Here is a 72,089-nt window from a genome sequence, read left to right on the forward strand (position 1 = left end):
GATAGATCGAGGACAACATCCCGCACACTGCAAAGGAGAAAGACAAAGGTAAAAGTCCAACATGATTCAAGCTTAAGAATTTAAAGGTAACATGGGATGAAAGCAGTTCAAAGATGAAAGAGGCCTATACTGAACTTGCACTAATAACTGATCACCATAAAAAGATTAAATCAGTTCAGCCAGTCAAATATTATAGATGGTTAAATTATTAGACAATGAATGTACTAACGTGTTTACTCTTCAAAGATCATCAGTGAAAGGGATAAAAGAACTTGAAAGGTATTGTAAAAAGGGTTAGACTGGCGCCAGAGAGATTCTGACAAACCACTCTGATGCTCAAATTAGGGTTTGCCTGAGTTAGCATATAGGAAGAAGAAGATGGAGAAGAAAAAAGACCCAATGATAGGGTTGTAAAAAAGTCGAACCGAGCCGAGCCGAGCCGAGCCGAGCCAAGCCGAGCTAAGCTGAGCTGAGCTGAGCTTAAAATGAACCAGTTTTTGAAATGATTGTTCAATCTTGGCTTAGTTTATTTTTATGAGCTTAAGCTTGTTTGAAACTGTTGGTGCAGTTGACACAAATGATCAAATGTAAGTTTTGATGAATGACAAATGGATTAAAGTTAGATGTGTTGTATGATCTAACTCTTCTACCAAGTGTGTATGATTTGACTGGTCTGATACTAGGCTAAAATTTAGCTAAGTCTAGAGGAGTTGTTAGCTAGTATAGAAGTCCAGATAAGTCAAGGAGTGACCTAATATCTGGCGAGAAGTCCGACCGAATCCGCGAGACCTGACAGCTGACCGAAGTCCAGTTGGGTCTGCAGACCTGACAACTGACAGGAAGATCTGGTGGGCTGAAGGAAGTCAAGTGATTCTACATAGTAAGTAGGATAAGCCACTAGAGGATAGGGTTCCAGTTAGGATGAGTCCCAATTTAGGACTTTAGGTGTAGGTCCAATTTAGGTTTATTTTGGAAACATAAACTGAGACCCTGACTAGATCCTAATCTTAGATAGACATGATCTAATTAATAAACAAGTTATTTTATTATGATAACTTTATTTTACAGGGCATACTTTATTTTGTTGTACTATCACATTTTACAGGGCCAAAGGAGTATAACATGTCTCAGGTGAACAATACCCAAGGTGCCTTCCATACGAAGGAAGGCACCTTGAGCTGGGCGATGGAAGGTGCCTTCGGTCGAATAACGTAGAAGATCTCGGTAACGATAAGGCACTATTTTCTCAGGATAAAACTTTATCGATGGAAGGTTCCTCCAGTGCTATGGAAGACACCTTCAACGCTCAATAAAAGAAGGTTTCGATTAGTGCTTCAATATCATCTATTCTACAAGCTTCTACGTGTTCGTTCAACATTCCAACTGTTCTGACTTCATGCTGCTGCTCTGCAACTACACCGTCATGCCCGACTATAGCAGACAGGTCATCTCCGACACACGAGAGCTCTCACTTCGACTTCTTCGTGTTGGTAACTGGTTTTAAATATGTACTTACTTTACATATCTATGAAAGGAAAGTGCAGTAGTATTACACTTTCCTATTCTTTTATTTGTACTCGATTCCCTCTTCCGACAGTTCCGGAAGAGACTTTAGTGAATTATCCATCGATGAGTTTAAAGAACCTAGATCTTGGAGTAGAGTCGCCGAAGGCTCTAAACCAAGTAAAACCACTTGAGTTCTTGTGCTTTTTCGTTTATGTTTTTTGTTCCGCTGCGCACACTTTGTTTTTAAAAAGATTAAAAGGAAAAGTTTTAAAAACTACGTGATTCATCCCCTCCTCTCACATGTGTAACAATCCAACAAAAACTTGGCTTGAGATTGATTCATTTAGATGTTATCGAGCTCTCAATTCAAGCTTGGCTTGAACTTGGTTTGTTTAGATGCTATCGAGCTCTCAATTCAAGCTTGTTTAATTGTTTGATTGGTTATTGAGCTTGATAATTTAAATTTATTTATTTATTTTATTATTATTTAGCATATTGATAAGAGTTTGATTAATGAATATAGTTCATGAATATTATTCACGAACATTGTTCATAAACGTTGTTCACGAACATTATTGACGAACGTTGTTCACGAATGTTAACGAGCTAAACACATATGTGTTCAAGCTTTTTTGTTTAGTTTAACAAGCTATTTAAGGTTGCTTGTTTAATTAATCTTGTGTATATTGAATGAACATAAACAAGCTCTTACCAAGCCGAACACCAAGCTTATTCACGAGCACTTGGTTCATTTACAACCCTATGGTGGAGTTGTAGAGAGTTTGGATCTTTTACACTTACCCTATCTAGGGTTTATATAACTGTCAGAAGAGCATCTCCACGTCATATGCTCCAGATGTTGCAGACTCTTCTATCATCATTGTATACGTTCGTGAAGAGACCAGATCTGACACTCATTATTTACGTCTTTATTCATTGGACATCACGTGTTTGTAGGAAAACATCTAGAGGACCAGATCTGACAACCTCATAACCGCCTCTCCATTCATCTAGTGTTGCGTGTCATAGAATATTTACAGTCATTGTTCACTTTGTTGGGGATCTTGTATGACCGACTAAAAGGGGAGTTGAATAGCTTGAACACCCCTAAGTCGATTACTTCTCTACAAGGTTAGTGCACAAACGGACATATTACTAACTAAAGAAAACAATAAGACTATAACACAAACTCTAACACGATCGATGTAACGTAGTTTGGAGATAACTTGCTCCTACTCTACGACTATCCGTAAGGTGGATGATCCCTCAATCCGTTGGTGGATTAGTCTCCGGAAACTCCGGCTATCTCAAGTCACTCCTTGTTGGTGGAGAAATCTCACCACAACACTCACTAAGACCTCTTGGATTACATAAGAACATGAGAACTTTGGTGACTACTAATTAGGGTTGACCACCTCTAATTTCGTCAACCTTAACCAAGCTTCCAAACCTTGGTTATATAGGCCATGGGTTGGAAAACCCTACCTATCAGTCAACTGATGAAAGTGTCAGTCGACTGCCCTCTGTGGAAATTCGACCGTTACAACCCAACGGCTCTATACCAGTCAACTGTTGAAAGTACCAATCAACTGATTCACATTGGCCGAGCGAACAGAAGTATTCTGTTCACTCTCAGTCGACTGTACCAGTCCACTGCTATTTCCATCAGTCGACTGGTACCCCCAGTATAGTCTATCAGTACTCGGACTCTCACCCTTACGACTCACTTGACTCTTCTTCGTTGCATACTTGACCTCTTGCCTTCAAGCCTACTTCCTTTGACTCTCGTCCCTCGGATGCATCCAACCCCGTGACTCGTTTCCAATGTCATCATTCGTGTATGCCTCGAAGTCGCTTCCCTCGGGCCTTGTCCTTGCTGCCTTGTCCACGGTCCCTCGGATGCTCCATCCTTCACCGGACCCGAAGTCATCAAGCTGAGTCATATGTATATCCTGCAAACCTGCACACTCATATACACATATCAAATACAAGGGTAAACCTAACTTAAACTCTTTGTCCAAACATCAAAACACATGGTCGCACGGACCATTGGGATTGCTCCAACAATCTCCCCCTTTTTAATGTTTGACAATACATTTAAATTAGGAAAAACATAATATCAAAACAATATGCTAAAAATAATGGACTTACGTTGCCAAGAATACACACTTAAACTTACACCGCCGAATAGATTTACGTTGCTAAGGCTACACACTTGGACTTACACCGCCGAATGGACTTACGTTGCCAAGGCTACATACTTGGACTTACACCGCCGAATGGAATTATGTTACCAAGGCTATACACTTGGACTTACACCGCCGAATGGACTTACGTTGCCAAGGCTACACACTTGGACTTACACCGCTGAAACAAAAATGCAAACATGCATTGGAACTTATCACAAGGCTCCCCCTACACCTATGCTTCCTATTGAGCTAGGAATTTTACCACAGGGCTATTTAAGAACCTATCACAAGGCTCCCCCTACACCTATGCTCCCCATTGAGCTAGAAATTTCATGCAAAGGCATTTAAGGTTTTCCCAACTAAACCTTACTTCTCCCTATTTGTCTAACATTAAAAAGTGTTAGAATGTATACTAAAAGCCTAGCTTTTGTATAAATATTTATTTTGAAATGAGAATCACATTGGTCAAATGTCTGCATTTAGTTAAATGCAGTTGTCCATTTAATTTATATTGTAGATAATATGGTGTGTAGTGTCACACAGAAGGTCATGTTATCAGTTCCTTATAAATTATAAATAGAAGCTCACAACCAAGATGGATTGGGATAAACCATTGGAATAGTTGTAGTGTAATTTGGTATTAATTTATCTTGACTATAAAATTACACTAGTGCACTATGTCTGTATAGAGCAGGACCATTTGAGGTTGTTCCTTTTATACTGGCTGCATAAAAGAACAGAACCTCTGTTATTATGGATGTGCATACTCTTAATCCTGATATAATAACAAGCACATATACTTAGTATTTATTTCTTTAATTTATCAAAGGGTGAGATTTATTCGTTAAATCAATAGACCCGATAAGTTAGGAAATAATATTATTTATATGGTGTATTGTTGATTATAGAAGGAAACTGTGTCATATTTATTAGGATGATGATGTCCCCTTGAGGAGCTCATAAGGATTGTCATGTAAACCCTGCAGGTGGACTTAGTTTCGACATGACAATGAAGTTGAGTGGTACTACTCTTGGAGGTAGATGTTAATTTAGTGAGTTGTCAGTAACTCATTTAATTAATGGGCATTCGATATCTTAAACACAGGGAGATTAACGCACTCATGATAAGAAAGAGCTCATAATGTAATATGAGATTGGTGTGGTAGTTCAATAATAACTCTTTAGTGGTATGAGTTATTATTGATGAACTTGAGTTGGGTATTTGGGTCGAACACAGGAAGCTCAAGCTCATCAGGAGGCCAAAACCAATTCCTCCTCTAGCTCCCTGTTGTAGCCTCTATGTATAAAGTCTCGCATCCACCCAAGTCATCCTTATGGCCGGCCACATCTTTGCTTGGTGCCCAAGTAAGGGGACGGCCACCCCTTGCTTGGTGCCCAAGCAAGGGGCCGGCCAAGATGGGTTTAAAAGTGGGGTTTTTATTTTTTAAATCTGTCTTTTTGTAGTCATCTACAATGTTTTAAAAGAGATATTTTAAATTTTAAAAACTTTCCTTTTTTGAAGTCATCCACATGATTTTAAAAGAGAGTTTTAAATTTAAAAAATCTTTCCTTTTGTGGTCATCTACAATGGTTTAAAAGAGAGATTTTATTTTTGTTAAAACTTTCCTTTTTTGTAACCATGATTTAAAAGAAAGGTTTTAAATTTAAAAATCTTTCCTTTTGTAGCCATCTACAATGTTTAAAAGAGGGATTTTTAATTTTAAAATTTTCCTTTTGTAGTCATCCACAATAGGAAATTTAAAAGAGAGATTTTAATTGTTGTTAAAATTTTTCCTTTTTAGCCATTACCAAGGATTATAAAAGAGGATAGATAGTGCCTCAGAGGCAATAATCATCTACACAATTTCTATTCCTCTTCTATTCTCCTTGTGGTCGACCCCCTCATATTCTTATTCTCCCCTTGCTTTCTCACCTAAGGTCGGCGGCATCAAGAGGCTTCAACCATCTTGTGGCCGGCGGGTTGCAAGGTGGTGTTCATAGCTTTGATCCCTTGGTGGTCGAAAGTCTTGGAAGAAAGAAGGACTTGGGTGATTTTTGCGTCTTAGTAGATCATCGCTCACACGACCTCCAAGAGGAGGAGAGGAATACAGCAGAAGATCAAGAGGTCTTTAAGCTACAAAGAAAGGTATAACTAGTTAATTGTTTCCGCTGTGTACTAGTTTATTTTTCCTTTGTATGGATCCTGAAGTACCAACACAAGAGGCTAGCGATCTTGTATTTTGATTGAGATTTCTGTAGTTTAACCTAGGGGTTACTGTAAGGAGTTTAAATATTCAATTTCTTTGAAAGGCTTTGACTAGGAAGTGGTAGATGATTTCATACCCAAGAAGGTCAAGTGCCTCGCCAACGACCTGGAAGTCAATCCTTAAAATAGATATTTAATCAACTTCTGTAATATAGTTTAACTTCTGATGAACACATGGGTTGAACTTGAATTAATAATGTTAAATTTCGATTGCAATCGAAGTTTAACTTTTGAAAAGCACATGGGTTGCTAGGAAAAGTTCTGTGCTTGTACAAATTTTTGTACAGGGGAAACAGAACAGAATTCCGAGTAGCGCCAGCAAAAAGCTCCAATAATACCCCAATTGTTGAAACTAGTTACCCAAATTGACCCTAAACTCGTGTATTTATCCCCTATGGATCTCATACATATATACGAGCTGACCCAGTCAAAATTCAGTGTTGAAAACAATTTCAGACTGGTATCAATCGACTATCAAAATCATCAGTCGACTGCCCTTATTGAATTCAACACACAAAATCATTCTGTTTTCGAAATATACTATTATCAGTCGACTGATAACTGTATTAGTCGACTGGCACACTGTTTTAAGCCCAAATAGCATTCTGAACCCAACTTCAGAAATGCACCAGAAATTTCACAAACATACAAAAATCTTTAAATTTTGTGGAGAGGTCTGTTTTACCAATGTCTTCTTAGAAAAAATAAATTCAAAAATGTATCTATCACTAATCCCAAGATTGACACAAAACCCAAAACTAGCTAAATGGTTCAATTGAACTTTGACCTAAAGTCCTAGTTTTGGCTTCCTCTTGATGTATTTGATCATACCAAACCACAATACATCCCTAGAATTAGTTTATATGACATTTATACATCCAAAACCAATTATTAGGCAATATGACCCCAATGTCATATTTCTTTGCATGAAACATAACTCAATTGTGTCAATTCCCTAAGGTTGAGACTCAAATCCATCTTCAAACCTTTTAGCACATTTCATGACCCAATCTAGACTCCCAAGTAAAATCCACTTGAGATCCATTTGCCATGGGTCCCAAATTGACTCTTTGAGCTCCTCCAAGAGCTCTTAACCTTGGTCACCTCCCTAGGTGACTCATCCACAATTGTTAGGCCACATCGGTGCACCTTCGGTGACACTTGGCCTACAAACCTAATCTTTTTAACCTTGGGCACCTTGTCCTTGGTTAATTTCTCCTTACCTTTAAATGGCTTTCCCTTGCCATTTATTAGCTTCTCCTTGCTATAGTCATATGCAACCCTAGCATAAGACTTTCCCTTAGCATTTGAGACATTAGATCGGTATCCCAAACCCGATCTATCATTGTTGGGTCTTTGGCTACCCAACACCATACTTAACCATATAGATCCAATATTTAATCTATCTAGGATTTTTCTCCAATTGATCAAGCTTTGCCTTCAAAACTTGATTTTTTTTTTTTCTTTCTAGATTCCTAACCCTATAATTGACTTGTCCACATTGGACATTTCTAGACCTACCCTTCTTAGGCATGTGTCTCACCTTCTTAGGATTGATGCCTAAGTTCTCCATTACCTTCTTCTCCTTAGGTAATGAGAATTTAACGTGTCTAGATCTATCATGAATTGATCTCCTAGGGTTATGTCTAGCATTTACCTTATTCTTATTATGATATCTAATATCAAAAATTTTCATGGGTAAATAATGAAAATTATTCCTAGTATGCATGGAAGTATAAGAATTTAAATTTGAATTACACTTTAAATTAGGGTAAACCTCCCTTACCCTTGAAACTCCCCCTTGACTTTTGCTTCTCTTCTTCTCCCATTTCTTCAATTGCACTAGCCTCTTGATCTCTTCCTTCTTGGGGCATTTGGTGTGGTAGTGACCCTTCTCCCCACATATGAAGCATGTGATAGACATTCTCCTCTTTTGGTCTTCTTCATTCTTACAACCCTTGTTAGCATTTAAATTAACTTGAATGTGTTTAGGATTTACTTTCTTCTTACCTAATGGGCATCTACTCTTGTAGTGTCCCTTCTCATTGCACCTGAAGCACACAATGTGGTCCTTTGACTTCACTTTGGTGGAAGTGCTTGCTAGGTTGACTTCCAAGACTTCTTCTTCATCCATTTTGGCTTCTTATTCAACCTTTGAAGATGTTAATGATGCCTCATCTTCCTTCTCCTCCTCGGATGTTGGGCATGACTCAACTTCTGTTTGCTCCTCCTCAACTTGAGTAATTAAACCCATCTCCTTGGGTTCTTCTCCTTCTTGTGTAGGTTTAGGTTCTTCCCATAGAACAATCTTCACCTTGCTCCACAACTCGTGGGTGTTCTTGTATTCACCTACACAAGTTACAATATCATTAGGCAAAAGTTCAATCAATATTGATATTACCTTATCATTTGCCTTCGATTGTGAGGTTTGCTCTTTCGTCCAATATCTTGGTCGGAGTCTCTTCCCTTTCTTGTCTTTTAGACTTCGAATGACTCCTTGATCACCATCATGGTGTCTCAATCCATGTCGAAGAAGACCTCCATCTTCATCATCCAAAATGTGATGTCCCCTAGGCTTCCTCCTTCATACTTTGGCGGTTCTATCAAGCTAGTCATCTTTTTAAGCATTGCTCTTCTCGACGGTAAGTCTGGTGAAGTGCGACCTTGGCTTTGATACCACTTGTTGGGGATCTTGTATGGCCGGCTAGAAGGGGGTTGAATAGCTTGGACACCCCCAAGTTGATTACTTCTCTACAAGGTTAGTGCGCAAGCAGAAATACTACTAACTAAAGAAAACCATAAGAATAGAACACAAACTCTAACACGATCGATGTAACGTGGTTCAGAGATAACTTGCTCCTACTCCACGGTTGTCCGTAAGATAGAAGATCTCTCAATCCATCGGTGGATTAGTCCCCGGAAACTCTGGCTATCTCAAGTTGCTCCTTGTGGGTGAAGAAACCTCACCACAACACTCACCAAAATCTCTTGGATTACATAAGCACTTGAGAACTTTGGTGACTACTAATTAAGGTTGACCACCTCTAATTTCATCAACCTTAACTAAGCTTCCGAGTCTTGGTTTAGGCCACGGGTTGGAAAACCACTCCTACCAGTCGACTGATGAAAGTGTTAGTAGACTGTCCTCTGTGGAGATTCGACCGTTGCAACCCAACAGCTCGATACCAGTCGACTGATCCACACTGGCCGAGCAAACAGGAGTATTATGTTCGCTCCCAGTCGACTGTACCAATCGACTGCTATTTCCATCAATCAACTGGTACCTCGATTGCGAGTGCAGTCTCTCAGTACTCGAACCCTCACCCTTACGACTTACTTGACTCTTCTTCATTGTAGTCTTGACCTCTTGCCTTCAAGCCTACTTCCTTCGGCTCTCGTCCCTCGGATGTATCCAAGCCCGCGGCTCATCCTCAATGTCATCCTTCGTGTATGCCTCGAAGTCACTTCCCTCAATCCTTGTCCTTACTGCCTTGTCAATGATCCCTCGGATGCTCCATCCTTTACCAGACCCGAAACCATCAAGCTGAGTCATATGTGTATCATGCAAACCTGCACAGTCACATACACATATCAAATACAAGGGTGAACCTAACTTAAACCTTTTGCCCAAATACCAAAACACATGGTCGCACAGACTATTGGGATTGCTCTAACACACTTTTCTCGAGAGAAACGACCATGTCTGGGGCTCATAGAGAGGAGGTACGATACCGAGACGAATGATGAAATAGCGTCGATGTTGAGTGCCATTGTGGGTAGACAATGTCGGTGACCTAGGCTGAGACAGAGGGGATGTCGATGACCGAGGTCAAAACATAGGTGATGTTGGGATCTAGGACTGAGATAAGGGAGGTGTCGGTGACCTGGGCTAAGACATGGAGGATGGTACTAGGATCTGAGATGGACAAGAGAGGTGTCGACTGTCTGGGCCAAGACTTGGATGATGGTGAAGGGTTCTGACACTGGAGTAGGGGAGGTGTCGATGACCTAGACTAAGACCTGGATGATAGTGCCAAGATTCGGAGCATGAGGTCAAAATATAGGTGATCTAAGATCTGAGATTGAACCGGAGGTGATGTCAGTAACTAAGGTCGTGAAATAAGTGGTGTTGGGATTTGGGACTGAGCTAGAGGGGATGTCAATGGCCTAGGCCGAGACATGGAGGATAGTCTTGGGATTTGAGTCGAGCAACAAAGGTGTCAACGGCTGATGATAGTCGCAACTGTTATATGCGCAAATCAAATTAACAATTTATAATTAACCAAAACTCCTTAACCTACACTAAGGTAGTATAGTAGAGGGCTCGGGTCGTCTCTCACGTGGAATCAGTGGTAGGGCATATGCTTTCAAAAAAAAAATCAAACTAAGGGATTTTTGTTTGAGGAGTTGTTCTCTAAATCTAATGCAATAAATGAAAATCCTATCTAACTAGCAATGATGAAGCCATAGCGCTTTGTCACTTTATGCTACAAGCATCACCTTTTACAGAATAAACATACATAAATGAAACTAAAATCCTAGCTAACTATCGAAAATCAACCTGCACTGCATTGTCACCCTATGACACAAGCATCAACATAAATAAGCAAAATCAAACATAACGACTAACAACTAAACTTGAAGTAATCAAACAAGAAAGTAAACTAAACTACTAAACATGAAATAATCAATAGGAAAGTAAACTAAATTATTCAACCATAATCCATGATCACACCAGATGACTACCCCTTCCGTCACAAGGAAACCCAGAGATAGAACCACCAACTCCAATGGACAGCGACGAAGATGTAGGTGGTGCTTGCGTCGATGACAAGAAACAGAATGACTCTTCCCCTGAGCTAGACCACTCCGGTGGAAGTTGACTAGAGATGTGGAGGTGTTGTCCTCACCCATCAACACTGCGCTCACCTACACAAACCATGTGCGACTTGAACAACTTGGATGGAACTGGAGAAGAGGGTAGCACACTAGAGCTTTTTGCTAGAGAAGAATGGTAGGCCACCGGAGTTTGCTGGGGAAAACTCCTGCCTTCGCAAACCACATTAGCAAGGAGTCCTCTATAATGCTCAATGCTGGAATTAGTGATGAGCTTCGCTGAAGAAGAAGGTGGACTATCACCGCTCTTCTTCCTCTACCCATCTGAACCACGGAAGGCAAGGGTGTCAGAAGAACACCGGGAGGTGAAGGACACACCGGAGAACCACTCCGATGAGGTGAAGAAGATCGGAGCTCACGGCTACCACCGCACGCCTTGAATCCCTAGCCTTTGCAACCACCCCGGCAAGGACTCTAGGACACAAGGGAAGGAGAGGACTCACCGGAGAACCACTCCGATGAGTTGAGCACAATCGGAGGGCATTGTCTCTGCTTGTAATTGTTGGATCGATACACACGTGAGAGGGGAGGTTAATCACGTGATTTCCAAAAACTGGTCTTTTCGATTTTGAAATCAAAGTATACGCAGTGGAAAAAGAAATATGAAAATAAAAATAAAGAACACGAGAAAACACGGGCAGTTTTACTTGGTTCGAAGCCTTCGGTGACTCATACTCCAAGACTCAGGTCCTGCGGGCCTATTGATGGATAATCTACTACAAATCTCTTCTGGTGCCTCCAGAAGAGGAAATCGAGTACAGAGAAAGATCGAAAAAGTATAACAGACTACACTTTCCATTTGAAGAATTTAAGTACAATAATAAAATTTATTTTCAACACGTAAGGATCAAAATGACTTGTTTGTGTGTGGATGTTGATCTACCGGCCATGATCTGAAGTGCTCGGAACAGTCGTCAGACGCAACAGCTTTGCAGCAGAGTCATAGCAGGAGCTTGGACCAGTCGGAAAGCCGTTTAGATGTGTAGAAGCTCGTATCTTCGTGTTGTACCAATGCCTTCTCAAGACAGCCTTATAAAAGGCATCGAAGGCGCCTTCCATATATATAGAAGGCGTCTCCAATGAGGCAAGTTCGATCCCGAACAGCCCGACACTTATCCACGACTTCGGCCAAAATTTATCCTGTGGAAGGTGCCTTCCGTAGCCATGGAAAGTGCCTTTTATGAACAGTATGAAGGCACCTTCACTGCTTGAGGGCACCTTTGACATTGTTCATCCGAAGGCGATTTTTCTTCTTTTTCCTACAAAACAATGTTAGTCCAAATAACCTGCAACACAAGTATTAGGACAAATAATAATTAATAATAAAATGCTAGTAATTAGTTCCTGTCCTTCCAGGACCAGGAACTAATCAAGGTTTCAGCTTAGAGATCCCAAATGGACCTAAACTAGACTGACGCCTACTGTCCCTTTAATTGGAACACGTTCTCACTTGGTCACTCTCTTCCAATGACTTACCTTAACTTACCTATTTGTCAGACATCCGGTCAGCCCGTCGACCTGTCTAGACTTCATGCCAGCTATCCGATCGGCTCGTTGACCTAGCTGGACTTCTTGCCAGATATCCGGTCAGCCCGTCGACATATCTAGACTTCGCATCAGCTATCCGGTCGGTCCATCGACCTAGCTGAATTTCTTGCCAGATACCCAATCATCCCGTCAATCTATCTGGACTTTATACCAGCTATCTGGTTAGCCTGTTGACTTAGTTAGATTTCCTGCCAGATATCTGGTCACGTCGACCTATCTAGACTTCTCTTGTACACTTAATCAAGTGGTTAGATCACACTAACATCTAACTTAACTTACTTATCATTTATCAAAATCTGAGTTACATCGTTAGTACAAACTGCACCAACAATCTCCCCCTTTTTGATGCAAAGTAAGTGAAAAATACGAGCAAATTAACTTTCATTGTGGAGTTTAAGTTGTTCTAATTTTTCTTTAGTTTGCTAACTTAATCCCCCTAACCCTCCCTCTTTGGCATTCATAAAAACAAGAGTAAATAAGAAAAAAAAACTTGTTAAAACTTGTTCAACCTGATTGAAAAAAATAGTGACATTTAAAAATTGCAGAGTTGTCGGGGGAGTCTTTTAAAGAATTGTAACATTTTAAACAAATAGTTGTTAAGAGATAATTTTTAATGTGTACTAGTTTTTTAAAAAAATACTTTGGATAGGAAAGTTATAAATATTTTGAATATGCTTTAACCATAAAAAAAATTTAAGGAAATTTTGAAATAGGTTTTGAAAAAAAAAATTCACAAACCTTCAGAATTTTGCAAAATATTAGATATTTCAAAATATGTCCAAAAGAATTTTCAAAAATAGAACTTTGAAAAGTATAGGTGTGATTTCAAAAAACATCTTTTAGAAATATTAAAAAAAATATTTTTGAGAAATATCTATTCAAAGCAAAGATTTGAAAATGGTTTTTAAATATCCTCCCCCTGAATCTAATATTATTTTAAATTAATCTAATTAACTATAAATTGTTCTTGATTGTCTAACCATTAGTTACTAACTAACTATTAGAAGATAGCAGTGTTCACTTGATTAGTCAGGTTAAGTTTTTTATCCAATTAGTGTTTGACTAACCTAGATTACTTAACTTAATCACTATGAATTTGGTATTTAACGCCCAAACTTATGTTAATGCACTGATATAAGTATCTTAAGTCTAGACAATCTGCATATGCATCTCACCCCTTTCTAAGTTTGGCAATACACAAACAAGGTAATCCTAATGTGTTGGTGAGATGCTCAAATTCTAAATCTATAGGAACATGCTTTCTATGGAATTGATCTAGACTAGGGCAAAAATTGATTTTAAAAATTCTAAAAGTAAGGGAATTTTAAGAAAATATTAGAAAAGAAATTTTACCCTAGAATTTGAAAAAAAAAATTTAAAATAATTTAAAAATAGTGGTCCTAGTCTATTAAGCACATTCCTAATTTTACAATCAGAAAAAAAACTAACTAAAACTAGTAAGTCAATTGTAATATACAATGCATAATAATGTATGTAACATGATTAGGTCTGATCATCGTCAGTAGATGGTGGTAGGAGTCGCTCAGGAGTGCACAGAGCCTAAAGAATCAGGTCAAATATGGTGGTCATGTCATCTCAGAGAGAAGTAAATCCAGTGGTCATCTCTCCCCGGAGTGTACTAAATCTATCTGAGACTGACTGTAGAAGTTGCGCAGAGGACTCCTCAAGTCGAGTGAGTCGATCCTCGACGGATAGAGAAGTCGAGGGTTGGGTCGAGGTCGAGGGTTGGGTCAAAGTCAGAGGATACCCAAATATCTCCTCAACCGTAAACTCTGGCCACTCCTCTCCCTCGGCTGGAATAGGTGGAAAGTCATCCTCGGCCTCGACTGGTATGGCTAGCTGCGACCCACTTCTCCAAGCTAGAATCCCCTGAGAAGTGATGTCTATATGCACTAAGGCTAGCTGACACTGACCAAACTCGTCATATGCACTGAGGGAACTAGACGTGCCCTGGGTCATATCTACTCCTATGGTCAAAAATATGTATGTCAAAATGTGACAATATGGCATATGAACTTGACGCCTAGTAACGAGACTGAATGCATGTATGGCATTATGAAACACATGTAATGCAATATCAATGTCTAAACGCTGACAAAGAGCATACAAAAAGGAGTGGGAGGGTCGCATCATCGCAACATCGCGAGATGTGATCGACAAAATGCATGTGGTCAGGACTCGATATAGGATATAGTCCTGAACCCTAAGGGAGAGTAACCTAAACTCAGTCACTATAGGTAGTCTCTCCTCCCCAAAAAAATACATATAGATAATATCTAATGTAATATGGGAGTAGGGTTCGTCAAATGGCAGATCCCTACCAGGGTAGCACAAAAATATGCATGCAGATCTCCTAAGTCCTAAACTATCATATAATAAGGTGGAGGAAAAGTGAAAATCCTTTCCACCAACTCTGATGGGGTACGTCAGGTCATCTATCTTTTCTAATTTGTTATAGAACTGAGCACACAAATCGAGATTTACTGCATGACTACAGTAAACCAGTTTATCTAACTGGTAGTGCTCAATAATTTGTGTGATAGGGATGCAATGTTGAGTAAAGAAGGTTCTACTTAAGTACCTAGATTGCAGGGCAACATATGTATGCCGTAAAAAAGATAACCTAAGCTGCTCAGTAAGAAATCTGGCATCAGTAGAAGGAGTATTGCTAGGCCTAGAGGTAACATGTTGTCTTTTCCTAATTTTATACAACTATATAAACATAAATTGACAGGGAAAACACATAAGAATTAAAGATTGACAAGATAAAATAAGTTGAGGTTATACCTAGGAGGCATTTTGAGGTGTTGGGGAAGAAAACGTTGAGAAATCGTGGCTGGAAGGTGCCTTGTCACGTCCGAGATCGTGAACAAAAAGCGTTATGTTCGCTGGAAAAACGTTGCTTGAAGCGCCTTCAAGCTTGATGGAAGGCGCCTTCCATAGGTTATGGAGGGCGCCTTCAAGCGGCTGAAGGCGCCTTCCACCGCTTAGGCGGGATTTTTCCCACCTCTCCTGAGGGCACCTCCGATGTTAATTTTTAGTTTTAATTTTAAATTTAATTTTCAATTTTAAGTTTAATTTTTAGTTTTAATTTAAATTTTGAATTTAATTTAAATTTTTAATTTTAAGTTTTAGTTTTAATTTTAAATTTTTATTTTTAAATTTTAATTTTACGTTTAATTTTTAGTGTTAATTTTAATTTTCAATTTCAATTTTAAGTTTAAATTTAAAGTTCTTAGTCATCTCACCCGATCTACTTTTTTAATCAGGGAATCCTATAATTTTGTGAGATGAGTTAAGTTCAATTTCAGGGTTTGATTTAACTTTATGTTAGATTCAGATTTAGCTTTGAGTTCAAAAAATAGACATTCTTTGGATAAACTTCTGGGTCATGGTGAGTCACTTGGACATCATTAGAGTAACCATGCCTTCGAAATTTTTCAAATAGCCCTATCTACTAAACTTAGTACAAAATCTTAGTCTAACTAATTACGATTCGTAAGGGGTAGCTTCAGTTAGTTCCACTAAGTCAAGTGAACCAGGTCGAAGTCATATCTTCCTAGACATGCATAGACAGAGTTTCCCTAACCTACTATCAACCAAAACTTCACCAATACTTTTGTCAAGTTAAACTATTGTCCCTATTTTAGTTAGTCCTAATTACTCTACCGAGTAAGTTATTATTTTGGAGGTGCCAACTAATTTGGAGTCTCCCCCTGAATTATTGAGTTTGATTTTCAATTTTTGGATTTATGTCAATTACTTTTGTAATTATAGTAGACTTGATGGATGTAAAATACCGAAAATAGGCAAATATTAATAAGGGAATTTTTTGGAATTTTTGGAAATTTTTTCGGGAATTTTTCGGAGCTCGTATGGATGAGTTAACGGGGACAGAAATGGGGCCCGGACAAAAAAAAGCCTGTTTAGGCTACCCTATTTTAAAGAGGAAAAGTTTTTATTTCTCCTTTTCTTTTATTCCTTTTCTTTTCCTCTTATTCCCGTGCCCTAACCCATGCGACACCGATCCCTTTTCGCTCACGTTCTGCTTCCCCCGTCTCTTCCTCTCTTCCGGCCGAGCAGCACCGACTTTCCCTTTCCCTCACGCCACCGCTGCGTGGAAGTGTCGCCGGTCGTTGCCCTAAGCCCTAGATCTGTCTCCTCTTTCCCAATTGGCGCTGCTTCGCGTTTCCGCTCCCACGCAAATAAGCCTCGACCAAGGAAGCCCTACCACCAGCAACGATCTCCGATGTGTCTCACCACCCGCCGAGCCCTTTTCCTTCTCCCTCACTGTGGTCGTGCCACTCCCGCTAGTCATCCGCGCGGGATTTGTCGGCGACGTAGTGACGCCAACAGAGGATGATTCTTCCCCGACTGTCTCAGCCTCACCGCGCCGTCTGAGGACCTCACTGGAGTCTTGAAGGTGCTGACCAATCGCTTCCTCGTCCCCATCCACCTCCGGCGATGAGGTCAGTGCGGGCACCATTCTCATCGGGTGTTGATGTCCCTCTGCCCTAGTGTCAGCTGCCATCTTCCTATTGTGCCCTAGCGCCGCTGTCAACGCCAACAGCCACCACCAAGGACCGGCTGCCACCACTGTGCCGAGCCTTAGTTGGTTTTGGAGGTAAGTTGTGTGGTGTGGAATATGGATTATGGCTTGATCTGTGTTAATGATCTCAGTTCTTGACCTTGCTTGAACTAGTCGGTGGATTTCTTTTATCTGTGTTGCTGTTGTGCCCTAGTTCACCACTGCCGGTGCCACTCTCTTCTTTACAGCAGAGTGGTGATCTTAGAGGTAAGGGAGTTGCCCTAATTTGTGAATCGGGTACTTGATTCTTGTGTGGTGACTGCTTGATCCTTTTTGTTGTTTTGAGCAGTGAAGTGTCCGACTTGTATAGTGTGCTATGGTTTGTTCTAGACTTCCAGCAGCAACCCCATCCAGTAGGCCTTGCTTCAACAGCAACAGCAACGGTGGTTGAGGTATTGTGGAGAAATTTGTTTTTCGTTGTAGATGATTGCTAGTTGGGTTAGCAATAATTGTTAACTTAGGTTTAGAATTTATTTAATTGTGTAATTAGGGTTAATGAAGTTAACCCTAATTGATCTATGGTTTAGGATTTAGTTTAGTTAATGATGCATGATAGAGTTAGCTAAACTAAGTATTGTGACATAGAACTTTGACGCGAGACGAGTATCTCGGAGTCAGATTTGGACCATTTTATCGGAGGCGGGTACTTTTTACTTTATGTCTTTGATATACATAGTAATGAGTTTAACAAATTTCATTAATTATGTTTCTCATTCTGTTTCGGTTAATCACTACCCAAAACTTGTTACATGCTTGATTGATTATTTGGTTTGCATCTCATGTATACTTTACCTGTTTATACATGCTTGTAGGGGTAGTGATATACCATGCTTCACCATGTTCAGGACCTAGATTGTATACCTTATCTGATCTGTGTACCGTTATTTTGATTCATTGACTTATGATACACTTTCTATATATATACATGGTTTAGCTCAGGATATTTTGTGGTTAGTGTCATGCACCATTTGCATGATTGCATGCTATGCGATAGTCTGCTCCATTATTGTTGAGCACATCGCCAGTTACATGGATATGTACACACCACCACTCATGGGTTAGTGGTCGATTCAGGCAGTGTGTGTTGCAGTAGGGACTTTGTTTGGCTCCGTTGGTCCCCTCATGAGTAGTGTGACACAACGTATTAGCCAGCAGGGATTCCTCCCCGTCATCGTGTACCGGGAGTTGAGAGCATTGCGCTCCCCCATTTATGATTTGGGGTAGGAGGATAGGTGTACTCTGACAGCATCCCGTCCACTCGGTCACTCATCAGGAGCAGTGACGACAGAGTGCACGGTTGTCACAGCCCTACCCACTCGGCCTCACTATTGTGTGAGATGATCGACTGGCGTCAGGGGTGACTAGGACACATCATTGACATCATATACATGATGCATTTATTGCTTGTGTTTGTGTTTGCTACATTTATATGCTGCATATTGTTTAGATACCTATGTTTGACATGCATACAGGATTTCTATACCACTCGGACTGTTTGTCCTTATACCCAGGTTCTGGTTGGTACAGTTTCTCTCCTGTTTACTTCAGATGCATTTTTGTCTTTCTTATATCAGGAGACTGTACGCATAATTAGTGCTAGGTGTTATTTCCCTACTTTGTATATCAGTTGTACCTGCTGAGCGTTGGACTCACCTCGCCTCCATTGTTGTTATTTTTCAGGTTGATGCTATCAGGAGAGAGTTCCAGTTGCTAGTCCCTGCAGACCTCGAGGATATTATTGTTCTTTTGGTTTTCTTACATAGACTATGCTAAATTTGTTTTGTTTGATGGTATGGATATGGTATGGATTTTGTGATGTCGATGGATTTGGTTTGGTTTTGCTTTTACTACATGCCTGCCTAGACGGCAGAAGAGGTAAATTGATCTTATCGTCGGATTTGTGTTTTATGAGTGTAGTTGAGTAGGGTGGATTTTGAGTCTTCTTATCATTGCTTATTAAACTGCGTGGAATGTCTATGTGTTGTGTTTATTTACTGTTATTATTCCAGCCGTATGTGGCTGAGGTATATGGATATGTAGAAAGTTTCAGATTGTCCGCCGTACAGGGGAGATGCTGCCGAAATTTCTTCGGACAGGGACTCCTCCGGGGTGTGACAATGGAAATTAAATTTGTTTGATTTTATTTTGTTTTTAATTTTAGAATTTAGTTTTACAAATTTATTTTGGTTTGAATTTAATGTTTTAGTTGGATTTGATTTTATGTAGTGGATCTCATTTTTAGGTACATAATATTGGTTGATTCCTACTTGCGTGGTTAGGCATGCTTTTGAAACCCAAGCTTTAGTTTGGGTCTTACTTTGATTAACTAATGATATAAAGGATTTGTTGGTTGAGTTGGACTTGTATCCAAGTTTGAACTTGTTGTACACAACTCTTTGTGACCCAAGTATCATGTCAAGATACTTGGATCTAGTTGTGAATTTTTGTAGTAATTCTTTTAGTTCAATTATTTCATTTTTCAGTCTAAAATTATCCTTCTCAAGTTTTGCAACTTGAGTTAGGATTTCAGCTTGAATTGGTTCATTTGTTGAACTTGATTTTAATTGTTCATTAAGTTTGTTATTTTCTTTTATTAGTTTATTTATGCAATTTTTAGAGTTAGTTAATTTCTTGTTTAAGCATGCAATAATTTTGAAAAACCTTTTGCTTAAATGAAAATATACCTCATCGAAACCTTTGAAAATGAGTACGGACTCATGGCTTGATTCGGGTTCAGATCTGTCTTCTGATTCATTCTCCAATTCTGTTTTGTAAGCCATCAGTGCAAGGTAGTTGGAGTGCTTCAGTTCTCCACCATCTGATTCATCTCTGGATGACTCATCCCACGTCGCTTTGAGGACCTTCTTCTTCTTCTTTAGATTTGGGTAGTCGGTCTTGTAGTGCCCCTTCTTGTTACACCTAAAGCAGGTCACATTCTTATTATTAGAGTTGGCGGTGGAGTTGACCTTCTACAAGTCCTTTTTGTTGAAATTCTTCTTTCTCCTGGTGAACATCTTTCTTACCAGATTCATCCGGTATTCTTCATCCTCTGAGATTTTGTTAGACTCAATTTCTGATTCTGGTTTGTTCTTATATTTAGCTTCTTTTGAGGGTCTTGCAAGAAGAGCAACACCTTTCTCGACCTGCTTTGAGTTAGTCTGTTCATGGAGTTCAAGTTCACAAAATAATTCATCTAGTTTTAATTTAGATAGGTTCTTCAAAATCTTGTAGGCATCCATGATGGATGCCCACAGTGCATTTTGAGGAAATATATTTAGGGCATACTTATCAGGTCGGGATTCTCCATCTGGTAGTCGATAATGTGAAGTCCGTTGAGGATGTCTTTTATCCTCGTGTGTAGTTGACTCGCAGATTCTCCTTCCTGCATTTTTATGTTGAATAATTTATTTAAATAAAGATCCCTTTTTGTTACCTTCGCATCGTTGGTTCCCTCGTGCAATTTGATAAGTTTATCCCACAGCTCCTTCGATTTTCGTGTGGGCCGACACGGTTTATTTCTTCCTTCGTTAGTCCGCACTGAGTGTGTTAGAGCCTTGAAGTCAATCTGAGCCTTCTTTTTCATTTCCGGATTCCACTATTCCGGGTCCATTGGAATTCCGGCGGTGTTAACGTAAGCCTTGTAGCGTCTGGTGATGCTAAACCACTGGTCGAAGTGATCTTCAGGTATACCTCCATCCACTTCTTCCAGTACGGGAAGTTGTCACCGTTGAATAAGGGAGGACGAACGGTGTTGTACCCTTCAAGTTGTGCCATTTGAGTGCTGAAAAGATAAACTAAAGAAGGTACCAAAACTTGGTCTTGGATTAACAGAGTTTAAGATATAAATATAAAGATATAGAAAATTTTGAGAGGTGTCGTACCAATCTCAAATTAAAATCGAACGAAAAAATTATCTGAAAAGTTTTAGGAATGCAAAGAAATCTGAAAGGGATTCCCCTAGCTTGATTGGTTATTGCACCAAATCATAACACAACCTGCTCTGATACCACTTGTTGGATCAATACACACGTGAGAATGGGGGGGGTGAATCATGTGGTTTTCAAAATCTCGTCTTTTCGGTTTTTAAATCAAAGTATACGCAACGGAAAAAAAAATAAGAAAATAAAAATAAGGAACACAAGAAAACACGGGCGGTTTTACTTGGTTTGAAGCCTTCGGCGACTCCTACTCCAAGACCCAAGTCATGTGAACCTATCGATGGGTAATCCACTAAAAACCTCTTCCGGTACCTCTGGAAGAAGAAATCGAGTACAAAGAAAGATCGAAAAAGTGTAACAGACTACACTTTTCAATTGCAGAATTTAAGTACAATAATAAAATTTGTTACCGACACGTAAGGATCAAAATGACTTGTTCGTGTGTGGATGTTAGTTTGCCAGCCGTGATCTAAAGTCCTCGGAACAATCGTCGGATGCAACAGTTTCACAACAGAGTCGTAGCAGGAGCTTGGAGCACTCGAAAAGCTGTTTGGATGTGTAGAAGCTCGTATCTTCGTGTTGTACCAATGCCTTCACAAGATAGCCTTATAAAAGGCATGGAAGGAGCCTTCCATAGCCATGGAAGGTGCCTCCAATGACAAGTTCATTCTCGAATAGCCCGACACTTATCCACGACTTCGGCCAAAATTTATCCTACGGAAGGCGCCTTCCATAGCCATGGAAGGCGCCTTCTATGAACAGTACGAAGGCACTTTCACTACTTGAGGGCACCTTCGGCACTGTTCATCCGAAGGCAGTTTTTCTTCTTTTTCCTGTAAAACAACGTTAGCCCAAATAACCTACAACACAAGTATTATAATAAATAATAATTAATAATAAAGGCTAGTAATTAGTTTCTGTCTTCCCATGATCAGGAACTATTCAAGCTCTCAGCTTAGGGATCCTAAATGGACCTAAACTAGACCGACGCTACTGTCCCTTCAACCGGGACTCGTCCTCGCTTGGTCACTCTCCTCTAGTGACTTACCTTAACTTACCAGTTTGCTAAGCATCCAGTCAGCCCATCGACTTGTCTAGACTTCATGCCAGCTATCCGATCGGCCCGTTGACCTAGATGGACTTCTTGCCAGATATCCGGTCAGCCCGTCGACTTATCTGAACTTCGCATCAGCTATCCGGTCAATCCGTTGACTTAACTGAATTTCTTACCAGATACCCGGTCAGCCCGTCAACCTATCTGGACTTTATACCAGTTATCTGGTCGGCCTACTAACCTGGCTAGATTTCCTACCAGATATCTGGTCAACCCGTCGACCTATCTGGACTTCTCCTGCACACTTAATCAGGTGGTTAGATCACACCAACACCTAACTTAACTTGTCATTCATTAAAACCTGAGTTAGACCGTTAGTGCAAACCAACGGCAGGAACGTTGTCGTTGTCGCCGCATGAAGCAACTCGCGGGGGAGAAGAAGTTGGGGGTGTTTGGGATTTAACGAAGAGAACCAAAGCCATTGTTCACTCTGTAGGACCGTAATTACTCTAGAGGGGGGAGGGTAATTGTTGGTGCAACATCCCTCAGGTCAAGGTTGACCTGGTTAACCAAGCTGAGTCTTGGTTTGGGTTTAGATGTTTGACAATAAGATATTGATTGGAGAAGAGTCAAGTAGGTCAAGGTTGACTGGATACTTGACTAAGAAGTCCTAACTGGCAAGCTAGGCAGAAGGAAATCCTGGTGAGTGAAGCCAGGTGAAAGTCCTAGTGAGTGAAGCTAGGCAAAAGGAAATCCTGGTGAGTGAAGCCGGTGAAAGTCCTAGTGGTGAAGCTAGGCGTAGGAAATCTGGTGAGTGAAGCCGGTGAAAGTCTAGTGAGTGAAGCTAGGCGGATGGAAAACCCTAGTGAGTGAAGCTAGGTGAAAGTCCCAGTGAGTGAAGCCGAGCAAGGAAGGAAATCCAGATGGATCGAGGATGATCGGACATCTGGTGTTGGGAAGTCAAGTAGGTCAAAGGATTGACCGGATACTTGGCAAGGAAGGAAGTCGGATGGGTCAAGGTTGGCGGACATGCAGGGGAAGTCCAAGTAGGTCAATGGGTGACCGGATACTTGGCACGACGAGTAAAGTCCAAGTGGGTCAAAGGATTGGCCGGACACTTGGTGGGGAGTCTGGCAGGTCAAGGGACCGGATGCGAGGCATGATGTACCAACATGTCAAGGTTGATCGGATGTTGGTTAGGGAGGTTTAGGACTTGGTTTTGGGCAAAACCAAATCGATCCGTGGATCGATCCAGCCGTGAATCGATCGGTGGATCGATCCGGATCTTCTGGATCGATCCGAGTGGAGCATCCGGAGGTCCATCGATCGGCCGATCGATCGGGACGATGCTGCGCGATAAGCGCTGGATCGATCCGTGGATCGATCCGGTGAGTCACCGAGAGGCGCTCCGGATCGATCCGTGGATCGATCCAAAGCCTCCCGATCGATTCGGAACATTTGAATCGATCGGGATCCGACCGTCGTGTTTAAAGCCGCAGGCGAGCGTGGTCTTCGGCATCTCTTCACGAGCTCTTCTCGATTCATTCCAGCTCCTCCACAGCTCTCTACAAGCACGTGATCGCGGTTCTTGAAGGTTCTTGGAGGCTTTCCAAGTCAAGAGGCGGATCTATTGCAAAGGAAGAAGTTAGGGTTAGGGTTTCCGTGCATCTTGTAAGCTTTTGCTTAACTTGTATTTCCTTTCTTCTTCTTGTATTGAGGGTGTTGTAGGGCTTCTCCGCTTTGGTAGTTACCATAAAGGAGTGTTATTCTTAGTGGAGGGTGTGTGCGTTGGTGTGGATCCTTGGATTAGTCACCTCTTGTGAGGTGGATACCAAGTAAAATCCTAGTGTTAGCGTTTTGTGTTTGTTTCTGTATTTTCCGCTGCACATCCAAGAAGAAACAAGCAACGCCAAGCAACGAAGCGCACAGCGAACGCGACGAGCTATTCACCCCCCCTCTAGTGGTATCAGAGCAAGGCCGCTCTTCACCGGAATCATCGCCGGAAGGGTCAAGCATATCAAGAAAAGCTAGAGGGTGAAGAAGTTGGAGCAAATTCTTCAAGTTCAAGATTTTATCAAGCTCAACTTCAAGATGCAATTCCAAGATGGACTTGGATTTGACACAAGGGTGGCTCCACCATACACTTCTACAAGTTTTGATTCTTGGAGATCAAGAATCGAAAACTTTCTTATGATGGAGATAGAGCAATGGTTTGCTCTAATGGAAGGCTTCAAAGCTCCAACGAACTCCAAGGGCAAGCTTCTAAAGAAAAGCAGATGGAGCTCGGAGCAAATTCAAAGGGGCGAGGCAAATGACAAAGTGACCAAACTTTTGGTCAACTTATTGCCTAGCCACATCTTGGCTCAAGTTGGAGAATTCGAAGATGCCAAGGAGCTTTGGAGCAAATTGGCCAAGCTTCATGAAGAGATCCCCTCCACTGTACGAGATCAAGAAGAATCCAAAGAGGGAGACTCTTTGGAGCAAGACCAAGAGGAGGATTCCGAGGTTGAGAGATGCTCAACCTCCGAAGAAGAGGAAATCCAAGAAGCTTCATCCTCAAGGGAATGCAACGAAGGGAACAAGGAGGGAGCATATTCCTTGTTTCATATTCAAGATGATGAAGCCTCCACCTCTAGGATTGAGGGGAGCAATCCTTGGTGACACCGGATCAAGAAGAAGGAGAAGCTTCTACATCCGGGTCAAGAGAAGAAGAGGAGGAAGAAGCTTCTACCTCCACAAGTCAAGAAAAATCAAATGGAGGAGAATCAAGGTCCGATCAAGAGGAAGCTTCTACCTCCGGATCCAAAGAAAAAGATGCCACCCCTACAAGCAAAGGTATAAATATTTCAATTAATAATAAAAATCATATTATATGCTTTGAATGTAGGGAACATGGGCACTACAAGAGCAAGTGCCCTAAATTAGCCAAGAAGAAGGGCCAAGTGGCACAAAAGGGCAAGGTGAAGCCCAAGGAGACCATCCCCAACACAAAGAAGAGCAAGGAGCATATTATATGCTTCTCTTGCAATCAAAAGGGGCATTATCGTAGTCAATGCCCCAAGGGGAAGAAGAAGGTCAAGGCTCAAGGAGGCACTAGTCAAGGGGGAGCCTCCAAGGTAAAAAGGAAGGTAACTTTCATTGAGCCTATTCCTTTGCAAAATGGTAAAAAGCATGATAGTTCAAATTTTTATCATTTTAATGCAATTTACCATAAGAATAGAAAGCATGAGGGCTTTAAGGAAAAGCATGTGGCCCTACATGCTAAGACTATCACTTCTAGGGTTAGGAATGTAGGTAAAAGTCTAGGCAATAACTCTAAGGATTTTAGATACAAGCCTAGAAACAAAAATGCTCATGAACCAAATTCTAAGGATTTAATGATAGAAAATCAAGTCTTGAGATCAAGACTTGATAAAATGGAAAAGACCCTAAAAAGGATGGAAAATATCCTAAAAGGGCAAAATGAGCAAAACCTAGGGCTAGGAAAGTCAAAGCCATCAAATAGCCATAGAGGTTTGGGATACAAACCAAAGGCTAAGAAGGATGTGCCTAGTTATCATAGGGTTCCATATAGTTATGGAACAAACCCTAGGTTTAGTGGTCAAGTCAAGAACACTAGGGAAGTCATCCCTAAGAGTATTTTTGCAACCAAAGTGACTAAGACTTCTAAGAAGTCTAAGAAAGTCACTAACAAGGTCACAAGGGAGGCTATCCCTAGGGTTGACCTAGAAAATGTGACCAAGGCTTCGAAGAAGCCAAACAAGGTCACTAGGAAGGTATCTAGGGAAGTTATCCCTAGTGAGTACCTAAAGCATCCAAGGAGCACCAATAGGTGTTGGGTTCCTAGGAGCATCTTCTCTATCCCATAAATGGGTTAGAGAGTGTCAACTCCAATTAGAAGGGTAGTTAACCCAACTTTGAGGAAATTGACACTCAAGGAGCATTTTCAAGGTTTTTGTTAACCTTTGAAAATGAAATGGAACTATTATTTACTCCTTGAAAGAGTAAAGTGTGCCTAGTGGTGAAAATTTTGATTTTAATCTTAAAAGGCACATATTGGGAAATTCATAAGAGCTACCAAGTTGGGATTTTGGTATGTTCTTAGAAAATTAAAGGAAATTGAAGCTTTATGTTGAAGTGCTACTTTTGTGGAAAAATGAAATATGCCAACATTTGAGGATATGCTTAATTTCGACTGGCATAAATTAATCAAGGGAATTAGAAATGCCAATTTAGGCTTTGACATTTTTCTTGAAGCACTTTAGGGCAATCTAGGTTTAAGTTGTAAGTTTAGCTAAGGTTTTAAGGATACTTAGATAGTTAATCTAGGTATATTTTATTTATGCTAAATCTTGCCATGATTGTTTGCCCATCATATGTCATGACATCATGACTATTTTTGCATTCATATTTTATTATGAAAAATACAAAAATACCATGTCATGTCATGCATACATCATGTAGTTATAGGAATATTTCTTTTGAAAGTTATTTTATTTTGATGTATGCCATAACATTATCATGCATTAGTTTAAATTCCTTGTAATTAAGGACAAAAAGGCATTTAACAACAATTATTAACAAGTGACATCCTTGGTGGATGTCTAGTATATATCTAAAATGCCTAGATATATATGCATGATCCCTAGATTAGGGCAAAACCAATCTCTACATCTCACAAAGACTATAAGGTGACTTGTATGTGCTTTAGTGCACATTAGATACAAGTGAGATGTTAGGATGATGAACAAAGCTCAAGATGTTGATTTAGTGCATTCTTTTGAGTTTTAGGTTCATCAAAACACATAGTTATGTGTTTTCCCATCATTGGGAAAGCTAATGTACAAGTCATGTGCATTATGCCCAAGGAACATGATGGGATATTGATTTTGAAAATGTTTTTAAAATGTTTTTGGAAAACCTTGGTGAAGGCTATCTTTTGATAGTAATCACCATTGAATAGTTAGACACAAACTTGAAGAAAACACTAAAGTTTTTGCAAGTTTTCAAGTTTGTGTCAATCTTTGAAAATATGATGTATTTTCATAGAAAACTATTTTTCCTTGATAATATATGCCCTAAACAATGTCTACACGAAATTTCATAATTTTTGGATTTTTGTAGAATTTTCTAGGGGTTTCTGAAGTTGACTGAAATGGAATTTCAGCAACTATCAGAGCTCCGATCGATCCATGGATCGATCGATCCATGGATCGATTCAGAAGGCATTTCCCGCGAGCAGAAGCTCGCTGGATCGATCAGCCGATCGATCCAGGGTGTCTGAATCGATTAGTGGATCGATTCAGAGAGGTTCAATCGATTGGAACCCAACTCCAATCGATCCAAGTTGCTGATTTTGGCTGGGAAAGCCTGATTTCAGCACTTTGAACCTACTTTAGTCTAGGTAACCTTTCCAAACCCTTAAAATACATTTGTATACATAAAGAGGGGTGTTTTCGTGATGAAAACAAGGATGGAATGGTAAAGGAAGGCTAAGTTGAAGTTTAGGTTGAGGTTTGTTTCAAATTTTGAACATCTGAACCTCAAAACTTCTAAATCTGGGTTTCCTAAAGGTTTAGGGATTCCAAGTCATTGTTGGTGCAATGACAGAAGTTACCACCATGTCTTTAGGGGGAGGGACTCTTTAAAGACATGAAAATTATTTTTCATGAACCTTGGAAGGTGGTTAACCTTCTGTTGTGAAATTGCTCAAGGTTGAGCATTTAAACTTGAAATGGGGGTAAATGGGGAGTGGATATCCTCATCATTTCAAGTGGCAACTCAAGTGGTTGAAAATGCTCAAGGTTGGGTATTTGTCAACATTGGGGGAGAAGTTAAAGATAATGAAGGGTATGGGACCTTCAATATTGAGTTGATCACAATGAGTGAAATTGTGATCACGATGAGCAACTCTTCAGGGGGAGAGTCTTCAACAAATGGAGTTGTTGAAGTGTGCCCAAAATTGGAGCATAGGTTGATGTGTGTCCAAAGACGGGTTGATGTTTTTGTAGGGGATTGATGTGTGCCAATAGGGGGAGAATGAAAGGAAGTAAGTTAGGTTTTCATTACCTAGAGGGAGTTTGCCCTCAAGGGGAGAATAAAAGCTTAATTTATGGGTTCATTACCTAGTGGCATGAAGAAGGAGGCTATAGGATTAGCCTAACTTACATGTGGGATTGTAAGTGTTATTGTGGTATTGTCAACATCAAAAGGGGAGATTGTTGGTGCACCATCCCTCAGGTCAAGGTTGACACAGTTAACCAAGTCGAGTCTTGGTTTGAGTTTAGATGTTTGACAATAAGATATTGATTGGAGAAGAGTCAAGTAGGTCAAGGTTGTTGGATACTTGACTAAGAAGTCCTAACCGGCAAGCTAGGCAGAAGGAAATCCTGGTGAGTGAAGCCGGTGAAAGTCCTAGTGAGAAGCTAGGCGAAGGAAATCTCGTGAGTGAAGCGGTGAAAGTCCTAGTGAGTGAAGCTAGGCGGAAGGAAATCACGGTGAGTGAAGCCGGTGAAAGTCCTAGTGAGTGAAGCTAGGCGGATGGAAAACCCTAGTGAGTGAAGCTAGGTGAAAGTCCCGTGAGTGAAGCCGAGCAGGGAAGAAATCCAGATGGATCGAGGATGATCGGACATCCGGTGTTGGAAGTCCAAGTAGGTCAAAGGATTGATTGGATACTTGGCAAGGAAGGAAGTCCAGATGGGCAAGGTCGGACATCCGGGGAAGTCCAAGTAGGTCAATGGAGTGACCGGATACTTGCACGACAGTAAAAGTCCAGTGGGTCAGTTGACCGACACTTGTGGGGAGTCCCGGCGGTCAGGGAGTGACCGGATGCGAGGCATGATATACCAACAGTCAAGGTTGACCGGATGTTGGTTAGAGGTTTAGGACTTGGTTTGGGCAAAACCAAGTCTTGGATCGATCCGTGGATCGATCCGGTGGGATCGATCGGTGGATCGATCGATTCTTCCCCAATGACGAGGCCTCGGATCGATCCGTGATCGATCCGAGGTCCCGATCGATCGGCCGATCGATCGGGCGATCTTGCCGCGCGATAATGCTGGATCGATCCGTGGATCGATCCGGGCATTTGCACAGACGCGCTCTGGATCGATCCGTGATCGATCCAAAGCCTCCCGATCGATTCGCATTTGAATCGATCGGGATCACCGATGCGTCGTGTTTAAAGCCGCAGGCGAGCGTGGTCTTCGGCATCTCTTCACGAGCTCTTCTCAGATTCATTCCAGCTCCTCCACAGCTCTCTACAAGCACGTGATCGCCAGTTCTTGAAGGTTCTTGGAGGCTTTCCAAGTCAAGAGGCGGATCTATTGCAAAAGGAAGAAGTTAGGGTTAGGGTTTTTACTGCACATCTTGTAAGCTTTTGCTTAACTTGTATTTCCCTTTCTTCTTCTTGTATTGAGGGTGTTGTAGGGCTTCTCCGCCTTTGGTAGTTACCATAAAGGAGTGTTATTCTTAGTGGAGGGTGTGTGCGTTGGTGTGGATCCTTGGATTAGTCACCTCTTGTGAGGTGGATACCAAGTAAAATCCTAGTGTTAGCGTTTTGTGTTTGTTTCTGTATTTTCCGCTGCACATCCAAGAAGAAACAAGCAACGCCAAGCAACGAAGCGCACCAAGCGAACGCGACGAGCTATTCCCCCCCCCCCCCCCCCCCCTCTAGCTACTTTTGGTCCTAACAGTAATAACATTTTTTAATTTTTTGGAAATCAAGAGTACACAGCGGAAAAGAACATAGACGAAAAGAGAACGTTAACATAGGTGGGTTTACTTGGTTCGAAGTTTTCGACAACTCCTACTCCAAGGCCTGCACTCGCTCGGTGCTTTCGTTGGACAATCACTATAATCACAAAGCAATTACAAAATTTAAGTACAATTGCAGGAATTAAATTATACCAACAATATAACTTTGAAACTTGAGCACAGGTTGTCGGTGCAGCTTTTAGATATTCTGGAGACTTTTTCGAAGCAACGCGTGAGTATGGAAGTTGTAGCAATTAATCTTGTGAAGCTACTGGTTGAAGGCCTTTATATAGGCCCATTTCGAGCGCCTGGACCGCTACTGACGTGGTGATCTCTCGTTGAAACTTGATCCGTCAAGTTTATCCACTTCTGGGCACCCCGATCCCCTCCAGGTGCCTGAACCGTTGACGTGGGTTCGGCTAGTCATCGCACTCCAACTCAGCTTCATAATGATCGTTTGGACCAGCCCCAGGTGCCCGGACCGCTGGGGTGCCTAGCAGGTAGCCCGAGCGAAGCAAGTCTAGGCGCTTGAACCAACTCCAAAAGCCCGAAGTCCAGGTGCCCGAATCCCTTCTCGACGCCCGGACACCCTTTTCTTAGCACTTCGTCCCTGAAAAAAGGTTAGTCCAAGTAACAACAAATAAGTTTATCATGCAAAACAAAGTTAGCACAATATAGTAGAATAGCAGTAATAATTAGATCATGTCTCCCTGAGACCATGATCTAGTCAAGGTCTTAGCTTAGGTTTCCCAAATGTACCTAAGCTGGACCAACGCCTACAGTTCCCTCAACCGAGAGCGCGTCCTCACTGGATCTCTCCTCCATTTGCTTACCTCCACTTACCAACTGCAGTCACTTGATTTTGTCTTTGACCCACCAGGTCTTCCCGCTAGTTGTCATATCCCGTGGACCCAACTGGACTTCAGCTGGTTGTTAGATCCCGCGAACCCAACCTGACTTTCCATCAGATATCGGGTCCCGCAGATCTATTTGGGCTTTGCACCAGCTATCGGGTCGCACGAACCTAGATAGATCTCAGCCTGATGGCAGGTCCTTCAAATCAATCAACTCCTGCACACTTAGTAAAAAGGTTAGACAAACAATATATCTAACTTTAACCTATTTGTCATATATCAAAATCTAATTATCAGTGCAACCTGCACCAACACACTCAACCAAAATTTCCCTTTTAACTACAATTGAATCGAACCCCATTTAAGCTTCAATTGAACCAGCTAGTTTGGCTGAACCGGCTGCTAAACCAACATAAATCAGATTCAATTGCAATTTCTTCTTGGACTTTTGAAATTGAGCTTTAGAATGAGGCTTTGATATTGGATTCTAGATTGGGCATTTCTTCTCCTTTTATCCTGCAATTAAAATGAACCATAATTTGAATCATTTTGGATTGAACTGGTATTCTTCTTCTCAATTATTATCTCCCTCAATTTTTACAAAATAAAATATAATTAAATAATATCCAAAATATCTATAAAATGTACAAAAATTGAATTAAAGACTAATAAAGATCTGAACTCATCAAACACGCTAAAAGCATAGATTTGGATATATGAGAGGATAAAAATATCGATAAATTACACTAAAATAATACGTCCAAATGATGATTATCAATGGCCTGAGCCGAGCCTTGGATGATGGTGCCGAGATCCAGAGCTTGAGGTTGAAATATAGGTGATGTCGAGATCTGATACTGAGTCGGAGGGATTGTTGGCGACTGATCAAGGTCAAGATATAAGTGATGTTGGGAGCTAGGGTTGAGCCCGAGGGGATGTCGGTGTCGTGAGCTGGAGACATAGGTAATGTCGGAATTTGAGACTGAGTAGGAGGGGATGTCAGTGGCCTGGGCCTAGACATGGAGGATGGTGCTGGGATCTAAGATGGGCAGGGGAGATGTTGGCGGCCTGGGCCAAGACCTAGATGATGGTGCCGAGATCCGAAGGCTCATGATGTCGAGATTTGGGGCTGAGCCGGAGGGAATATCAATGAATAAGGCAGAAACATAGGTGATGTTGAGATTTGAGACTAAGCTGGAGGGGATGTCGATGGCCTGGGCAAACATGGAGGATGATGCTGGGATCTGAGACGGACAGGGGAGATGTCAACGGCCTGGGCCAAGACTTGGATGATGGTGTCAAGATCCGGAGCTTGAGGCCAAAATATAGGTGATGTCGAGATCTAGCACTGAGCCTGAGGGAATGTCAGCGATTGAGTCTGAGACATGGGTGGTACTGGGATCTAAGATCGGGTTGGAGGGGATGTTGGTGGCATGAGGCCGAGACATAGGTAATGCAGGGATTTAGGACCGAGCCTGAAGGGATTTCATTGACCTGGGCCTAGACATGGAGGATGGTGTAATTGGGATATGTGATGGGCAAGGGAGGTGTTAGCAGACATGGATGATGGTGCCGAGATCCGAAGTTTCATGATGTCTAGATTTCAGATTGAGCCAGAGGGAAGATATAGGTGATATCAATATCTGAGACTAAGCCGGAGGAATTGTTAATGGCCTGGGACCGAGACTAAGATGAAATTGGTAGTTGAGACTGACGAGATGTCAGGATCCATACTAGATCAAACTTTGAACATTTGAGATGAGTATATTGAGCGAATTCAATTATACCTGAATTTCTTTCATGGTGAGTGTTTTGAGCATAAGGGACGCGTGGAGATGCTAGAATTCCGCCACATTAGCAGCTACACTAACAAAAAAAAACTAGATCATTGTTCCAATTTGTGCATGATGTCTTTAACGCTTTGATGATTATTCTGACCTTTATTCACAATTGAAGGAGTTCTTAATCAGATTCCTGTTGCAAATCCAGTCGCCGGACTTCCACCCGTCTGGCGAAGTTGTTGCTGCCGCAAGAGCAGTACCAATCTCCGGCGCGGAGGTCGGAGCCCGCAAAACCAAAGGCCGACACACCACCACACCACCGCCTCTGAGACTAGCGTAGTCGGAGCGCTCGCCGCTCGGCCTCGGGTCGCAGCAGAACTGGCATGAGTCCCGGCGGCTGAAGTCTCCCTGCTTCCTGTTCATCTTCCCGAATCCAATTAATCGTAACCCTGCAAAAATCATGCCACGCTAAATCTTAATTACACCAACAGCTACCATTTCTCTCTAATTATTTATTTTTTTAAAAAAAATAAAGCTGTTTGATCATGTAGATACCAAAATTATGTGTGAGATCAAAGAACTTGACCAAAGATTTTCACTTACCTTAAACAAAGTAGCGTTAGGGAGAAGATGGATGGAATGGAGTGGCTTTCATACATGCATGGCCTTGTGTTTCTCACTTTTCCCTGCCACTGCTTAGAAAAGATCAAAGAGCAAGCATTTTTTTTTTCCATTTTTGGTCAAGAGAAACTAAAAAAACCTATTTTAAGAGATGCATGAGAGGAACATTTGAGTTCCAGCTTGTCACCTCTCTCTAATGATTCTAAACTACATATGCATCTTCTTTTGAAGCTATGCATTATTGTTTCCTTTTACCATTTTGAATGACCCTCTCTTCTTCCTCCCTGCCTTTCACCTCTCATTCTATAAGAGTCCATTGTTTTTATGAAAAATATCTATAACCAAGTTATATGAGCTTTTCAAATTGAATGTCACAATCTAGTCGTTTTATCATCCAAAAATATTGTATTTAATGTACCATTTTTGCTCTGATGGTACATACAGACCTGGATTCAATGAGCCTCGGATTTGATATACCAACCATGATATTTTAGGCTAGTTCCTCATCAATCTGTTGCATGTTTTCATGAGTGAGAATCCACTTTGGTTGCAAGATTTTGTAGTTTGACTAACGCAGTGAATCAGTAAAAGAAATTTCAGGGATGATTCTCATCAGGACATCTATAGTCGATCACAAAATGCTACAAATGTGCCCCCTAGTTGTCAATGATTGCTATGAGGCCATAAACATTTTGACATCTTAAAGTTCTAAATTTGGATAACTATGCTTGGCCAGACTATCTGTTGGTTGGGCCAAGTGCAGCCCACAAGCCGCGGTCTTGCGTCTCATGTAGGTCGGGCGCGGCACTACTGAACTAAGATCAAACCTTAGTACCGACCTCAACTTGACACCCCAAGTGTCTTAGTCCTCCGCAATCTCAGCATTCCATGTGATTGTCATCCATGTTCTTATTCCCCCTCATTCACATGCCCAAGTAGCCGCTGTCTCCTGGCCGGGAGACAAGCCAATGCCTTAGCAATGTCTCGTGCGAGCTGCTCAAGGAATTTACCCATGAGCAGCGTCTGGAAAAGCCACGGCACTGGCTCATGCCACCAAATGATGTGGAACACGAACAAAAACCACTCTGTCACGGGCATATGATCAACCATGTGATGTGTGTCGTCTTTGCCATGGCATTGAAGGTCTTTGTCATTTTCTTGCTGACTTTTAGTCATTTTCTTGCTAACCTTTGTCACGGGCATATGATCAACCAGATTCTGCGGTCAGATTCTGCGGTTCAGTCAGATTTTAAACTCCAAGTCAGATTCTGCGGTTCATGTTTTCTGCTAAATATTTCAGCACTCCACTGGTTTTAAGGGGAACCCCATCCTCTTTATTTATTTAATTTTTTTTTTCCAATTTTCTTTTTATTTCTTTTTTTGCACAAATTAGATGGTGTCTTTCTTTACTTAATCATTGAAAGGTCACTCTTTTTCATTTATTATTAAAAGTATATCTGCCTTTGTCTTCTAATTTATCTAATCTTGTGCAAAAAAAAAAAAAAAAACAAAACAAAAGATCGAATGGTGAGGGTTTAGGGTTTTAAAAGTACATAGATGTGTGTCAGGAAATCTTTGGAATTTACATGGTGAATCCAAGATGTCTGTATAGTAGGTTTAAGAAAAAATATATAATATATTGATTGTTTTTTTGTGTGTAAATGATGAATCTAAGGGCATCTATTTATATGAATTTTTTTTTTATAGTATTCAATATATCAATTGAATGCCACGTCAAAATATAAAAATTTGTCATTCCATCCGTAATTAAAAAAAAAAATCTCCTTATATATATATAATATTTTTTATGAATCTTATATTATCATTTTTTTTGTGCATTATTAATTATTGGCCCGGTAATCTTGTAATCTTGAGATGAAAAAGTAGATTTAAAATTTCACTACTTTCTTAAATTATAAAGATGAAGTCTTATCTCTATAATTAAAACTTTTTTCTTTATTTATTTTTATTTCACAAACCATTTTAAAAATCTTTAATTGGAGTTACCCTAACTAGATAGACTACTTTATAAGGTTTTTTTTTACTCGATTGGTAAATTTTATGTGGTAAAAAAGATAATTCACTTGCTTTGAGTGTCCTTGTCAATTCATTTCTAAATTAAGGAGGAGGTAAATTACATATGACTAATTAATTATTAGTACATGTAGTTAAGACATGATGATCAAAATATGAAGAGTATGGGAAAAACTCAAATGGTGAATTTAGAGTGTGTAGATGCATGTCAACAATTTAGATTTATATAGTAATTTTGACCAAAACTTTTAAGTGGCTTTACGATAATCAAATTTCATAAAACTGTAACCTTTAGACTATCCTTTGTCTTCAAAATTGCTATATAAGCCTAAATTAATTTAAAATGGACAAGCTTCTATAATTTTATAATTATTATAGTACATAATTGTCTTACAATAATATTTATGTTGTAACAACTACAAAGTCATAGATATAACGACAATTTATCAAAGGGCGTTGCTTGGATATTATATTTACCAAAAGGTGCATCGTAGGTTGGTATTTACCAAAGGGCGTAGTTTAACAAATTCAATTCCCAGATTACCCCTCTGGCTACCTGGCAACCACGTTTTTCAATCACCATTTTCCAAGCATCCAAGGCACAAATCGAATTGAAAAATAATTTATGGTTCGGATGCACGTCATCTCACTGTCTCTCTCCCTCTATCCCTCTGCGTGGTGTTATAAACACGAAAGAAATATGAACTCTGCGCTTGTCATTACTGCTCGTGCTAGTTGGTGGCATTGCAATAGACCAGTTAGGCTTTCGGGATATTGGCGTAAGAGTTTCAAGAGGAGACCAAAGGACAACTGCAGTTAAGAATGTCAGCAACTTCTTGCAAGAGGGAAATTAGTAGAATAATACATTTAAAGATTTAGACATGTATGTATAGATTTATTACTGTAAATTAGGGTAGCGATGGTAAATAAAAATTACAGTATTGTAGCAAAGGGTGGTGGAAAAAATGATTGTTATGGTTTATTTTGGTTGTGTGGGGAATAAATACTCGACAACACCTGCAATATGATGTAATAGAATACTTAATCGATTTAAGTCTTGTTATTTTCTGCGGTTGATAGTTAAGTTTGGCTAACCATTATTTATTTAGGGTTTAGGATTTAGTCAGTGGTGGTCCTAGTTTACAAGAAGTGTCTACTTCAGTAGGGGCCTGATATCGATGATATCAAGCCGAACGTGATCTGTGGTTAAAAGTTGGATTTTACATCATATAGATCTTTTCCTCGCTCAACCCTTCCTAGTGGTTTCAATTGAGCAAAATTATAAATTAACGACAGCACTTGATTATGTAGTTGCAAATTTACTAAATTAGTTTGAAATTTATTTATCAGGGACGATCATATAACTGAAGAAATTCTCTCTGAGATATGGAATACACTTGATACAAATTCTAACATTGGACATGGAGCTAATGTAGGAGAAGTATCCAGAACAAATATTCCATCATCTTCGCAGTATAGTTGTGTGTCTAACACAAATAGAAATAGAAGCAGTAATTTAACATTTGATCTAAATGAAGAAGCTAGTATTCAAGAAGATGAAGTTCTGAATTCTTGTACAACACTTGATGTTTACTTTGAGCCTACTTGGAGGGAGGAGGAAGGGTATTATAACCGAATTGGAGAGGAATTGCAATGTAATACAGATGTACAAGAATTCTTATCTAATGATATGCAGATTGAACAATATGAAATATCTCCAGAGCAGTATAGTGACTTAAAGGAGGAGTTCCCAATAGCTGATGATCTAGATATTCTAAATTCTCAATTGCTCCAAAGGCCAGTTAAAGAGGCAATAGATGAGCATGAATTTTTTGTTGGACAGATTTTTCCGTCTTGACAAGAGTTCAAGAATGCACTTGTGAAACATGTCATGGTTAAACATATGAGATATAACCCAGTCGACACTTGGAAAAATAAAGTAAAAGTCATCTGCTTCAATCAGCCATGTAAATGGAGAGTAGTTGCCCGGGGGGATGTAAAGTTCATTGTTACGAAATATATAAAGGAACACCAATGTGGCACCATTAGGGAAAGTGCTGATCATCAAGCATGTTCTTTATCATTTGTAGCATCTTTTGTTGAAGAGCAATTTCTTGCTAATGAACAATACAAGCCAAGTATGATTATAGCAGATATAAAAGCTAGGTTTAGAGTGACCATATCATATAGAAAAACATACATAGCTCGAGAGAAAGCGATGAAGAAAGTTGTTGGAGATTATGACCAAGCATATAAAGATCTTCCACTATATCTGCGTGAGTTAAGAGGCAGGGATCCTGAAACCTATTTGGCACTACACAGGAATGGAGATAATCAGTTTCAACGCTGTTTTTGGGGTTTTGGAGCTTGTAGAAGAGTATTAGGTCTTATCTTCGCAAATTGATTGGAATTGATGCCACATACCTAAGAGGCAAATATCCGGGTGTGTTGTTGATGGCTACATCAATTGATGCTAATGACAATGTCCTCCCATTAACCTTTGGAATCGCTGAAGTTGAATGTGGGTCTGCATGGGAGTGGTTTTTGGATCATACGAAGAGATTCTTTGATGTTGATCCAAAGTCAATGACTATAGTATCAGATAGACATCGCGGCATTATATCAGCAGTTTGGAAAGTCTATCCTACCGCTCATCATGGTTTTTTTTACCACCACATGTCTTGCAATATGGTAACAAATACTAGCAGTAGGTCAGGTTTAGACTTGTTTTGGGTAGCAGCTCGAACAAACACAACACTCCAATATGATCTCATAATGCAGTCCATGCTTGAAAAACATCCAGATGCTCATAAGTGGCTTCAGAACATTGACCCTAAAAGATGGGCTAATGCACACTTTAGTGGCAGAAGGTACACAATGCTAACAACCAATTGTGTAGAGAGTTTAAATGCTTTGTTCAAGGAGACGCATGAACTTCCCATAAACAGGTTAATTGATAATACCAGAAGAAAGGTTGCTCAATGGTTCTTTAACTGTAGGGAGGAAGTGTCGAAATGATATGTTGCGTTGACACCTCATGCGACCAAAGAAATGGAATCAAGAAGGGAGAAAGCTAGACGATATAAAGTTCACCCCTACTCTCAATCTGAAATGGAAGTAAAGACATGGGGTGCTTCATACATTGTTGATTTGGAGAGAAAGTAATGTAATTGCGGGGAGTTTCAAATTTCAGGATTGCCTTGCTCACATGCAATTGTCGTCATCATTCACCGGAACATAGATACACTCCCATATTGTGAACATTATTTTCATTCACAGAATTGGAATGTGACATACATGGATCGTATTTACCCCTGTCGAAGCAAGGAATTTTGGCCTAGGGGAGTAAACAAAATTATAGTTCTATGTCCCCGTAGCCTTGTGCAGCCGGGTAGGCGAAAGAAGGCAAGGATCGAGTCGAAACATAATGGGAAGGTAAAAGTCAAATGCAACAGGTGCAAACAACTGGGCCATAATCGGAGGACCTATAGAATGCTGCCAGCCCCTGGTTCTTGAATTAATTGTAAATTGGAGGAGTTGATCCATATGTTTTGCATGCAGTACATACATAGGATTGTAAAAAAACAGTTTTGGAAAGTGATGTTTGTGTTATATGTTTTATGTAGTATTTATTTTATGATACAATGGTATTGTAGGTATGAGAAGTGTCAACCATCACCTGCAAGGCATAATTAATATTTCACACCATATAGGTTTAATATATCTCTGCATTTCAATTCAATAGGAAGGGGTTTGAAATTTTAAAGTAATGTAAATATGTTTTGAAATATAAATGAGTTAAAACTCAGACAAAGGGATTGTAGTCATTCTTGAAAAATAAGATTTGAGTCATTGAAAAAAAAAAAACAGGTCACTATTCCATGCCAACTGGCACGGAGAAATAACTTCTAATCCAGGGAGTATAAATAAGTTTTGGCATCATTTATACCATCTCCCCACTCAGACCATCACAGGGAACGTGATTTCAGGTAAATCCAAGTAGGGGAGGGCCATTAGTGGATTTTGGTCAAAACCCACTGATGGACCTAGACACATCTGATATTACCCATTTCAGTTCGAGTGGGATTATGGAATTGCAAGGACTCCAACGGTGCTAGGAAATCATGATTTAAAGCTATATATGTGTGGTAGCAAGTGTTGAAAAAAAAAAGAATTCAGCCACCGTTGGGCCTGATATAAGAGCATATCAGGCCCACCGTGGGCCTGATATGAGAGCATATCAGGCCCAACGTGGGTCTGATATGAGCGCATATCAGGCCCAACGTGGGTCTGGTATGGTATCATTTCTTAAAACTTGATTCTATCTCCCTCTTCTATAAACTGAACACGTGCTACCATGTTCCTTATAAAAAAAATAAAATAAAATAAAATTTGAAGGTGCTACCATAGGGTTTAAGTCTACAGCATGGCCATCAGTGGGTTCTGTGCCAACTGGCACGGAGCCATAACTTAGTTTCCAGGGTGTATAAATTCGTTTTGACATCATATATACCATCTCACCACCCAGACTTCATAGGGAACTTTATTTCAAGTAAATTCAAGTAGGGGAGGGCCATCAGTGGGTTTTGGTTAAAACCCACTGATGGACCTAGACACCTCTAATTTGACCCATTTCAGTTCGAGTGAGATTCTGGAATTGCAAGGACTCCAACGGTACTAGCAAATCATGATTTAAAGCTATATATGTGTGGTAGCAAGTGTTGAAAAAAAAACAAAATTCAGCCACCGTTGGACCTGATATGAGAGCATATCAGGCCCACCGTGGGCCTGGTATGGTATCGTTTCTTAAAACTTGATTCTATCTCCCCCTTCTATAAACTCAACACGTGCTACCATGCTCCTTATAAAAAAAATAAAATAAAATAAAATTTGAAGGTGCTACCATAGGGTTTAAGTCTACAGCATGACCATCAGTGGGTTCTGTACCAACTGGCACGGAGCCATAAATTAGTTTCCAGGGTGTATAAATTCGTTTTGACATCATATATACCATCTCCCCACCCAGACCTTCATAGGGAACTTTATTTCAAGTAAATCTAAGTAGGGGAGGGTCATCAGTGGGTTTTGCTCAAAACCCACTGATGGACCTAGACACCTCTGATTTGACGCATTTCAGTTCGAGTGGGATTATAGAATTGCAAGGACTCCAACTGTGCTAGCAAATCATGGTTTAAAGCTCTATAGGTGTGGAAGAAAGTGTTGAAAAAAAATAAAATTCAGCCACCGTTGGGCCTGATATGAGAGAATATCAGGCCCAACGTGGACCTGGTATGGTATCGTTTCTTAAAACTTGATTCTATATCCCCCTTCTTTAAACTCAACACGTGCTACAATGCTCCTTATAAAAAAATAAAATAAAATAAAATTTGAAGGTGCTACCATAGGGTTTAAGTCTACAGCATGACCATCAGTGGGTTCTGTGCCAACTGGCACGGAGCCATAACTTAGTTTCCAGGGTGTATAAATTCGTTTTAACATCATATATACCATCTCCCCACCCAGACCTTCATAGGGAACTTTATTTCAGGTAAATCCAAGTAGGGGAGAGCCATCAGTGAGTTTTGGTCAAAACCCACTGATGGACCTAGACACCTCTGATTTGACTCATTTCAGTTCGAGTGGGATTCTGTAATTGCAAAGACTCCAACGGTGCTAGCAAATCATGATTTAAAGCTATATATGTGTGGTAGCAAGTGTTGAAAAAAAAATAAAATTCAGCCACCGTTGGGCCTGATATGCGCTCATATCAGGCTCAACGTGGGCCTGATATGAGCGCATATCAGGCCCAACGTGGGACTGGTATGGTATCGTTTCTTAAAACTTGATTCTATCTCCCCTTTCTATAAACTCAACACATGCTACCATGCTCCTTATAAAAAAATAAAATAAAATAAAATTTGAAGGTGCTACCATAGGGTTTAAGTCTACAGCATGGGGAGTGAGATACGACTAATAGTATCGTATCATACCTTTACTCTCTACCACATATTTAACGTAAAAATAAAATGGTGGTTGTTGGTTCTCCAAACTTACAAGGCATTATTTTAAATTTATAGCTCCTCCCCTCTGAAACCTTCTAATTGAACGAGAATTTGAGGAAATCAAAAGTCAGATAGAAATTATAATTTTTTAGCAACTAGAATACATTCAGATAGTATAAGAGTACTAATCTATATGTGTGTGTGTGTGTGTATATATATATATATATATATATATATGTATATATATATATATATGCACTATTCCGTGACAACTGCCACGGAGGCATAACTTAGTTTCTAGGGTATATAAATTCGTTTTGACATCATACATACCATCTCCCCACCTAGGCCTTCACAGGGAACTTTATTTCAGGTAAATCCAAGTAGGGGAGGGTCATTAGTGGGTTTTGGTCAAAACCCACTCATGGACCTAGACACTTCTGATTTGACCTATTTCAGTTCGAGTGGGATTATGGAATTGCAAGGACTCCAACGGTGCTAGCAAATCATGATTTAAAGCTCCATAGGTGTGGTGGAAAGTGTTGAAAAAAAATAAAATTCAGCCACCGTTGGGCCTGATATGAGAGCATATCAGACCCAACGTGGGCCTGATATGAGCGCATATCAGGCCCAACGTGGGTCTAGTATGGTATCGTTTCTTAAAACTTGATTCTATCTCCCCTTCTATAAACTCAACACGTGCTACCATGCTCCTTATAAAAAAATAAAATAAAATAAAATTTGAATGTGCTACCATAGGGTTTAAATCTACAGCATGGCCATCAGTGGGTTCTGTGCCAACTGGCACAGAGCCATAACTTAGTTTCCAGGGTGTATAAATTCGTTTTGATACCATATATACCATCTCCCCACCCAGACCTTCATAGGAAACTTTATTTCAGGTAAATCCAAGTAGAGGAGGGTCATCAGTGGGTTTTGGTCAAAATCCACCGATGGACCTAGACACCTCTGATTTGACCCATTTCAGTTCGAGTGGGGTTATATTCTAAAACTCCAGAAAAATCATAGAAAATTTCTAAAATAATGTTGAGAATTTTCGGGCGTAACATGATATTAAAGAGTATTATTAGAAAATAATAATAATTAATCATACAAATAAATCGAGTCGAATAAATTTAAAATAAAATAATGGGATATTAGGCCCAAGTTTCAATCTGCAAAAGCGCACACTCTCCTACTTCGGTCGTCATCTTCTTCTCGAAGGCATTCTATGTAGCTCCGTTCGAGGCGTGACTCTACCATCACCGGCGTTCTAAAATCGGTTTCGTACGTAGCTTCGTTGCTCATTTAGTGGTTCTTTCTATAACGGTTTAACCTAGGGTTTGTGTTACTGTTATTGACATGTTAGAATAAGAGCATAGTCGTTATTACGGAATCTAAGAGTTATTTTTCTGGGTGTGGTTATACGGTAGCTAGGTTCGCAATGGCTATAAAAGAGGCGTTGACCAGTGTGAGTGCTGATCGACCAAGTTATCCAAGTTATGTCAACAGAGGAAGAACTAAAAGAATGAACTGGAAAAGTACCATTTGTCACTTCAGAAAATTTATTTCTTCTGTTCAACCGACTGTAGAATCAGAACAGAAGATTCGATGCACACCTTTTTCGTGGATCCTCGACCTCCCTAATAGTTCTTTTGTAAGAGCTCAAGTCCAAAATATGTTTGATAATTGGGATCAAGAGGAAAAAACTTTATCTTCCATGGGAAGAAACTCAAATTTACAAAGGTAGACGTGGGACTGATTCTTGGCCTTCCTGACAATGGAGAAATAGTTCGTCTCGATTTAAATGAGGCTTCTAGCGCACTGTACAAGGAGTTTTTCCAAGATTCGGATTATTCTACCAAACATTGGAGAAACTAATTAAGAAGTCAAGATCAAATGACAAGCTCTACTGTCAGTTGTATATCCTGCATTTTTTTGCAATGGTTTTGTTTTGTGGTAGTAGCAGTGTTCTCAGAATACTTGTGCTCTCCCTAATTGACTGTGTAGATGATTTTGACAACTTAGCTAGGTTTAACTGGTGCAATGCAGTATACAGTTTCATGGCTCCTCAATTAGACGCCATTGGCTTGGAGCTTACATTAAGACTAAAACCACAGGTTGCTGATGCAACGCCCAAGGCCCCCTTGCTCAAGGGATTTCCAAATATTTTGGTTATAAGTCCGATTACATATATATCACGATATTTGTAATGAATATGAATTATTTTTATAATCATATTGTAGGTATGGGTGTGTGAGCACATCAGCATTATTGATCCAAACCATCCTGAAAAATTGCCTAGAATACTACGATGGAGGTGGCCTAACTATCATGTTGACACAATCAAAAAAATGATAGACCGTGTAACTGCAGATAAAATTTTAGTAGATTTAATTCCGGCAGAATTAGAGTTGGATTTACTACCAAATTGGGCTCAGCCAACTGAGCCTCTTGAGTTGGTTGGCCAAGGATCTTTACAGCAACCCGAAGAAGGTCTACTGCAGTGTGACGATACGGTAGATTGTAGTCAGTGCAAGGAAAAGGGAGAAAAAATTGAAAGTTTAAAGCAAGAATTACATAAAGCTACTAAAAGTTTGGAGGAAGCTAATAAAAACCTGGCAACGACCATAGAAGAAAAGGATAGTCTCTTAACAGCAAAGGATATTATGATTGCTGAGATGAATTCTATGCTTAAAGAAAAAGATCTACAAATAAGTGAACTGCGTAAGGAACGGGATACGAGTGCCACCAAGGCTGAGACTATCAATGCTGATGTGGATAGCAAAATTTTAAATGTAAAAGACAAAATCATCGCCGATGCCGAAAATAAGATTAAAGAGCTCCAAGAAATTATACAAAGCAAGGTATCAGGGGAGCCAAGAGCATCAGAAGGCATAGACCCTAATCTGCCTACACTACCAACTAATTTTCATGTAGGCCCCAAAAGAAAGAGAACTCAGAGAAGTTTGATATTCGAATGTATAAAAAAAAAAGGCAAACAAATTGTTCAAGCTGTCGAACCAGATGCTCCTGCACCATCAAAGACAGGAGATACAAGTTCATCACAAATAAAAAAAAAATTGTGATGAACTTAACAAGGTCAAGACCAAAATATTGAAGGTACTGTTGAGAGTAAGTAAGTCATTATTTTTATAATCCTTAATGACATAGTAGTATTTTAATTCTCTCAGCAAGCGAAGACATTTTTTAAGAAGAGTACAGATGGTGTGATAGCCTATGCGTTATTGAAGCTCAGTCAGTTAAGGTAACGTATTTGGCAGCGTAAATACTTAAATCATTTGTCAACGAAGGATTATTATTGGAGTTTAATAATATTTATTATACTTTTAATTGATTTGGTTAATTCCATTGTCTGTATCCTTGTCTCCGTGTGTGTAGAGTGACGGTGCATCCAATATGGAGGAATGATACTTTCTCTTTAGATATGCAATCTTTTATGACAATATTTGATTGGACGCAATACACCAATGGAGATTGCATAAATGTTTATTGGACTATTCTTGCTAATGAAGCTAAAAACTCTAACTCACTGTACCACCCATCCATATTTTGTGGGGTTGGATTTCGAGTATGTCCCTTATCTCATTGTAAATTGTTTATAATATATATTCGATGCAGTCAACTCATTAGCTATCTTGTTTGCCTATGACTTGTTTGGAATGATGCACGTGGATGCATTGAAATAAAGTGCAAAAATTGATGAGGACAATGTCATTAGATATATTTTCTGTCCTCTAAATAACCAAGATGATCATTGGCATCTAATGGTCATGGACCTGGAAGAAAGTCAAATAATTCATTATAACTCTCTTTGCACCACAGAAAATTACACTGCTGTTTTTGATCAAACTGTAAGTATCAAATTTCTTATATCCAATAATCATTGGTTATGTATTAATTACTATTGTTTGTTATTTGTAGGTGTTGTTTTTTAAGGAGTTAAACTGGTCATACTATCTCATATGGCATAAAGGATTAGCACCTTTCTCCGGGAGAGAGTATAAAATGATTCAAGTTAATGGCCCCCACACAAAGCAAATCGTAAGTATTTGTGTCTGTTCCATCATATTTGGGTTGTGCTTATTTTATAATGGATTGTGCTTTTGTTTTGTAAGTTGGATTGTGCTTTTTTTATGATGCACTATGCAGAGAGTTTGATGTTTCAGAGATCTGCAGAGTTTATACAAGTTGATATGAGAGCTTATAGATTTAGACTTGGACATAAAATCATGTCTGACAAAAACTTTAAACTGTAGATACTTAAAAATTATAATAAACTATTCTTGTAATGATTTACTGATTGTGTAAATTAAAATTATGGTGAATCAAATTATTTTATTTTATTTTATTTTTTGATAAGGGGGAGATAGAATCAAGTTTTTTGATATGAGATAAGAAACCATACCAGGCCCACGTTGGCCCTAATATGTTCTCACATATTTTATTTTACTAATTGTGGCTAATTTAATTTTTTTTTTCAACACTTTCTACCACACATATGGAACTTTAAACCATGATTCGCTAGCACCGTTGGAATCCTTGCAATTCCAGATTCTCACTCAAACTGAAATGGGTCAAATCAGAGGTGTCTAGATCCATCAGTGGATTTTGAGCAAAACCCACTGATGGCCCTCCCCTACTTGGATTTACCTGAAATAAGGTTTCAGAGGGGAGGAGCTATAAATTTAAAATAACGCCTTGTAAGTTTGGAGAACCAACAACCACTATTTTATTTTTACGTCAAATATGTGGTAGAGAGTAAAGGTATAATACGATACTATTAGCCGTATCTCACTCCCCATGATGTAGACTTAAACCCTATGGTAGCACCTTCAAATTTTATTTTATTTTATTTTTTTTATAAGGAGCATGGTAGTACGTGTTGAGTATATAGAAGGGGGAGATAGAATCAAGTTTTAAGAAATGATACCATACCAGGCCCACGTTGGTCCTGATATGCGCTCATATCATGCCCACGGTGGGCCTGATATGCTCTCATATCAAGCCCAAGGGTGGCTGAATTTTGTTTTTTTTTCAACACTTGTTACCACACATAAATAACTTTAAATCATGATTTGCTAGTACCGTTGGAGTCCTTGCAATTCCAGAATCTCACTCGAACTGAAATGGGTCAAATCAGAGGTGTCTAGGTCAATCAATGGGTTTTGACCAAAACCCATTGATGGTCCTCCCCTACTTGGATTTACCTGAAATAAAGTTCCTTGTGAAGGTCTGGGTGGGGAGATGGTATATATGGTGTCAAAATGAATTTATACCCCCTGGAAACTAAGTTATGCCTCCGTGCCAGTTAGCACAGAATCCACTTATGGTCATGCTGTAGAATTAAACACTATGGTAGCACCTTCAAATTTTATTTTATTTTATTTTTTTTATAAGGAGCATGGTAGCACGTGTTGAGTTTATAGAAGGGGGATATAGAATCAAATTTTAAGAAACGATACAATACCAGGCCCACGTTGGGCCTGATATGCTCTCATATCAAGCCCACGGTGGATCTGATATGCTCTTATAGCAGGCCCAACGGTGGCTGAATTTTGTTTTTTTCAACACTTTCTACCACACCTATGGAGCTTTAAACCATGATTTGCTAGCACCGTTGGAGTCCTTGTAATTCCATAATCCCACTCGAACTGAAATGGGTCAAATCAGAGGTGTCTAGGTCCATCAATAGGTTTTGAGCAAAACCCACTAATGACCCTCTCCTACTTGGATTTACCTGAAATAAAGTTCCCTGTGAAGGTCTGGGTGGGGAGATGGTATATATTGTGTCAAAACGAATTTATACACCCTGGAAACTAAGTTATGCCTCCGTGCCAGTTGGCACAGAACCCACTGATGGCCATACTGTAGACTTAAACCCTATGGTAGCACCTTCAAATTTTATTTTATTTATTTTTTTTTATAAGGAGTATGGTAGCACATGTTGAGTATATAGAAGGGGGAGATAGAATCAAGTTTTAAGAAACGATACTATACCAGGCCCACGTTGTGCCTGATATGCGCTCATATCATGCCCACGTTGGGTCTGATATGCTCTTATATCAGGCTCATGGTGGGCCTGATATGCTCTCATATCAGGCTCAATGGTGGCTGATTTTTTTTTCAACACTTGCTACCACACATATATAGCTTTAAATCATGATTTGCTATCACCGTTGGAGTCCTTGCAATTCTAGAATCTTACTCGAACTGAAATGGGTCAAATTATAGGTGTCTAGGTCCATCAGTGGGTTTTGACCAAAACCCACTTATGGCCTTCCCCTACTTGGATTTACCTGAAATAAAGTTCCCTGTGAAGGTCTGGGTGGGGAGATGGTATATATGGTGTCAAAACGAATTTATACACCCTGAAAACTAAGTTATGCCTCCATGTCAGTTGGCACAAAACCCACTGATGGTCATGCTGTAGACTTAAACTCTATGGTAGCACCGTCAAATTTAATTTAATTTTATTTTTTTTATAAGGAGCATGGTAGCACGTGTTGAGTTTATAGAAGGAGGAGATAGAATCAAGTTTTAAGAAATGATACCATACCAGGCCCACATTGGGCCTGATATGCGCTCATATCAGGCCCACGTTTGGCCTGATATGCTCTCATATCAGACCCAACGGTGGCTGAATATTTTTTCACAACACTTGCTACCACACATATATAGCTTTAAATCATGATTTGCAAGCACCGTTGGAGTCCTTGCAATTCCAGAATCCCACTCGAACTGAAATGGGTCAAATCAGAGGTGTCTAGGTCCATCAGTGGATTTTGACCAAAACCCACTGATGGCTCTCCCCTACTTGGATTTACCTGAAATAAAGTTCTCTGTAAAGGTCTGGGTGGGGAGATGGTATATATGGTGTCAAAACGAATTTATTCACCCTAGAAACTAAGTTATGCCTCCGTGCCAGTTGGCACAGAACCCACTGATGGTCATGTTGTAGATTTAAACCCTATGGTAGCACCTTCAAATTTTATTTTATTTTATTTTTTTTATAAGGAGCATTTTAGCATGTGTTAAGTTTATAGAAGGGGGAGATAGAATCAAGTTTTAAGAAATGATACCATACAAGGCCCACATTGGGCCTGATATGCTCTCATATCAAGCCCACGGTGGGCCTGATATGAGAGCATATCAGGTCCAACGGTGGCTAAATTTTGTTTTGTTTCCTCAACACTTGCTACCACACCTATGGATCTTTAAACTATGATTTGCTAGCACTGTTGGAGTCCTTGCAAGTCCATAATCCCACTCCAACTGAAATGGGTCAAATCAGAGGTATCTAGGCCCATCAGTGGGTTTTGAGCAAAACCCACTGATGACCCTCCCCTACTTGGATTTACCTAAAATAAAGTTCCCTATGAAGGTCTAGGTGGGAAGATGCTATATATGGTATCAAAATGAATTTATACACCCTGAAAACTAAGTTATAGCTCTGTGCCAGTTGGCACAGAACCCACTGATGGCCATGCTGTAGACTTAAACCCACTGATATGCATTCATAGCATACTATCCTTTTTTTTAGCAAGCATTACAACAAACAATCCTTTTGACTATGTTTTAGGTTATTTATAGTTTGAAAAAAATAGCAGACTATGAAATCCACGACAAAAGAGAGATGTTCAATTGAAATGTAAAGTTACACACGTTGGGCCTGATATGGTATCATATCAGGCCCAAAGGGAGACTGGATTTTTTTCTCCACGTGCTATCACCCATAGAGAGCTTTAAACTTGTATTGGATAGCACCATTGGAGTCATTGCGATACCTTAATCACACGAGACTTGAAATGGGTCGAATCAGAGGTGTCTAGGTCCATCTGTGGATTTTGGCCAAAACCCACTAATAGGCCTACCCTACTTGGATTTACTTTATCTCACCCTCCCTATGAAGGTTTGAGAGGGGGGAAAGTATATATGGTCTCAAAACATAGTTATAAACCCTAGGTAAGAAGTTCTTTGTCCTTGCCATTTGGAACACAACATGTGTTTCTTGCAGTTTCAGGAATAAGAACCATTTTTTTTTCTCGTAACTTAGTTACTTTGGTGTTCCATAATTACATGCCTAATTCAAATTTCAAAGCCTACCTTGTGCTCTTGAAACCGAGTTTTGGTTCCAGCCTATTTGATTTTCTAAACAATCTCAACCGTTACCATGTTTTTAGTTTTGAGAAGATAGAAATAGTGTGCAGTATAACTTATATACATTATCTCTCTTTTCACTAATAAGCACCAACATCGCAATTTGGATTTCACTGATAAGCACCAGCATCGCAATTTGGATATTGTGACTAATCACTATGCAATATTATTAATATTCCAGTGACAGTTTATACTCTTCTCATATAATACATACCACTGTATTAAACAACAAAGATGCATACAAAGATATAAAACTACCTACACTTCGTAAGTTCATTTACATTCTCTACAAGTTTTTTCCTTATAAGACTATGGATATTTAATCCAATGTTTTAAAAAACTTATCCCTCAAAATTGATACCATTACATTAATTCTAATTTTTTTCATGTCTCCTTGTTTGAAGTCCATCTTCATATCGTATAGGAGACATCGAATGTATTGCATCACAAAGAAGCCACAGTCAACGCTGTAAATAACAACACCATTTTAATGGTCAATATTTTTTATCAATATGTTCTATTCACACTCTGTGCTCGACTTACCTAGCTTGTTGTTGTGGACATTCTATTGTGCGAGAAACCCATTTATCGAACGGATAACGCCTTTCAAATTTTGGATCAATAGCAGCAACGTGCTCACTACTATAGAGTTTAAAATCTGATACATGTAAGATTGAAGAGGAAATATATATTTTCCATCAACGAGCATTTATATTAGAATACAAACATACACATGAATATTGGATGCTCACCGCTCCTTCAAATTCGTATTTGTATTTACTTCCACTTGCTAGAGAATTGTACTGATTGAACGTCATTGATTTGGTGTCCACCATCAGCAAGTGGAAGTGTGCATTATCACTGCACAAAAGTATAAAAATATACCTAACCTCTTCATCTCCTCTATCTGTCTTTATCAGGTGTTGGAAGGCAAACTTACTTGACGATTTTATTAATGACTACAAATATGCAAAGTCATACATACATAGCCAAATAATAAAATGAATTCTAATTTGTCCTATTCTCAAATAAATTTCTTACTGTGAATAATGTTGAGCAATATATAGACTTGTTGTATGTCCTTCCAGATGAAAATGCCCCCCCCTAAATAGAATTTTACAATACATGTCGATTACGTCCCTCTTGTCAACATCTCTCCATTCACACCAGATAACAGAGAATACACATCTAAACAAAAGGGTGGTTCCTCCCAAACTAAATCATTTATAAACCTACAAAGTAAATAAATCAATGATTATTTTTACAAATATAAATATGAGAACCATAGATCAACTATGTAATTAGAGAAGCATATAATTGTCTTGACTAATCAACTCTGTATTTCACATATTTTAATTTCTCTAACACTTTTAACAAGTACGCCACCTCTTCGTCTTCTTTTTTTTTCTTGAAAGTCTTAAATTGCTTCTTCACATAATATGCGCATAAACATAAAAGGCATTTAGATAATCTATTAAATCAAATAAATTACAATGAAATTTGCAGATATCATCTTACAGTAATGGCTTGTTTCCTCATTTTGTCATATTTGCCAAACATATCTGCATCCTTCTCTGCCTCTTCATCAGATTTGTCTTCCATCAATTCTATAATATCTCTTTCTTCTTCCATTTCATCCACAATAATTTTTCCTTTCCCCTTCCCCACAACATCAGGTTCTTTTTCAACTTTTTTTCCATCTCCTGGACTTGAAACTTTCTCCGCAGGCTCACTTATATGTATATTTCTACGCTGCCTCTTAGGTAAAGTTTTGAGCCACAATGGACTATCAATTGGAGTATCCCTGTAATCATAACGACTTCTGTCACGCCCTCTCCTACTTCTTGTTGTAACACCTACATGTTCAAATTGAGGATCGTCTACAGGCTCGCTATATTGAGATTCCATGCCTTTATTTTCAACTATTTTAAGTAATTCTCTCAAATTCTCTTTCAATTGCATGTTCTCCATTGTTAGCTTTTTAATTCTGTTTGCTTGAATAATGCAATTACAACACTCATTAATTTGGCTTCCTCCTTCAGTGACTTCAATTTGTGATGTCTCCATTGCATGTGGATTGTCATCAAAGCCAATAAGGTTCTCAAACAATGAATTTTCATATTGGGTAGGGAGTAGGTCAATCAAAACCTGTAACAATATTAAAACACATGTTAAAACAAGAATTTTTAACCAAACTATAGTCAAAGTATTCAAAATTTACCTCTTCAGAGGAGACTTGATCAACCAATTCCCTCACCTTACTAATATATGAAGGAATATTCTTCCACTTATTTATTCTTTCTCCTTTTATTTTGTATGGATTTTGGATTAAAACATGCTCCAAAAATCATGCATGATTCACCATCACAAGGGTTACCTATTCATAAATGTCTGCAAAATATTAATAAATTTCACATAAATTATAAACTTACTGCCAAAAGACCAGCAAATCCCTTTAGGTAAGGGAGGTTGGTGTTAGATTGTTTTGTCCCAGTTGATGAAAATATGTCCCCAATCTTAGGTAATTATGGAGCCATAAATTCATGGATGACTTCAACCCAGTTGAATCTAGCAAGATTCTCAAAATCATCTACTATATCTATAAGATATAAAGGGATCTTATATATACTAGAAGAAAATAAGACACAAACAAATATATACAAAATATAGAATTTGCAAAATAATAAAACATCATCTTCTCCTTCAAAACGATTGCCATAAAATTTAAGCAACTCCTCAATTCTTGATCTAGTAGCTTCTTTTTTATTTGAGAAGTATGTTAGAAAGAGGTCACCGGATGCTTTAGTTGAATTCATCGGAATTGAAGCTCCTCAGTCTGCAATACCAAGCAGCAATGAAATATCTCTTCTTGTGAAGCCAACCGGAATACTTGACCAAGTTAAATGATTATTAGACTTCTACCAACAAATACAAAAGTATCAGGCCCAACGTGGGCCTGATACGCTGCCATATAAAGCACACGTTAGGCCTGCTATTGTATCGTATCAGGCCCACGTTGGGCCTGATATGGCATCGTATCAGGCCCACGTTGGGCTCGATATGTCATCGTATCAGACCCACGTTGGGCCTGATATGGCATCGTATCAGGCCCACTATGGCCCTGATGTGATATCGTATCATGCCTACGTTTAGCCAAAGATTTAATTTTACCATACAACTACTTTGTGATTAAAATACAAAATTATATATTGTACTTGAGAATCTAAAGGTTTAACCACTTGAATCCCAATTTTGAAATATATTGACCAAAATCCCACGGATGTGCTACATATCTTGTATGTCCAAAAAAATACTAAAGGGTGACTGTTTGATCAGCGCTATGTGTTGGTCATGTAAAATAACAGACCCTTGATGCGTTCCTTTCTTCATGGATGCTTCAAAAAAAACTTTTAAAGTGACCTAGGACACTGTTCCAATGCAGTTTCTGTCCAACATCAACTGAACCCTACACTTTATAAAAAATAAAATATTTTTAATCATACTAGTTGAGCTTCTCAAAATCACAGAGTTTGTAAAATGATACCTTTACAACTAATTGATGGTGAGAGGATGATGATACACCCGATCGACTTCTTTGGGTCATTATGAGACGAGATGATTGACGTAAACCTTAGAACCCTTCACTGGCGCCTCGCGATCAGTCCTGGTTTTTGGCACCGAAATGTTTGATGCCGCTTGAGAAACACTCGAGGTCACTAAACTAGGGTTTCACAAGAGGGAAGATTTCTCCACATAATTGAATCTGCACTCGCATGTTACGAAGGAGGGAGGTAGACAAATGATCGAAGTTATTTTTTTAAAATCAAAGTTATTCAAAAAGTGGTTCGGATGCCTTGGTACTTGACTACTGAACAGAGGAGATTGACGAGAGGGTTATATTGGGTATTACACATCACTTACTTGCGTCTTTTGGTATATACAAAACGGTGATGCGCCTTTTGGTAAATACATTATACCACGTACGTTTTTTGGTAAATTGTCGTAGATATAAACTTATTTTGTTCAACAATATTCATGTTATAGCAGGCAAAACGGTAACTGTTATAACTACCGTAGCAACTACAAAATCATAATGGCTAACATATGAATTTATCTTTTTCATAGAATTAACTAATGAGAATAGATGACAGGAAATGATAAATTCAGCTAGCCTTGGAGTGATCGGTCCGATCCTACGAAATTTTTCCACTAGCCACCAAGATAAATCAGAAAGCGCTTGCGGTGAGCGGTCAAAAAGCTCAGCATTCTTTAGTTGCGCGCCTCATTTAGAGAAACTTTTTTACAAATTAGCTAAAGTTGGGGATGAGACAGTGAATACTTGGGTGATAACTTGAATATCTTACCACTACATCAAAACCCTGGGATCAGGAAATGATAATATGAAGAAAAAAAATGATAAACCCAGTTAGTCTCAATGACTATTTTTAGGGATGACTAGTCCGGTCGTACGAAATTTTTCTATCGACCACCAGGGTAAATCGGGAAGCGCCTAGCGAGCGACCAAGAAATCCAGCATCTTTGGGTTGCTCATCTTATTTGGAAGAAAAATTATTATAAATTTATCATAACTAAATATCGAACTATGAATATGTAGATGATAATTTAAATATCCAACCATTGCATATAGTTCCAGGGCAGAAAATGATAATATGAGAACATGGTACTGGATCATCCTTTTAATTAAAAAATAAAAAAAGTATCCCCTGATGATTTCAAAAAAAATGAGACTTTCTTTTGATTTTTACCCAATCTCGAAGTACCTTTTACGAAGAGATATTAATAATTGCTGGGATAGGAGGGACACACGGTTAAACAATAAGCTCTACTGCTAACAGAGAAAAATCATTTGCTGCAAACATGGAAGGTAGACTAGTTTAATCTTCAATGCTCACAAAGCAACTGGACAATAATGCCAAAGCAAGCATCAGAATAACTCTAGGAGTCCTTCCATTTCTTCTGGGAAGAAAGAAGAATCATCAATCTTCAACTCAAATAAGCTAAAAAGGAAAGGAGGTGTAGAGAAAGGAAAGATATATCGTTCATCGGCCATTACTCAGGTTTCAGAAGAGGCTGTTCAGAAGTGTTCCCTCCTCCTTCACCTGGGCTAGACACTTCCTTCAGCAATGCCACCACCTCCTTCATGGTGGGGCGCTCCGCCGGTGATGAATTCACGCATAACATGGCAATGCCGAGTGTCTGAAGCATCTCCTGCACCATTTGATCAGGCAGGCCTTGCAGCTTTGGCTCCAAGATGTTGATTGCAGGCTCAAAACTACCCATCTTCTTGTTCACCCATTCGACTATGTGAAGACTGTCATTACCCGCCGATTCAACCGCACTTCGCCCACTTAGGATCTCTAGGAGGACCACGCCGTAGCTGTATACGTCGCTCTTCTCTGTGATATTTGCTGTGTATCCATATTCTGTAACAGTTGTGTATACTTGCATTTAAGTCTAATTCAAACAAGCAGCATGAACTAGATAAAAGCACACCAAAATTATGCAAATCCTTTGTCGAATCTTGATATACTGTACCTGGTGCCATATAGCCATAAGAACCTGCAATCCTTGACACAGTATGGTTGTAACTTGGCGAATCCTTCAACTTCGCCAAGCCAAAGTCGGCCAAATACGCTTCGAATTTGGAATCTAGGAGTATATTGTTAGACTTCACATCCCTGTGAAGAATTGAAGGAATGCAGTCATGGTGGAGATAGGCTAAACCTTGTGCTGATCCAAGTGCAGTCTTGTACCTTGTCTCCCAATCCAGACTTGTATTCTCTTGCAAAAGCTGTTGCAGATTGCCATTGGAGATGTAGTTGTAGAGGAGGAGCTTGACACACTTGTTGGAGCAGTAACCTAACAACTTAACGATGTTTCGATGTCTGATATGCCCGAGTATTTGAATCTCAGACTCAAACGGATCGACCAGATCATCTTCCTTCTTTGTCTTCCAAAGCTTCTTCACAGCAATGAGTTCCCCATTGGGCATTTCGGCTTTGTAGACAATGCCAGAGCAACCTTTTCCGATGACATTTTCATCCTTCAGACACATGAGAATGTCGTCGACTGTGAAGTTCAGTCTCTGAAATGGGATGAAGGTCCATGGATACGAGAAGTCATCGAACTCAGAGTTTTCGACAGTGAATCTTCTGTTTCTGTTTATGAAGATCCATATAACTGTAAACAAAAGAGTGATAGAACCCAAAAGGACACATGTAAGAGCCACAATTTTAACTGTCCTAACAGCAATTCTCCGTGCTTGATCAGAGCAAGTAAATCCATCAGAAGACTGACAGAGGTTTGGGTTATGAAGGTAGGAGTTGGGTGATAGAGTTTGAAAAAATGGAGTTGCCGGAATTGGTCCGGAGAAATTGTTGAATGAGATGTTCAGATAGGCAAGACTAGTGAGCAACCCCAAGACTTGAATTCCTCCAGTGAACGTATTGTCTGAGAGGTCCAAGGATTGCAACTGCGTCAGGCCAGACATCTCCGGCGGGATTGCTCCGGTGAAGCGGTTGGAGCTCAAGTTGAGACTAATGGTTAGGCTGGTCAAGAAACCAATCTCAGGAGGAACAGGACCTGATAGGCGATTACCACTTACATCCAGCAAGGTCAGCTTCTGCAAGTTCCTGATAGATTTGGGCAACGCACCGGTGAGGAAATTGTCATTCAGGATGAGCTTATTCAAGTAACTGAAGTTACTAAAGCGCGATGGGATTTCTCCGGTGAAGCCGTTCTTGCTCAGGTCGAGCTGTTCTAGGTTTATCAGCTCCCCTAGTCGAGGAGGGATTTCTCCGGTTAAACGGTTGTCGTGGGCATCGAGCAGCTCCAAGACAGCGATATTCGCGATCTCTGAAGGCAACTCCCCTGAGAAATGGTTTCTGTAAAGGTCCAAGAACACCAGATTTTGCAGCTTCCCGATCTCGTTAGGGATCTTACCAGAGAGCTGGTTCTCTCCGAGCCTCAGCCTGACTAAAGATTGGCAGTTTGAAACACTCGAAGGCAGTGGCCCTGTCAATGAATTGCCCAACAGGAGGAGCTTGCTGAGTTTGTTCAGCGTAAAAATGTCCTCCGGGATGGATCCTGTGAGGCTGTTCTGGGACAAGTCTAGGGCATACAGCTCCGTGCAGTTGCCGAAAGACACCGGAATCGTCCCCGACAACGAGTTGCCCCACAGGAAGAGGCTCTCCAAGGATTTCAAGTTCCCAATTTGCCAAGGTATGGAACCAGACAGGGCATTCTTGTCGAGTTGCAATGTTGTCAGACTGCTGCAGTTGCTCAACTCCTCTGGGATGGAACCTGTGAGCATGTTATCGGAGAGATGCAGTTGCTCCAGAAAGTCCAGCCTCCCTATCTCGCCGGGAACCTCGCCGGCGAGCTTGTTCGCGGACAAGTCGAGGACTACCAATGCGGAACAGTTGGAGAGCGAGATGGGGATCGTCCCTGTGAGAGAGTTCCCCCACAAGAGCAGGCTGGTGAGCTTCTGCAGCTTGCCCAGCTCAGGGGGGATGACGCCGGTGATTTTGTTCATGTGCAAATAAAGGTTCCTCAATTCGGAGCAGGAGCCCAGCTCCGGCGGTAGAGGACCGGAGACGTCGGTGTCATAGAGGGCAAAAGTTTCGAGATTGACGAGGTTGCCGAACTCCGGGGGGATGGTGCCGGAGAGGCTGGTGGCGGCGGCGCCGAAGGTGGTGAGGTTGGTAAGCAGGCCGAGCTGCCGCGGGAGTGGGCCCGAGAGGCCGGGGTTGCCGCCGACGCGGAGCTGCTGGAGGGCGCGCAAGGAGCCGAGTTGGGAGGGGATGGAGCCGTTGAGGGAGTTGTCCTGGAGGCAGAGGACCTGAAGGGAGGTGAGGTTGGCCAAGGCCGGGGGGATGCCACCAGAAAGGCGGTTGGAGTCGAGGAGGAAGAACTGGAGGCCGGCCATCGAGCCTAGCTGCGGCGGGATGGTGCCCGACAAGGAGTTGGAGGAGAGGTCGAGGATGCGGAGAGAGGAGAGGGCGCCGAGCGCCGGTGGGATGACGCCGGAGATGTTGGCGGATGAGAGGTTGAGCAGCTGGAGGGAGGAGAGGGCGCCGAGCTCCGGCGGGAGGGAGGTGAGGTTGAGGAAGGTGTGAGCGAGGGAGAGGGAGATGACTCTGCCATCGGGGGTGCAGGAGACACCACGCCAAGCGCAGGGAGTGGGATCGGAAGGGTTCCACGACGGCAGCGGCTCCCGGCCGTGGGAGGCGCCGGCAGGCAACAGAGCTAGCAGAGCTTTGCCGTCAGGCGAGAGACCGGCTGTAAGAAAAGCTAAGAAGAACAGTGAAACAGTGGAAACGGTGACTCTGATCCTCCTCATCGCCAGGCCCTTTCACCTCCTCCTCCTCCTCCTCCTCGTTGTCGACACGGTTGACCAACACAAGAGAATGCTTCTGATGAAAGCAAGAAGATATCAAACGAGACGAGCTTTCCCAGATATGAATGGAGCTTGCTGCTTTACTACTGCTCCCATGGCGATGAAGGCGTTTAGGTTGAAATTTCCTGGTTATATCAGAGAAAATCTATATGATATGCAGTTTAAAAAGCTGAGGAAGAACTGATTGGGTCACTGTTTTGCTGCATGCATGTGGAGCTCAAGCGGCTCCTCTTGTCCCGTCTTCCATGGCGGGGAGAGGCCCAAGGAGGGTAGTTTACTTACAAATAACGTTAATTTTTTTTTTAAAACCAAAGGCTCCTTGCAAAGACAGCACTGCGTGACTCGGTCTTAACTCAGTCCAGAGGAGGTCGCTTATCCCTAAAATCCCAATCCCCAAATAAGCCTCACTCGCGGTACCCTCTTTCCTAGACCCCAAACTTACCCTAATTCATTACTATACTGCTCAAATGGATCAAATTATAGCTAGGCCTTGGCCTCCGATGGTGTTGGGAGAAGGCAAAGCTAAAATAAATCGGGGCTTTGGGATGCTGGAAAGCATCCTCGAATCGCGACTCAAACAAAGGTGGTGGCATGGTCTGTGGTCTTTGGACGTAGCGTGGTACTGGTCCTAAGAGATGGGAGGAGATTAAACATGGCATTTTACCATAAAAACACACACACTCACTTACCGTATTAGATACACACAATTAATGATGGATCCAGAAATTCTAATATAGAGAAGTAATTTTTATAAGGAATAAGGGATGATATTTTCTATCTTTATTGATAGAATTCTATAATACTAGGAGTTTTATTGCCGAGAGCTATCATCGATTCTGTAAATACTAAGAGCTCCGAGAGTTATCTTTATTGGTATTCTCCGACTTGCCTCACAACTCCAGACTTAGACCACCGAATAATAAGGAAGGACCGATGGAAATTTTATTTCCGTAGGATTGCTTGCTGTAGCACCCGCCACCTCCTCCTGCTTCCCACTGCTAGTAATTGTTGACCACGGTAAGTTGCTTGTCAGTCAATACGACGCCGAAGCACAACAGCCTCGGCTGAAGCTCACGCCACCGCCCAACCAAGAAGCTACGTGCTCCTTGTACAGCCACTTCTCGAGCAAATCCAGCCAAGGGAGTAGCCGGACATCTTTACTGTTTTGCCACCACCGCGATCAACAAGGAAAGAAGATCTCCTTGTGCCATCAGACAGCAAGGTTCCAGCACCAAAAATTGTTTCCAAACATAAAAAATTCTTCTAGCAAGCCACAGTAGCAAACTCCAACCAATTTACTCCTTTTTGTATTTGTGAGTAGTAGTTTGCAGAAGCCAAGAGATGAGTTATTTATTTTCGATGTTAGATACTCAACGATGTCAAGATGGCTAAAAGCAAAGTTCAGACTGATGGCAAATTTGTCGCATCGTTGGTCATACTGATATTTATTGCTCTAGAAGATTTGATTGGTCTTATAGTCAGAGAAATGTCAAATTTGTCTCAAACTTGTACATGTTGGTATTCAATGTCCTAAAAGATTTAATTCAAATTTTGCTGATGGTACTGCAACATTAGGACAACAAACTATTTCACAAGGAGAATTTGCAACTTTAAATCAATCACCACTTTCTTGATAATCTGCATCTTAGTCATCTTATTCTAGAGCATTCTCACTTTCTATCTCTCCTAATATAGTTTCATCGACTCCTGAGAACCCAAGATGACATTCGAATTCTAGAGCAACTCATTATGTTACATCAGAATATGATATTTTCATAGAAGCTTCACCTTATCATGGACCTGACATGGTACAAATAGGTAATGACTCAGGTTTTTAAATTACCCACCTTGGAAATATATCCTTTCACTCATGTGGTCGAACTTTTCATATGCGCAACACTCTTCATGTTCCTTCTATCACCAAAAATTTACTTTCTGTGCGTCAATTTACTCTTGATAATGTGTTCTTTGAATTTTATCCTCGTCATTGTCTTGTGAATGATCCCACAATAGGAACTATTCTTCTCCAAGGAAATATTAAAGATGACCTCTATCATTTTCAACCCACCTGTACTAATGCTTTTGTTGGAAAACGCACTGATAAATTCTTTTGGCACACATGTCTTGGTCATCAGTCTCTACATCTTGTTCAAAATATCATTAATTAGTATGGTTTATCAATTTCTTTAGTCTCCTCATCTCATTTATATGAAGCTTGCATAAAAATAAAATATCATAAATTACCTTTTATGTCTTTTACTCGCACCTCTAATTTTTCTTTAGAAATTATTCACTATGATGTATGGGGTCCTGCTTCAATTCTATCTAATCAAGTTTTCTTTATTATGTTATCTTTATTGATAATTTTAGCAAGTTTACTTAGATTTTTTTCTATGAAAAGAAAGTCTGATCTCTTCGATATTTTTTATCATTTTAAAAAGCATGTTAAGTGTTATTTTGATCGTAAAATACTCACTCTGCATTCTACTTAGGGAGGTGAGTATCAAGCCCTTCATCGGCATTTTATCTCCTTAGGTATCCTTCATCAAGTCTCTTGTCCTCACACTCTTGAACAAAATGGATCTGCTGAGTGGATACATTGTTATATAATTGAAATTGTCTTAACCCTTCTTAATCATGCCTCAGTTCCACTTAAATTTTGGGATGACGTTGTCTGAACCTCAGTATACCTTATCAATCATTTGCTCACCCAATACTTCAAAACAAAAGTCTCTTGGAAAGACTTTATAATCGCTCTCTGGATTACTCATTCTTCTGTATCTTTGGTTATGACCTTACTCTAAACATAAGTTAAAACCCTCGATCTCAACAATATATTTTTCTTAGTTATAGCAATTTACATCATGGGTATCGTTGCCTATATATATCAACTGGGCAGTTATATATTTCTCAATATGTACTTTTAATGAGTCTCTCTTTCCATTTGTAGTTATTCCCTCAGACACTCCTTCAGATAATCAAGACACCTTTCTGATTTCCCCTACTAGTATACTAGAACTCTCACATGTTGCTCCAACTATTGGTGCAGGGAGCACCAAACAATCGAACCTGTGTTTTGATAATGACAAAAGAGTTCAAAGTTAAGTTGTCTTGTGATCTAACAAGTGTGACTAAGTGTGCAGAAAAGACCTAAGTGATCTTAGGCAAAGGAAAGTCCTAACTACGATTAGACAACAAAGTTCTGTTTGGGGGACTAGTGGGTCAAGGACTTTGGGTGAAATTCTAAAGTCGAGAACTCTAGGTGAAAATTTTGGGGGTCGTGGACACTAGGTGGAAGACTGGATGGATCATGGATCGGACATTCAGCAGGAAGATCTAAAGTCTCGGACACTGAGCAAAAGTCCAGACGGTTTGAATGACCTGTCTGGTAAAAGATAATTTCTCCAAAGAGGAGTAGGTGAGGATGCATTCCCCAAGGAGGGAACAGTAGGTGTCGGTCTGACCTAGAGTTTCAACGAAACTTAAAGTCAAGATCGGACAATTCGAATGCTGTCAAAACTTGTCATTCTTTAATATTATTTGTCTGAACTAACCTTGTTTTGTAGAAAATAAAAGTGTAGAAAATGGTGGTCTAGGTGCTCGGAGTCCGGACTCTCGGAGCTGCTCCAGGCACCCGAGATGCCTTCGCCAAACAGCCACCCGGGAAGGCTTCGCCCGGAGTAAGGTGTCTGGCTAGGCGCCCTCGTGGTCTGGGCGCCTGGAGTTGCTCCAGGAGCCTGGATGGCCGAAAATTGATCTTTATAGTGAGTTGTAATGCGATGATTAGCCAACCTACGTCACGATCCTGGTGCCCGGAGGTGGATAATTTTTACAGATCGAGTTTCAACGAGAGCACGCCACGTCAGTCCTATGGGGGCTCCCAGGGAGGTTCCAGGTGCCCGGAGTGGGCTATAAAAGGAGGATTCGACTAGCAACTCAATAACAACATTCCAAGCATCTTTTGCTCTTACACGCTACTTAGAAAATGCTTCCACAATGCCTAAACACTACTCTGACAATCGAAGACTAGCGACTTCAGATCTTTACAAGTTGTCGGTATAATTTTGTTTAAAGTTTTATAATTGTAGTTCTTATACATAATATTTGTAATTTTTCTTCGAACTACTAGTGGATTGTCTATCGAAAATACTCTCACGTGCGAGCCTTAGAGTAGGAGTCATCACAGGCTCCAAACCAAATAAATCAAAGTGTTAGCGATTGTTGTCTTTCTTTCTGTCTTTATTTCGCTGCTTATCTCTTGAAAGGTTTTAAATAAACATGAAAGTCACGAGTTCTATTCACACTCCCCCCTAGCATAATGATCCTACACCAACAAGACATACTCAAAGTTCAAGGGAAGATGGAATTTTGGGCTCCGCTCCATCTCTACAAAATCTTACAGACTCAACATCTAGCAATGTTCCCCTCTCTTGTCTTGATTCCCATCAATTTGACCACTCATCTCCAAGTAGTTCCAATAATGATACTGTTAGGACCCAAAGGAATTTAGATATACCCATAATGGTATAATATTATCCACTTTGAGCCTAAATCCTCATGATTTTATTTTTGGGCAATATCCAAAATTTCTCATATCAATTAAGATATCTTTCCCTTATAAATCTATGATATTTCCTATGTATTTTCAATGTGGGACTTTGTTTACAATATTGCAACCCAACAATACCCCCTCAAACGAAGGACCACAGGCTTCCCATGTCCGATCCTTGACCCACCATGTCTTCCATGTCCATTGGTCCACCCGACCTACTATGACTTCCCTTATAAATCTATGATTTTCCCATGTATTTTTAATGTGGGACTTTGTTTTCTATCTTGCAACCTAACAATTCCTCCCTCAAACGAAGGACCACGGGCTTCCCGCGTCCGATCCTCAACCCACCAAGTCTTCCCGCCCCTCGGTCCACCCGACCTACTAAGACTTCCTGCTTGGTGTCTAATCCTCTCGATTCGAACATGGGAGCCCCCACTTCCTTTGTTCGAGGTCAATATTCTACTTACATAACTCAATTAGATCATAGTTCTTGTGCATAGTCGGCGGTTATACTTTCTAATAGTTCAGACTCTAAAACCAATTGTTAGAACCAAAAGGAATTTAGATATCTCTACAATTGTATAATATTGTCTATTTTTAGCCTAACCCTTCATGATTTTATTTTTAGGCTCTACCTAAAAGGCTTCATACCAATGGATATATTTTTCCCTTATAAATTTGTAATATTTCCCATATATTTTTAATGTGGGACTTTGTTTGCAACCTTGCAACCCAACATATACTCCTCGTTATATACTTCCTTTAAGCGAGATATATGTGATCTCTTCTCCTTTAACAAATCTATTGTCGCCATATTATTTGAAGTATTGTCCGTTACCATTTGAACTATATTTTAGGGCCCAATTTCTTCAATGCACTTGTCTACATATTTAAGTATATAATTCTTGATGTGTGCTTCATCCGATGCTTTCCTAGAAGAAAGGAAAGTTGTACCTTCTTTACAATTGACAAACAGATTCATGATCCATCTTCTTTTCTAGTCGATCCAACCATTGGTCAAAATTAAGCAACCATTCAAAACTCATTCTACTTCTTGTTTGTTTAATAGACTTTTAGTTCTATCTACCTCTTCCTTCAATAAAGGCTTCCTTAATAGGCATTGAGTTGGAGGACGATAACTGGGGCCAAATTGACCAACTACTTCTATAAACCGCTTGAAGCTATCATTGTCAATAACATGAAAATGAATATTGGACTCGTACATGATGTGCGTAGATTATATACTCTCTTATGCATGTTTTTACGCACATTTACATACTTTGAGCATGCTTGATCTATGCATTTTAATACTTCCAGCTTTCCTTTTAGCATATTTACTCTTTTGGTTCAGAGATCTGCTTTTTGTGCATTTTCTGTACACAGGAGTCGATTTGGTGAAGAATCTACATCCTTGGGCAAGCATTGGAGGAAACAAAGGGAGAAAGCACCGGGCCGTGTACCTCACACGGCCCTGCACTGGTATGGAGCTCGGGCCGTGTGGAGTTTGGCACCAACAGAAGTGGAGAATGACATGGTCGTGTGAACTTCACACGGTCGTGTCAAGATTTGAAGCCAACCAGAGCAAGCCTTACATCCTGTGGATCTCACGTTACATCAGAATGTGGTCAATGCAACTAAACATTGTACATTTCCAGGCCTGATGTGTGTGTTGTGACAAAAAGAATTATCATATGACTAGTAGGTTAAGGATACTAGTTGCATGTTTTTTTATGTTGACACATACCTAGAATATCTTATGGTAGAAGTAAACATCATGCTCTTGATCCATTACATTTTCTTGCAGGTAAAAGTTTGTGATTTCTGTGGGGATTCAGGTCAGGAAGAGTTCTTGGCGATTTGTAGTAGGCGTAATGATCGGGCTGAGCATACGTAAGTTTCTTTTTCCCCTTTTTCTGGTTTCTTGATTGTTTATAGGAATGCTTATATTCTCTATTTCTTCGGGTTTTCTTCCTCGATTCATGGAGTAGATCTTGTATTCTAGGATGAAGGGAGTATTTGTATGATGGATTGATGTAATCTCTTATGGATTTGTCATTCTCTTGTTTCAATGACATTATCTTGCTTGTATCAATTGGATCTTGAACGATTAAAGATGATTTGTGCTTAATTCTCATTCTTGATTAATTGTTTGAATTTCTTATGGACTTTGTAAAGATAAACTCTCACTCGATCATCCGAGGGATTCACGTGACAGGTGCAAGCCCGTGTAAGGACGTTTGAGAGACAATCTTGAAGAGGAAATAGGAATATTCAAGAGAGTAGGATGGATTTTGTGATTAGTTTCTTGTATCTTGATAGATTGATAAGTCGTGGGCTTCTACGTTGATATCCGAGGAAGGCATAGTAATAGGTGCACTTCTATGTAAGGACAACATAGGTTCATGTCTAATTAATCCTATTTAGATACATTTCTCAGTCCTTAGCCGGTTGTCATCGGACCTTTCTACATGTTTGGCAATTGAGGGATAAGAATTGGTGAACCACTTACATTCGAGAAATCATACAAAGAAATCGAAACTCCTAGAATCTCCCTTTATCATACCCCCAAAACACTAAACTCTTGTTAGTTGATCTTTAAGATTAGATTTGTTTACCTTACTTTGCTTTTGAAACGATTGGATAGTTGTTTGGCTAATTCACATTGAGACATTTCTAGTGCTTATTCCAGTCCCTGTGGATACGATAATCTTTTATATTACTTGCGACATTTCCGTACACTTACGGAGAACGAACAAGTTTTTGGCGCCGTTGCCGGGGACTGCGCTATAACATTAGGAATTATCAATTGAGTTAGACTAAACATAACATTTGTTTTCCTTTCATATTGCATAGTTGTAACTAATCATTAGATTTCTATTTTTACCTTCTTGTATAACTTTCACTTCTTGTTAGTTCTTTTTGTACAAATTCAATTCTGCATTTTTGATTCTTTTATTTTTCTTTTTCTGTTGAATTGTCATTTGCTATCTTGTTCTTGTGTATGCGAAGATCTAACTTTGCAGGGGAATTCTTTCCTTTTGACCCTGAGATTGATAGAACCTTCCATAAAAGAAGAATTCTACAAAGGCAAATTGAAGAACAGGAACATTTGAACATGGCGAATAGACCACTTAAGGATTATGCAGCACCCTATGCAAGAGGTTTTCGATCTAGTATTTCAAGACCTTCAGTGGAAGCTAACAACTTTGAGATCAAACCCGCAATCATATCTATGGTGCAGCAGAACCAATTTGGTGGAGGACCTCATGAAGACCCCAATCAACACTTAGAGGTCTTTTATGAAATATGTGGGACCATGAAAATGAATGGAGTTCCTTCAGATGCAGTTAGATTATTATTATTTGGGTTTTCTCTAAGAGATAGGACAAAGCAATGGCTGAATTCTTTAGCCCCTAATAGCATCACCACTTGGGAGCAGTGTGAGCAACAGTTTCTTGATAAGTTCTATCCACCAAGCAAAACAGCTCATATGAGGAATTTAATTGCGAGCTTCAAGCAAACTGACTCAGAATCTCTTTTTGAAGCATGGGATAGATATAATAGTATGCTCAGACAATGCCCACATCATGGGTTGGAAAGATGGTTAGTGTTGCACACTTTTTACAATGGTATCAATTATCATACCAAAGTGTCCCTTGATTCAGCTGCTGGAGGGGCACTTATGAACAAAAGCTTAGATGAAGCCGAAGAAATCATTGAAAGTGTAGCACAAAATCATCATCAATGGGCAAATGAAAGAAGTGGTGGTTATTCCTCTGTAAACCCAACAATTAAAGCATCAGGGAAGTTTGATGTAGATGCAGTCACTCTTTTGTCTGCAAAATTGGACGCTCTTACAAAGGAATTTGAAAATATGGGGACTAGTGCTAATATGGTCAATGCTATTAGTACATCTTGTGAAGTATGTGGGAGTTCAGAGCATTCAAATGACTCATGTCCATTGGGAGCTATCACTGCACAAATCAATCAACTTGAACAATGTGATGCAATCATGAGTTACAATCAAAGGCAGAACAACCCATACTCAAATACTTATAACCCTGGATGGAAGAGTCATTCAAATTTTTCTTACATAAATAATCAAGATCAAGGACCATCTATGGGGGCAAGACCAAATTTTCAAGCTGGGCAACAAAATTTTCAACATCTATCTTCTCAAGGCTTACCAAAGTCAAATGTTGAAAAGATGCTTGAAGAAATTGTCTCAAGTCAGAATGAAATGAAGCAAGATATAGCAAAGCTCATTCAAAGAATGGATAATTCTGATAAGCATCAAATGATCCAGGATAGTCAAATTGCCCAACTAGCTTCCTCATCATCCAGAGCACCATGACAGCTTCCAGGAAAACCTGATGTGAATCCTATGGAGCATTGCAATAGGATTGAGCTTAGGAGCGGACGGACCTTGGGAGACTCCCAAGTGACTGCTTCAAAAGGGATACAAAAAGAAGAAGAGCTCTCTCCTCCTATACCAAATCAGATTCAAGCTAAAGAGGAGAGTACCATTGAGGTTGAAGAGACTCTTCCACTGAACCATCAGAGCAAAGCTGTCCCTTTTCCTCAGAGACTTACAATGCTCAAGAAGGATGAAGAATTTGGCAAGTTTCTAGAAAAGGTTAAGGAAATTTGTGTAGAGGTACCTCTTATTGATGCTATTCTACAAATGCCTAAATTTGCCAAATTCCTGAAGGATCTCATGTCAAATAAGAGAAGAAGAGGAGAGGTCGAGACCATTGCGCTTAGTGAGGAATGTAGTGCTATTTTTTAGAAGAACACTTCTCCAAAACTGAAGGACCCAGGGAGCTTTTATATTCCTTGCAACATAGGAAAAGAATTTTTTGAAAAAGTTTTTTATGATTTGGGGGCGAGTGTTAGCCTCATTCCCTACTCAATTTGTAATAAATTAGGTCTCAAAAACATTAAACTTACTACTATGGCACTTCAACTTGCCGATCATTCCTGCAGGTACCCTTTGGGTATTATAGAAGATGTGCCAGTAGAGGTGGATGGGAATGTCATTCCCACAGACTTTGTCGTGTTGGACATGGAATAGGACCCTAGGATTCCTATCATATTAGGAAGACCTTTCCTTGCTACGGCTGGAGCTATAATTGATGTCAAAAATCATAAGCTTTCTTTGGTAATTGGTAAGGAAAAGTTGGAATATGATTTATCTAATATCTCTAACCATGTCTCGTCTCTTTTAAATGCTTGTAGCAGGACAAGCATTTATAAACTTGAGGAATGGAATTTCCATCCTCATGGAAGGCCACCAAATGAAGGAGACAATGTGGTGGAAGATGTTGGGAGAAGATCTCCCAACAAAAACGAAAAGTATATCTGTCCTCCAAGGGCGAGGAAAAGAAGCGAATGATAAAGTTTGGTCGAGCTAAAGACCTTAAACAAGCGCTTCTTGGGAGGCAACCCAAGGGTTCTTTTAGTTAGTTTTGATTTGTATTGTAATTTCTTTTAGTTTGATGCATTCTTTTGATTTTGTTTTCAGGTTAGGTGCAAAATAGAGTCAGGCCGTGTGCTATACACGGCCAGGCAAAGGTTGCAGAGAAGGGAAGTGCTTGGGCCGTGTCATCCAGACACGCCCGTGTGAGATCTCCCGAGGAGAAAAAGGTATAGGCCGTGTCCTAGACACGGCCGTGTAAAGAATCCCGAGAGGAAAGATGAAGAGGCCGTGTCCCAGACACGGCCGTGCGAAGAAACCGGTGAAAGAAGAGGTTTAGGCCGTGTCACAGACACGGCCGTGTCAGGAATCCAGAGAAGGAAGAGGGGGAGGCCGTGTAGATCTACACGGCCCGTGTAGGAGAACTATTAAAGTCTTCCTCCTACCTTGCACGGCCAGATCTTGGCCGTGTTCCGCACACCCCCAGCTCTCCAAAACATATCTTTCTCTCCCAATCTCTTAAAAACTCCTCTCTAATCTCTCGAGATCTCTTAGATCCGATTCTCCTCCTCTCTAAGACTTGAACTTTTTGTTCTCTTAACCTAAGATCTTTTGTTCTTTGAAGTTTTGTTCTTTGAGTTCCACGACTCTAGATAATTCTTCCCCTATCTAAACTCATCAAGATGTCCAATATTTTGAAGAGACTTCGCAAAGGAGGTGGTGGATCTAGTGGAGACAAAGAGAGGGAGCCATCAAGGGACAAAGGAAAGCAACCAGTGAAGGGCAAAGGCAAAAGGACTTCACGCAACGAAGGTAATGACAATGAATTCAATATTGTGTTTAGAAATGATGATCAAGAAACTAGATTTGCAATTCTTGTCAATAGAAAGATAGTGTGTACTAGATATATGGACCCAACTGTTCTTGATATGCTTGGAATTAGGGAAGATGTAGATTTGATGATTGGGTTTTTGGATTGGAGTGATATTATGTACACCCATTTGCCTACATATCCTCGTCTTGTATTGGAATTTTTGAGTTCATTGGATGTCCATTTTACTAATGAAGATGATTATTTTGGAAAAATCTCTTTTAGACTAATGAATCAAAAATTTCTATGGGCATTTAGTGACTTTAATTCTTGTTTTGGATTAACCACCGGTAGCCCTCGTAGGTTTGATCCAAGGTTTAATTGGAATCATTTTTGGAATGCAATAACTGGGTTAGATCAACATTATGAGCCTTCAAGAGCTAAGGCCTCCCATATGCAAAACCCCATTTTTAGGTACCTACATAGAGTCATGGGTAAAACTATTTTTGGTAGGGGAGAGAGTGATGGGGTGGTTAAAAAGATAGAGCTTTATGCTTTATAAGGTTGAATTTGATTCTGGTTTTCATTTTGTTCAAACCTTATTAAGATCTGCTAGGGCGTCATCGGGATCAATTGTTTTTGGTGGTTTGATTACCTGAATAGCTTGTAATTTAAATCTTGATGTTGATGGGTTGGAAATAATTCATGGTAATGACATGATTGACATTGATGCATGTCTTGCTATGAAAATGATCGTTCGGGATGAGAATGGTTTTGCGTTTCCTAGGAGGAGTGGTTCTCCTCTGCCCCTTCCTTTTCCTGAACGAACTACTATTCGTAACCCGGCTAATTGGGTAATTTCCGAGTTAGATTCTGAGGATAACCCTTCTATACCTGGAGACACTGAGCCACATCATGAGCCCTCGTCATATGGACACCCGCAACCTTCTAGTTTTATGGAGCCCGCTAGGCATTCTTTTGCATATGGCACGGGATCTTCTAGGTTTGATTTTTCAGATTTTCGTACGTCTCTAGAATCACTTCATGAGAAGCAAGATTCCCAACGAAAAATGTTGGAGGGTCGCTTCTCTTTATCTGATGATCAGTTTAGGGAGGTACAAAATCATTTTCAGTTTACGAGGAATTTCCAAGGTCAAGTGGCTGAGTTTGTGCAGGATTATGATACTGATCAGGCTAGGATGAGAGATTTTATGCAGAGCATGATGCTTACTAGCCAACAAGTAGATGCTTTATATGAGTATCATAGATCTTTGGGTGAGATTCCAGGTTTTCCTAGTTTTCCTATTGGCCAACCACGTCATAGACCTCCTTTCCCTCGTCCACCTCCACCTCCTCCACCATATTGATTTCATCGGGACGATGAAAAGTTTAAGTCCAGGGGGTGTTATGTACTGTTTAGTTTGGTTTTCAGTTTCTTTTTGTTTTTGTTAGTTTTTCATGTTGGTTCTTATTTTCATTGCTTGTTGCTTTATTTTGCTTGTTTTTGAAATAATCATGGCAAAAAAAAAAATTTTTTTTTTGAGAACATCAAATCTTCACTTATATGCTTTCTTGGATTCAAGTGAGATGTTAGCACAAGTATTGTCTTGATTCATGATGTTCGAATGATGCTAGTAGTAAACTTTATGTACTTCTTTTCTCTATCTTGGGTAGCATGAAACAAGCTAAGAATCTTATGGTGATGAGTTTTAGTTTTGGTTCAACCTTAAGGATTTTATCTTCACTACACTTGTGCTTGATGCTTGAATAGTTGATGTCATTGAAATAGTCATGATTCATCTTGTTCGCTTAGTACTTGGTTTCCATGGTGATTTCTCAACTTTCATTTTGGTTACTGGATGAGGCTCAAATCATTAAAGCTCATTTGGAAAAATCAAAATATCCCAACATGTGTGCTAAAAATTACATTTGTGAATAAGTTTTGCACAATGCAAACACTTATAAAAAAAAAAAAAGAAATAAGGGATATAAAAAACAGTTGTCATGAGTGGAATCTAGCAAGTCACCCCTTTGAGACCGAGTTAGGTTACTGGGGAAATGACTGTTTAGCTTCTCTTGAGATTGAGCACACCTTTGAGACCTTGGGTTAGTTGAGAAATATGAACCAAGTGAATGGTGAGTAAGTGCCTATCACTGGTTACTTGTCTTTCACTGGAAACACTAGGAATTCAAATTTGATGACGACTTGACTAGGACATGGATTGAAACTTGAAGAGTGTTGAGTTACTTTTACACTGTGCACAGGATTCTTATGCTTGAACCATACTTTACTTGTTTCTATGATCATGCTTTCTAATGAAACTTTTTGATAGAGTTAGGAAAGTGCACTAGGTTTTATGAATGTGTTGTAGAACATATGAATTTAGACTGCGGCATTTTGCTTGAGGACAAGCAAAGGTTTAAGTCTGGGGGTGTGATGTGCGTAGATTATATACTCTTTTATGCATGTTTTTACGCACATTTACATACTTTGAGCATGCTTGATCTATGCATTTTTATACTTCCAGCTTTCCTTTTAGCATATTTACTCTTTTGGTTCGGAGATCTTCTTTTTGTGCATTTTCTGTACACAGGAGTCGATTTGGTGAAGAATCTACATCCTTGGGCAAGCATTGGAGGAAACAAAGGGAGAAAGCACCGGGCCGTGTACCTCACACGGCCCTGCACTGGTATGGTGGAGTTTGGCACCAACAGAAGTGGAGAATGACATGGTCGTGTGAACTTCACAGTAGTGTCAAGATAAGCCAACGAGCGAAGCCTTACATGGCGTGTGGATCTACAGTAGTGTGAGGTTTCGAGACTAAGCGGTGTGGCGTGTGCACCACACTGTGTAGCATTCCGGATACTAAGCGGTGTGTGTGCACCACACTAGTGTAGCATTTCTAGAGACTAAGCGGCTGTGGCCGTGTGAACCACACGGCCGTGCAGTTTTGGCAGAGAAGGAACTGGACATGGCCGTGTGAATCTCACACGGCCGTGTCACGGGGCCGTGTGGCGCCCGATTCCCTCCTCTATTTAAACCCTCCTTCATGAATTGAAAGGGGATCTCTCCCCCTTTGGGAGAAGACAAGATTTGGTGGTTTCCTCCCATTCTTGGGAGGATTTCTGGGCGATTCAAGGGGAGTTCTTGGCGATTTCGGCTCCGGAGCGAGGATTGGATCCGAAGACGAAGCTTCTTCGTAGATAAGTTTTCTCTTTCCCCCCTTTTCTTGGTTTCTTGGATTGGGGATTTAAGGAATGCTTATATTCTCTATTTCTTCGGGTTTTCTTCCTCGATTCATGGACTAGATCTTGTATTCTAGGATGAAGGGAGTATTTGTATGATGGATTGATGTAATCTCTTATGGATTTGCCATTCTCTTGTTTCAATGACATTATCTTGCTTGTATCAATTGGATCTTGAACGATTAAAGATGATTTGTGCATAATTCTCATTCTTGATTAATTGTTTGAATTTCTTATGGACTTTGTAAAGATAAACTCTCACTCGATCATCCGAGGGATCCACGTGACAGGTGCAAGCCCGTGTAAGGACGTTTGAGAGACAATCTTGAAGAGGAAATAGGAATATTCAAGAGAGTAGGATGGATTTTGTGATTAGTTTCTTGTATCTTGATAGATTGATAAGTCGTG

At 40.1% G+C, this 72,089-nt stretch overlaps 1 protein-coding gene, 1 long non-coding RNA gene and 1 other non-coding gene across 4 annotated transcripts; all 3 read right to left on the reverse strand.

Annotated features, from left to right (window-relative positions):
• Nucleotides 1–29,773: 29,773 nt before the first annotated feature.
• On the reverse strand, nt 29,774–33,672 carry LOC121975258. Its single transcript, XR_006110294.1, has 5 exons — nt 33,000–33,672; nt 32,554–32,845; nt 32,403–32,476; nt 30,595–31,131; nt 29,774–30,371 (listed from the first exon to the last, which is right to left on the reverse strand). It is a non-coding gene; the product is annotated as an uncharacterized LOC121975258 (long non-coding RNA).
• A 20,391-nt stretch (nt 33,673–54,063) lies between these two features.
• LOC121975259 (LRR receptor-like serine/threonine-protein kinase RGI5) lies at nt 54,064–57,916 on the reverse strand. Of its 2 annotated transcripts, XM_042526806.1 has the most exons (3): nt 55,009–57,916; nt 54,791–54,933; nt 54,064–54,678 (listed from the first exon to the last, which is right to left on the reverse strand). In XM_042526806.1, the coding sequence occupies exons 1-3, from the start codon at nt 57,594–57,596 to the stop codon at nt 54,305–54,307; spliced, it is 3,105 nt and encodes a 1,034-aa protein (XP_042382740.1). In that variant the 5' UTR covers nt 57,597–57,916; the 3' UTR covers nt 54,064–54,304. The 2 variants fall into 2 exon arrangements, with proteins under 2 accessions (XP_042382740.1, XP_042382739.1); XM_042526805.1 differs by having other exon boundaries at nt 54,791–57,916.
• A 7,780-nt stretch (nt 57,917–65,696) lies between these two features.
• LOC121978939 lies at nt 65,697–65,802 on the reverse strand. Its single transcript, XR_006111257.1, has one exon. It is a non-coding gene; the product is annotated as a small nucleolar RNA R71 (small nucleolar RNA).
• Nucleotides 65,803–72,089: the final 6,287 nt, after the last annotated feature.

This window comes from Zingiber officinale, chromosome 4B (assembly GCF_018446385.1).
Source record: "Zingiber officinale cultivar Zhangliang chromosome 4B, Zo_v1.1, whole genome shotgun sequence".
Taxonomy (NCBI): domain Eukaryota; kingdom Viridiplantae; phylum Streptophyta; class Magnoliopsida; order Zingiberales; family Zingiberaceae; genus Zingiber; species Zingiber officinale.

Bases quoted from the DNA above. Each gene is read 5' to 3' on its own strand.
- LOC121975259 (XM_042526805.1), bottom strand. From the start codon at position 57,596: ATGAGGAGGATCAGAGTCACCGTTTCCACTGTTTCACTGTTCTTCTTA. The intron at 54,679-54,790 runs GTACAGTATATC...CAACTGTTACAG, and splicing joins TTATGGCTATATGGCACCAG to AATATGGATACACAGCAAAT.